This window comes from Mustela lutreola, chromosome X, assembly GCF_030435805.1.
Source record: "Mustela lutreola isolate mMusLut2 chromosome X, mMusLut2.pri, whole genome shotgun sequence".
In the NCBI taxonomy this organism is placed as follows: domain Eukaryota; kingdom Metazoa; phylum Chordata; class Mammalia; order Carnivora; family Mustelidae; genus Mustela; species Mustela lutreola.
The window spans coordinates 54,683,782-54,755,870 of NC_081308.1; the positions used below are offsets into that span (position 1 = coordinate 54,683,782).

General features: G+C 42.8%; 1 protein-coding gene across 2 annotated transcripts; it reads right to left on the reverse strand.

The window, feature by feature from the left end:
- Positions 1-13,161: 13,161 nt before the first annotated feature.
- LOC131821696 (conserved oligomeric Golgi complex subunit 2-like) lies at positions 13,162-48,520 on the reverse strand. Of its 2 annotated transcripts, XM_059157960.1 has the most exons (4): positions 47,588-48,445; positions 16,789-16,950; positions 15,568-15,630; positions 13,162-13,354 (listed from the first exon to the last, which is right to left on the reverse strand). In XM_059157960.1, the coding sequence occupies exons 1-4, from the start codon at positions 47,657-47,659 to the stop codon at positions 13,331-13,333; spliced, it is 321 nt and encodes a 106-aa protein (XP_059013943.1). In that variant the 5' UTR covers positions 47,660-48,445; the 3' UTR covers positions 13,162-13,330. The 2 variants fall into 2 exon arrangements, with proteins under 2 accessions (XP_059013943.1, XP_059013942.1); XM_059157959.1 differs by lacking the exon at positions 13,162-13,354 and having other exon boundaries at positions 15,398-15,630; positions 47,588-48,520.
- Between the last annotated feature and the right edge of the window lie 23,569 nt (positions 48,521-72,089).

Genomic DNA, 72,089 nt, shown 5'->3' on the forward strand with positions numbered 1-72,089 from the left:
GTAGGAAGAGATGCAGGCAGAGAGTGAGAGAGAGGAGGAAGCAGGCTCCCCGCGGAGCAGAGAGCCCTATGTGGGGCTTGATCCTAGGACCCTGGGATCGTGACCTGAGCCGAAGGTAGAGGCTTTAACCCACTGAGCCACCCAGGCGCCCCAGGATGTCTATTTTCTGTGTGTCCTTGTTTTTCCCTCCTTCTAGTAGATACTCCCATTTGAAAAGCTAAAACTTTACCTTGTTATTGCATTTTTAGTGTCTTTAGGTATTATGTTGTTAGATGTATACCTGCTTATACCTTTTACATCTTCTTTCCAAACTCTGCCTTTAAAATGTCCCTCTTCATCTTAGTACCTATAACTTTAGACCCAACTTGTCTGCGATAAATTTTGCCATTCCGGCTTTCTCTTTTGCATGGTATCTCCTCACCTGATACATTCTCAATCCCTTTTGCATTTTAAGTATGTTTCTTGAACAGCGTGGATCTGTAATTCCCTGATAGGCGCTTTAATAGAAAAAGTCAGTCTGTACACATTTAAATTAATGATAAACAGTCATGATCTTATTCCTCCCATCTTATTTTGTTTGTTTTTATTTTCCCCATTTTTGATGTTTTTAATCAAGTTCATTCTTTTTCTACTTGATAAATATAGAAGTTCTTTGCAATTTTCGATGACAGCTTAATTGAGATATAATTCACAGGACATACCACTCACCATCTAATGTGGACATTTTAATGGCTTTCACTATAGTTAACTATACTATACTGAACTACCTACACATTTTCATCATCCTCAAAAGAAAACTTTAGCCATCACCACCAGTCTTAGGCAACTGCTAATCTACTTTCGGTCTCTGTAGATTTAGCTATTCTGGAAATTCCATATAAATCAAATTATGCAATATGTGGTCTTCTGTGACTGACTTCTCTCAATCAGCAGAATGTTCTCAAGGCTCCTCTGAGTTGTGGCAAATAGCAAAATTCTATTCCTTTTCAAGGCTGGGTAATATTCCACTGGCTGGATGGATCATATTTTATTTATCTGTTCATCAGTTGATGAACATCTGGGTTGTTCTCACCTTTTTGCTATTACAAATAAACCCTAAACCTTCATGCACAAGTTTTTGTGTGGGCATAGTTTTTTTCTTGGCTCTATACACAGGAGTGATATTGGTGTGTCATATGGCAACTCTGTGTTCAGCATTTTGAGGAGCTACTAAACCGTTTCTAATGTGGCTGCACCATTTTCCAAGCCCACCAGCAATTTACAGGTTCCAGCTCTTCACATCCTTCCAACACCTGCTTTTGGGTTTTTTGATAGTAGCCATCCACGTGGGTGGGAGGTGGTATCTCACCATGGTTGTGATTTGCATTTCCTGAATGATTAGTGATGTTGAGCATATTTTCACGTGCTTATTGTCCCATATATTTTATATATACCTTGTATGTATCTTTAAATATATATTATATATTTCATATTTTATTTATATTTAAATACATATTTAAGAATGTAAATATATTTACATAAATATGTTTATATAAATATATGATAATGTAAAATATATTTATATATACATTTATATATTAATGTATACATTTGAATATTGGAGAAATGTGTATTCAAGTTCTTTGTTCATTTTTTTAAAGATTTTATTTATTTATTTGAGAGAGATTTATTGAGAGAGATCACAAGCAGGCAGAGAGAGAGGAAGCAGGCTCCCTGCTGAGCAGAGAGCCCGATGCGGGACTCGATCCCAGGACTCCGAGTTCATGACCTGAGCCGAAGACAGCAGCTTAACCCGCTGAGCCACCCAGACACCCCTCTTTGCTCATTTCTTAACTGGGTTGTCTTTTTATTTGAGTTGTAAGAATTCTTCACACAGCCTGAATGCATGTTCCTTATATATGACCTGCAAATATTTAATCCCATTTAGTGGCTTGTCTTTTGACTTTGTCAATGGGGTCCTTGGAAACACAAAACTGGGACATTTTGGTTGAGTCCCATTTATTTGTTTACTATTTTTTTTAAGTTGCTTGTACTTTGGTGTTATGGCTGAGGAGCCGTTGTTAGATTCAAGACCACTAACATTTACCTTTGTGTTTTCTTCTGAAAACTTTATCATTTTATTTTATTTTTATTTTTTAAAAGATTTTATTTATTTATTTCAGAAAGAGACAATGAGAGAGAGCATGAGCGAGGAGAAGGTCAGAAGGAGAAGCAGACTCCCGGTGGAGCTGGGAGCCTGATGCAGGACTTGATCCGGGAACTCCGGGATCATGACCTGAGCAGAAGGCAGCCGTCCAACCAACTGAGCTACCCAGGCATCCCGAACTTTATCATTTTAATGCTTACATTTATGTCTTTGATGCATTTTGGGTTATTTTCTCTGTATGGTGTGAGGCAGGACTCCCATTTCATTATTTGCATGTGGCTGCTTGGGAGTAAAATACTGTTCTTACCCCCATTGAATTGTTTGGCACCCTTGTCAAACATTAGTTGACTGTAATTTATTTTCCTTTTTTTTTCCCCCATTGAGGCATTTCATGTGCCATGTATATTATATTTCTAGGAAAAAGGAATCCTAGGATTTTCCCTCCTGCCTGGAGTCTTCCTTCTTCATGGTGCATGATGCCAGAAAAATTTTTCCATGCAGTGAAACCAAACTGAGGGGATGGAAATATTCTGCCACTTTTCTAGATCTTTCAGTTATACAAGTCTAGGGCTGATCATGCCACACTTGTTTAACTTGCCCGTGAGGCTCACAGCAGTTTTCCCAGCTCTGTGGTCAATAATTTCAAATTTGCCAATGTACTCATTCTTCGTCATCACAGTGAGGAAATGGGACGATGACTTTGGTGCAGGGCCTCCTAAGAACCTGGCCTTCGCCTCCCCATTCAGCAGTGTTAATGTTCTTGAGGGCATCTGTGGGACATTTGTTCACACTGTTACTGCAGCACGAAAAGATGGCAGAAAAGCTTTTTTCCCTTTTATTAATATTTGGTCTTGTTCTCCTTCCCTTTCTCATAACCAAATGCGTATTTCCCCTCCGTCATTTGAAAACTGCATACTGTTCACCAGCTGTTTTCCCCAGAACGAGACCTTGTGTATCAAGAATCCTTATTTTACAGTTATTATACACAATCTTAAAGATTTATGACTGTCCTCTTATTTTACACATGCATACACACGAAGCACTAAATACGGACTTTATCTGAATGGCTAAATGTTGGCCAAGAGAGAAGCCAGTTGTAGTGGGAACTTCTAGGATAAAGATATAGTCTGAAGTTTTTGTTCTTTAAAAAAAGCCTTCATGGGGCGCCTGGGTGGCTCAGTGGGCTAAAGCCTCTTGCCTTCAGCCCAGGTCATGATCCCAAGGTCCTGGGATCAAGCCCCGCATCGGGTTCTCTGTTCAGTGGGGAGCCTGCTTCCCCATCTCTCTGCCTGCCTCTCTGCCTATTTGTGATCTCTGTCTTTCAAATAAATAAAATCTTAAAAAAAAAGGTCTTCATATTTTATTAAAAATTTTAGGTGTCCAAATTCTAAAGGTTAACAATATAGTATAATAATAATAATAATAATAATATCTAATAATAATATAATAATTTCTCCTGCATAGTCACTGCTGCACACTAGTAAAATGAGATGTTTCTTTTCTTTTCTTTTTTTTCTTTTTTAAAGATTTAATTTATTTTATTTATTTGACAGACAGAGATCACAAGTAGGCAGAGAGGCAGGCAGAGAGAGAAAGAGGGAAGTGGGCTCCCCGCTGAGCAAAGAGCCCGATGTGGGGCTTGATCCCAAGAGCCTGAGATGACCCGAGCCAAAGGCAGAAGCTTAACCCACCCAGGCGCCCCGAGATTTTTTTTTCATTTGGAATTATGGAGAGGCAAGGTGTTTTTGGTTCTCCTGCTGAAGTAGGGACTCCTGTCAGTATTGTCTCCACCTTTTTCCCTAATAGTAGCTCTGGAAAATGAAGACGTCCCTCCATCTCCCAGACATGAGGGTTTGACCAAAACATGGGATGGTATAAGCTCATTGACATAGTCTCATGAACTAAGCCCTGGTTTATTGGCCACAGTCGTTCTCCAAGTATTTTCAGGAGTAAACTTCAGGTGTTGCCCTTACTCTAATTTTTCTTTCTGAGATTTCTGACTGCAATCGCTACTTCCTGCAGTCACTCGAGGAGAAACAAGGCATGTGGCAGCGCAACAGTGTGTTTTTCTTTCAAGATGACAGAATCACTCTTGATTTCTATATGCATCTCAGATTTTCATATACGAACATGGATTTTGGTGTCTACCCTGAGGAGATGATACGTACGGTGTGAGGCACACCTGTATTCTCATGACACGTCACCTGGGTTACCCAGAACTTTCAGGGCCTGGCAGAAAGGCAGAAACCCGGGTGAATTCCTCATTGTTCCAGCAGGCTGTCAGCCCTCAAAGGCCTTCTGGATGTGTTTGTGCATCGCAGTGTCTGCTGTGTAAGATACAGAAAGAGCACAGTAGTTCAGGGGGAAAATATTTAGGAACACATTTTCCAGGAGGAACCAGGATTCAGTTTGGGTGACTCTTGATCATTTTTCATCTTCTGACGACTGAAAGTGGTAGTTAGTCTACAGTCATGGTTTTAACATGCATTTCGAATGTAATGTTAGTTTCCATCAACATAAAACTATAAGAACTGTCTTCCTAAAGGGCATTCGTGTAAGGCCCGTTATTTTCCAGCTTGATTAATAAAAACAAAATTTTTCTGTAATGCTTTCTTCCTACTCTGTATTAGTTTTCAGGACTGGATTGAAAGTGATTTATTGTGGATAGGGTTATACCTGCTCGTGGAATTTTTTTCTGTTCCTGGGTTTTTAAAGGCGGCAGAGTTGACTTTCTGATTTTAATTCATCTTCACTAGATGAAGAATTCACAAATAGGACTTTTTCTTGAAATAATCATAGCCTGGGGGCGCTTGAGTGGCTCAGGTCATGATCTCAGGGTCCTGGGATCGAGTCCCACATCGGGCTTCCTGCTCAGTGGGGAGCCTGCTTCACTCTTTGCCTCCCCCTCTGCTTATGCTTTCTCTAATAAGTAAATAAATTAATAACCTAAAAAAAAGAAGTTGTATTTGACTGGAGCTTCATGTGGAGTGACAGATCAACAGAAAGACAAAGGGATATGAGACAGGAAGCAATGAAGGAAAACACAGAGGCGCACAGTACAGACAGATGTTCCTCAGCTTATGACGGCCTCGGCTTCTAATAAACCCATTGTTCAGCTGGAAATCTCTTTAGTTGAAAATGCATGGAAAACACCTAAGCGACTGAACATCAGAGCTTAGCCCCGCCAACCTTAAATGTGTTGAGAACACTTACAGTATTGCACAGTTGGGCAAAATCCTCTAACACAAAGCCTATTCCACAATAAAGTGTCTGGTATCTCATGTAACTTACTGAACACTGCACTGAAAGCCAGAATAGGACAGTTGACCCTTGTGATCACGTGGTTTGCCTGGGGGCTGTGCTCACTGCCCCTGCCCAGCATTACAAAAGAGGACCCTACTGTAGATCGCCAGCCTGGGAAAAGATCCAAACTAAATGCATATCACTTCTGCACTATTATAAAAAGTCAAAAAACCATAAACTGAACCAAGGTGAAGTCAGGGATCTTCTGTACCAGGTGTGTTAGGGAAGGTCAAGCGCTCCTCTCTGGCCAGGAACCATAGTGGTATGGGGGAAAGTTCCACAGTAGAAAGTTCTACAGCAGAGAACCACTAGGACTCAAGCACCAAGGGTCACAGGTTGCGCCAGGAAGACTGGATGCTCCTCTGTGGGCGATGAGAAGCCATGAGCGACTCAGAAAGGCTGCAGAGCTCTGGGCAGGTGGGACAGCTGAGGGCTGCAATGAAGAGGGACAGGTGGAGCTGGGAGACCAGGTGGGGAGAGCCCGCTACCCTCGAACAAAAGGCGACAAAGGTCTGGACTGGGATGACGGAGATGGTGGAAGGTAATGGGATATTCATGAAACAGAACTGGAAAGCCATGGAAATGAAATAAGAGAGGGAGGGAAAACCGAACATGACTTTAATTGCCATCAGTATAAAACGTGTTGAATTAAAATGAATTGGTATTTCTAGACCGATGATGACATCACAATAATGGAAGGAAACCAATTTTGATTTTGAACCTGGTTAAGGAGAAAGTATAGACAAGAGAAAAGCAGAGGCTCTGGAGTCACACAAATGTCACCGTTGAGATTCGTCCCCACTCTTCATTCCCTTTCCCTGTAAACCCAGGCAAGCGACACCTGCCTCACAGCACTGGTAACAAATAGGGAAGAGCACACGTTCCCGGGTCAGACAGGACAGCCAGGGATCAGCGGCACATGAGGAGGTGACAGGTGGTCACTAAACTGAGCTCAGGTGCATACACAGCAGTTTACGTCACCTTGAGATGGCTCCTCCTGTGACCTCTCAAAGAAGGCGGCAGTGGTGAGGAACGAACTCCAGGAGCTTATTAGCATACATGATCTTCAGGCCGTCCAGATGAGACTCAACGATCTGCTCTACAATCACCTAGCAGAAGGAAGAGCGTTTTATTTTTATTTATTTATTTATTTGTTTCTTTGTGTTTTTGTTTGTTTTTAAAGCACCTACAAGAGAAGTATGAACTATACACTACAGAGAAAAGAATCGAGTAAACCTTAAAAATGCACTTCGTCCTTCCTCCTCCCCACTCAGTATGCTTTCTAAACAGGAGGTAAGTAACAACGGCACAAAAATCTAGGTCCAGGGATTTGGGAATACTGCTCCAACCCTGGGGGACACAGAGGCTGAGGGACAGAGACTGGCCTGAAGCTAAAACATCACACACACTCATCTGCTTCCCTTCTGAGCTTAAAAGCGAAGTACTGTATCTGCAGACAACAGCTCTGTACCATCTTCACCCTGGCCTTATCCTCTACCGTCTCCAGAACAGGGAAAGGGCTGAGATGGAAAGTGATGGAAGAAAACACATCTTATTTTGCTTTAGTATTTTATTTTTTTGGTGAGGCTGAGTTGCAGGAGGTGAATGACAAGCATACAAACTTAAAATACAAACGTGGCCACAGTTCATTTAACGACACGGAAGCATAAAGTACTTCCCTAATTTAGCATATTAGATTCAGTTCAATGAAAAGGGCATAAATTAAATACCTAAAATATTTTCATATAGTGACAAAGAATAATGTGATCTTTTTCACCCCCACAGAGAGAGCTATGAACTATAATAGGATACATACAAAGAACTGACAGATCATTTACTTTTAGTAGTCCTAATGAAGCTGAGAAGATTACTGAAATTAATCCTTCAATTTCACTTCTATCACTGGGATACTGTCCCGTTTTAAAACTGGAAGCCTTTCATCCTGAAGTCATGGTGGGTAGCTTTATACTTACCGGACAGAAAGAACACTCGCACTGGCAGGTGACTGGAAGAAAGCCCTCAAACACTGAGACTGGCTTCATGACTTCTGTCAGCCTGAACTAGATGAAACCGATGCTGATTGCTGGCGGCCTCACACGGTGCAGCCCATACTCCGGGCGCTCAGAGGCAAGATACACTGACTCCCTGTATTTAACTGTATCCTCATAGGTCAAGAACACTGGGTAACCAAGTTCTGGACTTAAGGTACTACCCTGCTAACTCGCCCTTAAAAGCCCTTTATCTTTGAATATTCCCTCCCTCCCACCTTCCTAGCCTGGCAAACTCCCCCATGGTCTTCAAGACTTAGGCCACATCAATTCTGCGAAGATGCCTACCCTCACGGACTTTCCCTGAGCACAGAGCTGTCTTCCACCTCCTCCTGTGGGCATGGGCGCCTTGGTGGGGTCACGCTTTTCGGCAACTTCATTGACGTATAACTTAGGGAAATGGAAATTGACCTGAAAATGTTCTGATCCGTACCTTCTTCCTAGGCAAGTCCCTCACCCCTACTAAATTAAGATGATCCCTGAGCTATGGCATCACTGGAAGAGACCAGAGCGCATGCCTGATTCCTGGCATGCTGATGGGCACCAAGCGGGACCAACCTTTTCTTACAACCAGAAGAGCAGGAACTAGGAGCATCTTCAAGGAAGAGCCCTGAGCTCTCTCGCACCCAGTCAAGAAACGAAGCCAGATTAGATGCTCTGTGTTTGCGGAATGAGGTGCATGGGGCAGAAACCTCAACCATGTACGGTTTCACCAGTACTTGACAGACTAACGCCTCTGCATCCCGTGTCTTGTCAATTGTAGCGTAAATCCGGAGGCAGTGCCATATGATGTCCACATTGGAAGTCTGAAGCCCTTCTAGCAGCAGGCCTCCCAGGAACTGCTGCAGCATGGCCGTAATGTGGGCTATACGCTGCAAGAACAGAGAGACCAGGAAAGAAGGTCCAGGCACAACAGTTTCTAAAAGCTCAAATATATGTGTATAATTTATATACATATGTGTTATACATATAAAGCGAGCCTCTAATTCTACCAGAATATATGTAAGATTAAAATCCCAACATTTCCTAGAGAATAAGAATCAATCTCTTCTCCCCATGATTGCTTTCTTTCTTTCTTTCTTTCTCTCTTTCTTTTTTTTGTTTAAGGTTTTTATTTATTTATTTGTCGAGAGAGAGCACAAGCACACAAGGAGGCACAGGCAGAAAGAGAAGCAGGCTTCCTGCCAAGCAAGGAGCCCAAGGTGGGACTCAATCCCAGGACCCTGAGATCATGACCTAAGCCAGAGGCAGTGGCTTAACGGACTGAGCCACTGAGGCGTCCCCTCCCTGTGATTTCTTTGAAAGTAAGTCGGCTTCATCAAAGTGAAGTTTAGACAATTACTGAACGACAAAAAGTTATTTGCCTCTTAAGCTACGGAGTAAATCTGACAAACGTGCATTTAAACCCAGTCAAAGGCTTTGGATAAATGAACTCTGACTACATCATATGATGTGTCAAGTTACATGAAATTCAGAATTAATTTTACTTGCACAGTTTGGAGACTACGCTTGTGTCTTTACACAAAATCTATCTAGCGTGACATAATGGAAGCAGGGTCCCAAGCAAGAGACACTGAAAAAAAAATTCAAAGCTAGCTTCAAAATCCTATAGAGTAGCAATTATCAGGGGGCAATGCTAGGTCAAACCAAAATCATCCAGGAAATTCGCAAACAGCAAATTGAAAATCGAAACCAACACTTACTGGTCTTACTTTGTCCAGAAGAGGCAGGCCTTTGCTCTGAACAGCATGAAACTGTAACTGGTTAAATTCTGTGGCAATTCTCTCCAAAATCTCTCTAGTCCAGAGAGGGCTAGTAGAGACAATTAGAGAAGTGTAATTCCCAAAGTTAAAACCTGCCACCCCCACCGCCCCCCATGCCACCTGCACCTGCATGCCATCAATTTTCAGGACAAACTGTCTGTGCAGCAGGCCCCAGGTGCGAGGGGTGAGGAGCGGGGAGGTCGTAGAAGCCACTGACGCAGCCTGGCCCAGGCCACAGGGCCCAGGCAAGGGGATGGAGCTATTTTAGGTCAGTGTGGGTACAACTGCAAGTTTCCATCACGTTCCTCGGGCTCTCCCATTCGTGCCCTTCTTCTCCCTTCTTTTCCCATTCTCTAACCCCCTCCTCTCTCTTTCCCTGTCCTACCGTTCATACCCGCATCCCCCTCTTCTTCTCCGCCTGCCTCATTCTCCCTCCCAAGTACCTCCCCAGTACTAACTACTGCTGTCTCCTCAATCAGCTAAAACTGACCGCCTAGCAGCAACCTGGGAAATCGCTCAGAGCAGCGGACTCCAAGTTTACATTTACCCAACGGGAGAAAGAGCAAGCTCGGTGCTCTGGGAGCTGGTGAGAAATCACTCACAGTGCATCTGCCATCAAGTGGACTGGATACACTTCCCTCTTGCCCCCCACATTAGAAAGCGTCAACCCCATTCAAAAAGAAGCTGAACAGTGAAAGAAAAAAAAAAACAAAACAAAACACAACAAAGACCCAAAGCCCCTGCTGGGCTCTATGAGGCATCCCACATCTGAGGATGGGCAGTCAGGTAGTGAGGAAACACACTGTAAGGAAACCCAAAATGTCTGGAGACCTCCCACGTTGTGCCCCGTCCCAGAGCATCAGAACTGGTGTGGAGGGAAGGCAAGCGCTCGGCACGACCAATGCCGAAGCCTAATCCCAACCTCTACTGATTGATCCCATGCGCATTTCCTATTTATCCTTATCTCAGCATTTCTGGGCCTGGCAGAGCATGATGGATTTGCCGTGCGCTGACGCTGCTCTGGCTTTCCTGACTCTAGAGCTCAGAGCTGCTCTTCTGGAGAAAAAAGTCCTCCAAGGTAATTCTGAGCAAGAAAGCGCACAATGTCTGTTTATCAAGGACAGTGTTGCAAAGGGACAGGATTGTAGACACAGAGCTCACCGAGGTGTTTCTATCCGAGGAGCACAGCAGCAACAGCAAAGACGGGAAGAACACTGGAGGGCCAGCTCCCCAGGGGCCGAACGTGGACATGGCTGGAGGGGCTGCAGGCGCTGCCAAGGGCCGCAGCGAAGCAGAGCCGCTGGAGACACACGGGCTGCAGAAGGGCCGTGTACACACTGTCTGCTAAGTGTGGACGAACAGGGGCAGAAGCACGAGTGCTACGGGCTAGAGACACAAGCACAGTGGAGGCTGACCACTTAGTTGAACGCCTTGATGTGAAAGGGGGCAGACACCTAGGACCAGAGAATCGCTTCCTTTGGGATGTGTCCGTTCTTAATGTCCATCATGAGACATGTGGAGCATATGGTCTCTCAAGTTCCTTCCAAATCTAAAACCTTAATTCCTAAAATTTAGAAACCTAACTCCGCCTGCAGGGGGAGGGACTGTTAGCCTCACACAACAGAGCACGCAGGGCACCAGGCGACCTTGACGCAGGCAGCCCAGCTGGCATGTGCAGGACCAGCCCGGGCTACTCCCACTGCAGCACTGTGCGTCTCACGGTGCTGACAGGACCTAACTACTCATTTTCTGAGTCACTCATCTACCCTGGCTGACTGAAAATTCACACCAGGAAGGGAACAAGACAATCACAGTATAACAAAGAGAGCCATCATCTTTTTCCTATTTCATAAGCTTTTTCTTTCCTGTTTGTAAATTTCAACTGGATGTGTCCTATACTGTTTCATAATAATATAATGCTGGTGCAAAATACATCAATGGTAATACTCTGGGCATGTCTAGGAAAAAAAAAATGAGATGGAGAAAAACCAAGATGAATGGTAGGTATGCCTTAAAGATCAACAGGTCTTTGCTAGTCCTCAGGGAAGGTGATTCCAAATATACTTTTCCACTGCAAGCATAATGACGTGTTGGAACTGTGGTCTATAACCAAAGGGTTTATAGGAACGTGTTATAGATTTCACCATTTCATGCTCTCCACTCTCCTGGAGCTACATTCTAGCCACAAACCTGGATTTTCTTCTTGTTCATAAATGAATTCTAACTAAGCTGTCCCCACCTACTTAGACTGGATGTGAAGTATTAATTTATGTGCTACTTAGTTAAAAAAAAATGCTTACCTGCTTGCTTCTAGTGCAGAGGTTTCTTTAGAACTTTGTGAATTTAAGATTTTTTCAATCTTTTCAACTGATCAAATAACTTGTATAAGCCCCAACACACACATCTATAAAAATAAAAATTAAGCAAACAAAAAATGTCACCATCTTTACTCTTAATCATCTTTATTTCCCATGCTAAATGCCGGAAAATATAAGACCAAAAGTTAACTTCAAATATATAGGGCATGCTATATTTTGAATATTTCTATGAAACACAGAATTCTCAAGAATTCAAATCTTAGTTCTAGAATAAGCATACTTCCATATTCTATTGCAAGTTTATAGAGAAAAAAAAAAAACCTGACTTTGCTTTCTCATATTCTATACTCTTATTTCTTCTTTTCCCCATCCTGAATCTTTCTATGGGCATTTCTTTCCTATTTTTTAAAAAGACTTGTTTATTTGAGAGAGAGAGAAACTGCATGTGCACATGCAGGGGAGGGGCAGAGGGAGAGAGAGAATCTCGAGCAGATATCCTGCTGAGCACAGAGCTCAATGCAGGGCTCAATCTCATGACCCTGAGATCATGACCTGAGCCAAAATCAAGAGTCGGACGTTTAACCAACTGAGCCACCAGGCACCCCTCCATTTGTTTTCTTATGGCCCTTTATTCATGTTTTAACTTTGGCTTCTGATCATACTGACCCTCTCAGTTTACATGTGCATATACCTATATACCCAAGCACCAAATCATTAAAGACCTTTTACACTACAAATATTATCAAAGAGGTTGAGGAACATTATGAAAACTCTCATCCTAAAAGAACAAAAAATACAAAGTCATCCATTCAATAAATAGTTACTGAACACCGCTGGGAGCTCGACATTCATTCCGACGGGGGGTGGGGGAGGAGGGGGGACACGAGAAAATAAAGCAAGAAATACACCCTGCTCTCATAAAGCTTACTGTTTTGTCTGGAAGCGCATGACAAGCATTCTTTGGATAAAAGCTGTGAGGAGATCCAGAGGCGAATTAAACAGAAGGTCCCTCAAACAGGCTTTCTCCCCACTGAGATTTTAACAAATATGCTAATAATACACATAGAAAACATTGTACAGAGCAGCAGGCGAGAGTCAGAAGCCCAGACTCCCAATGCCCGCTGTGCCCCTACATCGTTATGATCATGAATGACATCGGGGACACTTGAAACTGGAGATAGCACTAAGGGGCACACTCCCGGGGTGAGCCCTCAGATGTACAGAGCCGTTGCCTGTCTCACACACCTGAAACTAAGCCAACACTGCATGCTAACTACTGGGAATCGAAAAAATTAAAGTGAACACCAGAACATAAAGAACACAGGATCAGAAAATAACAACAAACCTATGGCAGAATCCTGAGTTTGCTTTGGAAAGCCCACTTCTCCCCTAGTCTCTAATATAGGCCTATTTTCTTTACAGGGCCACTGACAATTTATACAGTCGTTAACTGTCAAGCGCTGCACCGACAACAGTTATCACTGTTTCTTGTTCTGGAAAAAGTGGGTGATCTTGAGATCGTGTGGGTACCTCTAAAATTCTGTCTTATTATTTCAGGTAGATAAGGTGACATAATGCATAAAATGCACATGCGTGAGAGCTTTGAAAAAAAGCTGAATAGTGCTGACAAGTTCGCAGAGACAAGAGGAGAAGGCTTCAACTGGCATGCAGCATAAGAAAACTACTGGAGGGTACGTTTTTCTTCCTTATGTCCTCTTGTTTACACATTCGTTCATCTACTGCCCGAATTCCTTAACTGACAGATGACCTGAGACTCTTTAAAAGAATAATAAAGAAAACGTATTACAGACATTGTTTTGTCACATTATCAAGTTCCTACATCTCATTCAATTCCAGAGAACTTAATACCTGTGCACCAGTACTATGCAGGTATTGACAAAAAATATATATATATACCAGACACAGTTACTGTTGAGGGGACTCATGATCTGGGGGCATAATGACACGAAGGCAGGGTCGCATGGCCAGAAGAAGAATGACACATATACAGTGAAAGTTATGGGGATGAGGGGGCTTAGAATGGAGAACAGATAATATGAAGCAAAGTACAGGAGAGTCTGGAAATGTGACGGGGCTCGAATCGGACTCTGAAAGCCATGTGTACACAGCTGCCGAGGTGGGGAGGGGATGGGGAGCAGATATAAGTGCAGACACACTCAGGGGCAGGGGCAGACAGGCACACAGCCATGTGCACTGCAGGCTTCCTTCTGGAGAGAAGCAGAAATAGGAATGGAGGGCCAACTTCACTGAGATGAGGTCTTTAGATTCTGCATATTTTGGAGAACGGGAGAATGTCAAAGCACTGATGCATGATGATGAAATGTGGGTATGGAAATACCAGGAATCAAGAATGAAGAACAGAAGACCAGAAAAAGGCAGAACGCAGAGGTGGAGAAACATGTCCAGAAGCTAATGAATAAAGAGATAATTAGGAATTAGGGCCAAAACAAAGGTTAACAGAAACAACTAGAATGAAGTAGGCATATCACAAAAATTCCACAGGAAGGTGAATTAATTCACTCCATCAACATTATGAAACACCTCCTGGATGTCAGTATTGTGGCACCTCACAGGGATACAATGAAGACAGATATAGTCGTATCCCTCAGTGGTCTGAGAATCTCACAGAACAGCTTCAGAGTTGGGACCACAAAGGCAGGTCAGGCCTGTGGCTGAGCAGGACCAAAGTGGCCATAAAGACAGGCCATGGAAAAGGGAGGGGATACGGTGATGGCAGGGGGTGAGGCAGGACGGGAACCTGTGTGAGTAGAGCAAATCTGCCTCCGGGGAGGGGTTCGAGAGAAGAGTGGGAGGCCAAAGGAAGGCTAGGCTTGGGAAACAACACCACTATGAGGCCCTGGGAGGAAGAGGCACACCAAGGAGGCAGTGGGAGAGCCCCACAGCGGCTGGTGTGGAATCCAACAGCGGACCAAGAAAATTCCTTCCATTGCAAGGAAAAGTACCTTTAACAAGATTTTGTAAAATTCAAATGAGACATAAACCATGGAAAGTATTGGCTACCTCAAGGCACAACTCAAGATTTTTACCTCTTTCACGAACTCTTTCCTGCCTGCCCCTCCCCTAGGCTTCTCAGCACTGATATTTCCGTTACTCTGCATTTTTCTTGGTTCTAACCATGTACTGTGTCCTCCCTTAAATTATGTTCTCCTTATATTCTCTCTAGGATGCAGGCACTGTCTTAGGGGAGGGATGCACGAGGCCACTCAAGCTAGAGGAGACACACAAGGAAGGATGGTGTCGTTTATGACAAGTTTACGACAGGGCATCAGAACGGACAGAGGCCGGAAGTCAGGGCACCAAACACAGACGGGGGGAGGAGGGGGGGAGACAGGGCAGCACAGTTTTCTGTTAGAAGTGATGCCACAACTCCCCCTCCACTGTTCACCCAGGTGGAGTTCCTATTCCCAATGGTTTAGAGGTCGGGAGTCCCATTCCCACAACAGAGGTTTTTCTGAGAGAACATGCAAATGTAACATTTATTAAGTATTACATTTTATTTATATTATCCTTCAGTTCCATTAGGGATTACACAGTTTTTGTAGATCAGCCCAGGAACCTAACCACATGTAGATTACGTGGGCAGGGGGGGATATTTACAAGATTACAAACTGTTAAAATACAAGTCATTCGTAAGTTAGAAACCACTTACATATGACCAAAGGGGCATTAATACGTTGAATTTGGAAATATGCTTCCTCTCCCCTGACATTTTAAGGTTGTCTAATCTGAGAATATGTCTTCTTCAAATCGAACATGTTTTTTAAGGTTTTTAGCATATGCAAAAACAAAATCATTTACAACTCTTCTGAAGGTGAATATTATAATCATGAACCGTTAAAATACAACCACCAGTACCACCAAACTAACAGATGAAAAGAATTCTTAGAGAAAAGCCGACGAGGACAACAGGCATCACAGCAGACTGTTTTCATTAATTTGGGACTTACCAGAACTTCTCGTAACTGTCCCAAAGGCACAGAAAGTTGATTGAGGGCTTTGTCCATGCCAACCTAAAGGCAAAACCAGGTTGGCACAAACACATCACGATAAGGAGTAATAGTGACGTATCTATTTAACAATCAAAGCAGTACCAGATTTAAATTATGTTTTTTGGCACAACCGTATTTTGCTAAATAACTAGCTAAACAACAGAAGTGTTATTTGGCCATTAATGTTGTTCATAGTATATGAAAAAAATCTGTTGAAATACATGAAACTATAAAAATAAGGGAAGTCATGAGAAATGAAAGTTTCCTTAAGAACAATTTGCCTTTAGATGACATTTTAAATGAATGTGAAAAATTTTCAGAGAAGGTGAACACTTCTCTGTCTGTAACTGATGATACTCAGCCAGCTGAGTATCGGGCTGAGAGACGGGCTACGTCTCTCTTAAACATTATTATAAGCCTTGAGAAAAATAGAAATTAAACAGAAGTAAAATTTTCTAGGTTTTTAATCCTATTGGGATATTTATCTTAGTGGTATATTTCCCAAAAGCAAATGTGCACCATTAATTTTAATGCTTCTTGAAATTCCCACGGAGCTGCAACTTTCTGTGCTTCTCTGCACAAACAGATTTAAAACAAAATGAAGCATCAACAAGGAGACTTTTCTGCCAAGTAACAAAATTCAACATTTCTAAAAGGCTTTTACAAACAATTGATAAGCTCACTGCAAATCATTCTTATATTGTTATAAAACCAAACTTTTAAAATATCAATATTGGCCAATGTTCCCTCAACCTAGCTCTGGCTAACATATACCTGGGAGTAAATTAAACATTGTAAGAGTGGTGGACATTTGCTCCTAAAAATTAGTCTAAATCAAGGAAGACTTCAGGGTAATCACTTAGCAACTAATAAAACAACCCCTTGGGTATTATCATCCTTTACTTTTCACTGTTGACTAATGAATTTGAAACATAATCTAACTAGAGCAACCATAAATGAATAAAAACTAAAACAAACAAAAAAATGTATTCCCAAAAGTTTAGTTCTTTTATTAATGAAATTGGTAATTTCTTCAAGTTTCTGGTGGGGTTGGTGGGGTAATCAACTGAAAGGTTTCTAAAAACTCTGCCCTTTTAATAAATATGAAGGAGAGAGAAAGTGTGTGTGTGTGTGTGTGTGTGTGTGTGTGTTTGTAGGACTTGTGAATTTCAGGTTTACCAAGTTTGTGGAAAGGTTGACAAAATCTGCATAATCCTTATTGATGAGCTCGACCATGGCTATTTTAAGATGTTTATAGTAGAGTTCCAGATCTCCTCTTAGTTCCTCCAGCTGGACATGCTTCCTATAGTCAGACACAAAGTGATCGACGTCAAAATCTTCCTGAAAATCAAACCAGAAAGAAAAAAATGATTGCAATGATACCACATTTTACATAGAAAAATAAGATCAGAGAAAGAATAAGAGGCCGTATTACTGCATGGGAACACACACAGGGACATCAGGGGGTCTGCTCACTTCCTAAGATTATGGGAAAGGGGGCCCCTCACCAAGACCATTCTCTCCTGTTGCCTAACTCTACAGGTATTTTATTTCTTTTAATTATACATTTCAAAGAGGCTCTTCTTAAAATAGAAACAGCTTTTTCTTCTTAATTTTAAAAGTAACAAATGTTCACTGTCAAACTTTCAACCAACCAAGAAATACTTATGTAAGAGAGAAAAAAAAAATCACCCACTCTCTAATGCTCTGCAGTTAAGCACTGTTAATGTTTATTTTTCTTCACTATTTAACACAGCGATTCACATTCTTCCAGACTTTGTTTTGGTCTTTCTCTTTACTTTTTTTTTTAAGATTTTATTTATTTGAGAGAGAGAGACTGAGAGAACAAGTGGGAGAAGGGGCAGAGGGAGAAGCCGGCTCTCTGCTGAGCTGGGAGCCTGATGCCAGGGTTCATTCCAAGACCCTGAAATCAAGACCTCAACCGAAGGCAGACGCTTAACTGACTGAGCCACCCAGGTGCCCTAGTCTTTCTCTTTAAAATATAAATTACTTTTGGGGTGCCTGGCTGGTTCAGTGGGTTAAGGCCTCTGTCTTTAGCTCAGGTCGTGATCCCAGGGTTATGGGTTCAAACCCCGCATTGGGCTTTCTGCTCAGCAGAGAGCCTGCTTCCCTGTCTCTCTCTCTGCCTGCCTCTCTGCCTACTTGTGATCTCTGTCAAATAAGTAAATAATTTTTAAAAAAATAAATATCAATTACTTTTTAAAGAAACTGACATATAATGGACACATGTTAGTTTCAGGCGTACAACATAAAAATTCCATATTTTTATCTGTTGTGAAATGATCACCCTAAGACTAGTTAACATCCATCACCAAACATACACATTTTTTTCTTGTGCTAAGAACTCTTAAGCTTTAGCAACTTTAAATATATAATAATATAGGGCACCTGGGTATCTCAGTGAGTTAATGCCTCTGCCTTCGGCTCAGGTCATGATTCCAGGGTCCTGGGATCGAGCCCCACATCAGGTTCTCTCCTCAGCAGGGAGCCTGTTTCCTCCTCTCTCTCTGCCTGCCTCTCTTCCTACTTGTGATCTCTGTCAAATAAATAAATAAAATCTTAAAATATACATATATATATATATATATATATATATATATATATATATAATATACTATGCAGCCATCAAAAGAAATGAAATCTTGCCATGTGCAGTGATGTGGATGGAACTAGAGAGTATGCTGAGTGAAATAATCAGAGAAAGACAATTATCATACCATCTCCCTGATATGAGGAATTTGAGAGGCAAAGTGGGGGGTGTGGGGGTAGGGAAGGAAAAAAAATGAAACAAGATTGGATTGGGAGGGGGGCACCTGGGTGTATCAGTGGGTTAAAGCCTCTGCCTTCGGCTCAGGTCATGATCCCAGGGCCCTGGGATCGAGCCCCACATCGGGCTCTCTGCTCAGCGGGGAGCCTGCTTCCTCCTCTCTCTCTGCCTGCCTCTCTGCCTACTTGTGATCTGTCTGTCCAATAAATAAATAAAATCTTTAAAAAAAAAAGATTGGATTGGGAGGGAGACAAACCATAAGAGACTCTTAATCTCACAAAACAAACTGAGGGTTGCTGGGGGGAGGGGTGTAGGGAGAGCGTGGTGGGGTTGTGGACATTGGGGAAGGTATGTACTATGATGAGTGCTGGGAAGTGTGTAAGCCTGACAATCCACAGACCTGTAACCCTGGGGCTAATAATACATATTTCTAATAAAAAATAATAAAATAAATATACAATAATACACAGTATTATTTACTACAGTCACTATGATGTACATTACATCCCCAGGGCTTATATTATTAACTGGAAGTTTATAACACTGGACCCCTCATCTATTTCCTCCACAACCTCACCTCTGGCAACCACCAATCTGTTCTCTATGACTTCATTTTGTTTTGTTTTTTAGATTCCACATGTGAGGGAGATCATACAGTATTTCTCTTTCTCTGTCTGACTTATTTCACTCAGCACAATATCCTCAAGGTCCATCCATGTTGCTGCAAATGGCAAGACTTCCTTCTTTTTATGGTTGAGTAATATTCCATCGTATACACACACATTTTCTTTATCCATTCACCCCGTTGGTGGACACTTTAGTTATTTCCAAGTCTTGGTTGTTGTAAATACTGTAATACTCACTACTGTGAGTATGAGTCTTGCTGGCCGCTAGAGCCAGGTGATCTAGAGGTATACCCTGGGTAGCAACTGCAAACCTCGGGGCATCATACGAGCATTCAAGCTCCTTTCCAGGAGATACCAGAAAGCAGAAGCGAGGCAGAGGGACAGCGCAAAGATGGTACCCATCAGCTCCATCTTTGGAGAATACCTTACTAGGCTCCTAGATCCATGTTAAATGAGATGCCTGCCCCTCAGGGCTTTAAGATAAGCAAATGGGCCTCTTTCACAGAAATCTGAACGCATTTCAGTCTGCTGCTTCTGTGCTGAGTTCCAGGGTGGGTCAGTCTACTCCCGCGACTGCTTTAAGAACTCTTTCTCAGTTTGCTATAGCCTTGTGGGTCTCATGGGTGCAAGCTCTGATGGCTTTCAAAGCTGGATGTTTTGGAGTCTTGTCTCTTAGATGTACATCTTGAAAGTTGGGGTGCCAGAAGTGGGGCTCAAAGCCTTTACTCCTCAGGGAGAAGCCTGGGGTTGTGAGTACCCTCTCAATCCCAGGTCGCTGTACCAGGGGTGGGGTTTATGGCAAGAGTGATTCTTACTTCAACATAGGTTTTTTTCCTTACTCACCTAATGTGTAGGAGTCACTCAGCTAGTTGTAGGGTTTTTTCCACAGGAAATTTTTCCATATGGAGCTATAGATTCAGTGTGTATTTCATAGAAGAGATGAGTTCAAGATCCTCCTATGCCACCATCTTGAATGGAAATCCCAGACCTTCTCTATGTATGTGTGTAAACATACACACACACACAAATATTCATGCTCTTCTAAACTATTTCCCATCTACGGGCACCTGGGTGGCTCAGTGGGTTAAGCCTCTGCCTTCGGCTCAGGTCATATCTCAGGGCCCTGAGATTAAGCCTCACATCAGGCTCTCTGCTCCGCCGGGAGCCTACTTTTCCCCTACTTTTCCCCCTCTCTCTGCCTGACCTCTCTCTCTCTCTGTCAAATAAATAAATAAAATCTTAAAAAAATTAAAAAATAAAAAACAAAAAACCATTCTATAAAAAAAAATTTCCCATCTAAAAATATAACTTGAATGTCTTTACGTAAAACACATACATTTCTATTAATATTTTATGTGCATGCTGAGTGTCCCATTGAACAGATGTTCCAAATCTTTCATAACCTATTTCCAAGTATTGGTCTCACAGGATTAGCTATCCTGTGTTTCCCCTTTACAATACTGTGATACCCCGGTAGGCTTATATGCTTAGAGGCAATAAATTACTATCTACTTCCCCTGTGACTCTGCTACTCCATGACCTGTTTAGTCAGCAAGAATCAAATGTGATGATTCCCAAACTAGTTAAGGACACCTACACTTACTTCGTAATTATATAGCTTCATTAAACACTATGTAAACCAACAAAATATGACTGCAAAAAAAATCACTGTTCTTTTGAAAACTAACACAGCTACTTTGGAAAGATTTGATACAAAGAAATCAATAAGAAAATTTTTGCTAAGTTAGGTATGGGTGAGATGACCACATGCCAGGCAGGGAGGGAGTGATCACAGGATTCTCACTCAATTCAGTTAAAGAAACTGAAACTGAATGCAAAAAAAGACAACATAGAAAGCTTTTTTAAAAAAGATTCTTTTTATTTATTTGAGACACAGACAGACAGTATGAGCAGGGAAAGGGGCAATGGGAGAAGGAGATTCCCTGCTGAACAGGGAGCCCAATGCGGGACTCTATCCCAGGACCCTGAGGTCATGACCTGAACCGAAGGTAGATGCCTAACCTATTGAGCGACCCAAGTGCTGTGATAACTCAGAAATCTAATCTGCAGGCCAGTTTCCAAAGAAAAGACCTGGCACTGTTTCAATGGAGAATAAATGTACATATATTTTTTCCAAATAAAATGCTAAAAACTGTATATACCATTCCCTAAGAGTACTTGTTTAAACTGACTTTCTTAGTTAATCAACCAAAGACTGACCCTGCTAGTGTCGAAGAGAAGGACTTCATACCAAACCGTAATTTCACAGTCATCTACAGAAAGCCACCTGCTTCTTACACTGGTGACCAAATTAGCCTGGACCTTTCTCTCCTGAGACCATCTCAGACCTTACATCATAGTTATGTAGTACATCACGGGAGGGGGTCTCGGTTCATAATCCTGGCCATCCTACTCACCAACTGTATACCTTTAGGTCGATCACTTTCCCTGCCTCAGTTACACATTGTTGAAGTTCTTGAACTTCATGATGGCATTCTAAATTGTATAACTGGGGTGCCTATGTGGCTCAGTTGGTTAAGCATCTGCCTTTGGCTCAGGTCATGATCCCAGTCTCTTGGGTTTGAGTTCCACATCAGGCGCTCTGCTGAGCAAGGAGCCTGCTTCTCCCTCTGTCCCTTCCTCCTGCTCCCGCACTCTCTCACTCTCAAATAAAATCTTAAATAAATAAATAATTCATATAACTTAGCCTCAGTGAACAAATGCTATTAGGTAATATTAGTACTCAACTTACCATTTATGCATTTGTTCTCAGATAAACAAAAGTTGCATAACACATGACTAAATAACTCAGAACATCTGTGAATACTGGGTTAGGCAGCGTTTGCTGTGAAAAGCAAACCCAAACTCACAGTGCCATAATAGAGACCCATTTCACTTAACCAAGAATGGTTTTACTACTTTAGGAATGGTTTTACTTTATAGTGTAGATTTCCCAAGTATTCAAAAAGAAAGTATTTACAACCCATACATTTATGGTCAACTGATTTTTCACAAGGATGCCAAGACCATTTAATGGGGGGAAAAACAGTCTTTTTGAGTGCCTACTACTGGGACAAATGAATATCTACATGCAAAAGGATGAACTTGGAACAGCAACGTCACACATACACAAAAATATAACTCAAAATGGATCAAAGATTTAAATGTAAGAGTAAAAACTGTAACACTCAGAGAAAACAGGTGAAAATCTGTATGACTTGGGATCGGGCAAAGCTTTTTTAGACATGATACACAAAGCAATAAGAAATATTAGATAAGCTGAACTTGATCAAAATAAAAACTTTCGTGTGTCAAAGGACACTACGGAGAACGTGAAAAGACAACCCACAGAATGGGAGAGAGTATCTGCAAATCATTTGTCTGACAAGGACCTAATAACCAGAATATGCAAATATACTCTTAGAACTCAACAACAAAAAGACAAATAACCTAATTTAAAAACAAGCCAAAGACTTTTGAATAGACATTTCTCCAAAGATGATACACAGACGGTCAAGAGCACATGTCGGGATGTTCGACATCCTTAGTCATTGGGGAAATGCGAATCAAAAGCACATGCAGATGCCACGTCACACCCACTAGGACAACTATGGTAAAATAAGAAAAAGAAAAAGAAAAAAAAGAAGAAGAAAAGTGCTGGCAAGAAGGCGGAGAAGCTGGAACCCTCCTGTATTGTCGGTGAGAATGTAAAATAGTGTGGCTAAGGCAGCAAACAGCTCGGTAGCTCCTCAAGAAGTTACACACGTACAATTACCCAGCAGTTCTACGTCTAGGGGTATGACACCGACAGAACTGACAACAGATGTTCCTGCCACAACCTGTACATGAATGTGCACAGCAGCGCTGCTCGTAACAGCCAAATGAGTATATACCCAACGTCCATCAACTGATGAATGGATACATAAAAGGTGAAAGAGCCTCTTACACAACCACAAAAAGGAATAAACTGTTACATGCTACAACACGAGTGAAGTCTGAAAACATTCTACTCTCAGGTTAAAGGAAGCCAGACACAAAAGGTCACGTGTTATACAATTCCACTGATAGGAGATGTTCCAGAAAAGGCAAATCCATAAAAACAGAAAGTAGATTCATGATTGCCAGGGAATAAGGGGAGGGGAGAATTGGAACCAAGAGGTTTATTTTTCGGGTGATGGAAGCATTCTGGAATTAGACAGAAGTGACGTATGTACCATATACACAGTAAATATACTAAAAACCAGAGAAGAGTACACTTTCAAATGGCAACTATTATGCTTTGTGAATTATATTTTGATGAAAAATGAAACAACTTAAATATCAACAAGTTAAATGCTAGAATACATTAAAAAAAATCCAAAGTAACACTAATCACAGGAACAATGGAGTAGCTACATGAATTTCAGACAAAGCAGATTTCAGAGAAGGAAAACTATCCGGCATAAAGAGCAGCATTACATAATGATAAAGAAATCGACTGACCAAGAAGACACAATTATCCTTAACGTATGTGTGCCTGATCAACACAGGTGAGACACAACCTAACAGAACTGTAGGGAGAAATAAACAATTCCATTTTCTCAGCTGGTGACTTCAACACTTCTCCATCAGTATTGGGCCGATCCAGCAGCAGGGCAACAAGGATCTGACAGATGTGGACATTCAGTCCAGACATGGCACACTCAACACCACCATCAATTACCATACAATAGACGTACACAGACAATTTCGCCCAGTAATAGTGCAACACACATTCTTAAGCTCATCAAGACAGAATAATTCTGGGCCACAAAACACAACAAATTTTTAAAACTAAAAATTATACCAAGTATGTTCTCAGACCGCAATGGTATTAAAAATCAGTAACAGAAGATAGCTGAAAAAGTCCAAAATACATGGAGATTAAATGACACACTTCTAAATGACAGGAGACCAGTCTCAACAAAATACAATGTAGCAAAATGTGTGGAATGCTGCTTAAAGGGAAAATACAGTACTGAATGCAAATATTAGAAAAAAAAAGATTAAAGTTAATAATCTAAGCTTCCATTTTAGGCAACAATGACAAATATCAAATCTAAGGTAAGGAGGGGCTCCTGGGTGGTTCAGTTGGTTAATCATCTGCCTTTGGCTCAGGACATGGTCCTAGGGTCCTGGGACAGAGCCCTGCATCAGAGCTTCCTGCTCAGGGAGGCTGCTTCTCCCTCTCTGATTCCTCCTGTCTGTATTCCCTCTCTCACTGACTCTCTCTGTGTCAAATAAAATCATAAAAAATAAACCCTAAAGGAAGTAGAAAAAAATAAAAATTAGAGCAGAAATCAATGTAATTAAAACCAGGAATTTTTTTTTTAAATCAATAAACCCCAAGTCTGTTTCTTTTAAAACATCAATAAAACAGATACACCCTTAGCCAGGCAAACAAAGAAAAAAAGGTAGAAGACATAAATTACTAATATCAGATGAAAGAAGGGAGGGCCACTGCTAACAATCTCAATCACTGTAAATTCAACCAAACATTTATGGAATACTACACAATTCTCTAAAATCTCTTCCAGAAAGTAAAACTACACGGAATACTTTCTAAATCATTCAAGGAGATCATTATTACCCTGACACCAAAACCAATACTACAAGAAAAGAAACTACAAACTAGTATCTCTCATGAACACAGACACAAAAATCTTCAACAAAAATTAGCAAATAAAAGCAAACACTATATTAAAAAATTATACACCAGGATCATGTAGGATTTATTCCAGGTATGCAACGTTAGAAAATGTTCAACATTAGAAAATCAATGTGATCCATCATATCAACAGAAAAAAAATCACATGATCATATCAATGAAGGGAGGAAAAAAAGCATTTAACAAAATCCACACCTCTTCATTATTAACCCTCAGGGAACTAGGAATAGGAGGACTTCCTCAACTTGATAAGAATGTCTCCAAAAATCCACAGCTAACATGATATTAATACTGAGAAAATAGAAGACAGGGAATCAAGGCAAGGATGTCCCTCCTACTACTACTATTCAATACTATACTGGAAGGCCAAACTAATGAAATAAGGTAAGAAAAGGAAACAAAAGGTATACAACCTGGGAAAGAATAAAACTTTGTTCACAGATGACATGACTGTCTACAGAAATTACAAAGACTTCCCACCCCACACCCACACCCTCCTGAAACTAGTCAAGTGATTATAGCAAGATTGCATGATACACAGTTAAAATACAGAAGTCAATTGCTTTCCAATGATGTATCAGACAAAGGGCCAGTATTCAAAATTTATAAAGAATTTATTAAACTCAACATCCAAAAAACAAAAAAATCCAGTCAAGAAATGGACAGAAGATATGAACAGACCAAAGAAGACATCCAAATGGCCAACAGACACATGAAAAAGGGCTCCACATCACTCAGCATCAGGGAAATACAAATCAAAACCACAATGAGGGGCGCCTGGGTGGCTCAGTGGGTTAGGCCGCTGCCTTCAGCTCGGGTTATGATCTCAGGGTCCTGGGATCGAGTCCCGCATCGGGCTCTCTGCTCGGCAGGGAGCCTGCTTCCCTCTCTCTCTCTCTCTGCCTGCCTCTCCATCTACCTGTGATTTCTTTCTGTCAAATAAATAAATAAATAAATAAAACCACAATGAGACACCACCTTACATCAGTCAAAATGGCTAAAATTAACAAGTCAGGAAACAACAGATGTTGGCAAGGATGTGAAGAAAGGGGAATCCTCCTACACTGTTGGTGGGAACGCAACTCTGGAAAACAGTATGGATGCTCCTCAAAAAGTTAAAAATGTAACAACCAAACGACTTAGCAATTGCCCTATTAGATGTTTATCCAAAGTACACAAAGTGATTTGAAGGGGCAAAAGCACCCCAATGTTTATAGTCAAACTATAAGAGCCCAGATGTCCATCAACAGATGAATGGATAAAAAAGATGTGGTGTACACACACACACACATTACTCAGCCATCAAAAAGAACAAAATCTTGCCATTTGGAAGGAAATGGATGGAACTAGAGGAACACAAATACCATATAGTTTCAGTCACATGTGGAACTTAAGAAACAACAGATGAATATAGGAGAAGAGAAGGAAAAATAGAAACAGACAGGGAGGCAAATCACAAGAAAGTTAACTACAGGAAACAAACTGAGGGTTACTGGAGAGGGGAAAGTTGGGGTAACTGGGTGAGGGGTATTAAAGAGGGCACTTGTTGCGATGAGCTCTGGGTGTTGTATGCAACCAATGAATCACGAAATTCTAACCATGAAACTAAAATTACACTCTATGTTAACGAGATTGAATTTTAATTAAAAAATTTAAAAAGTCAATTGCTTTCGTATATACCAGCAATGTACAAGTGGAATTTGAAGTTAAAAACACAAGACCATTTACATTAGCATACCAAAAAAAAATTAATACTTAGGTGCAAATCTAATGAAATATGCACAAGACCTATGTGAGAAAAAGTATAAAATTCTGATGAAAGACAACAAGCAAGGTAAGATGTGAAGTGGAAAGAAAGTCCATAATCTTGAGGAAGAACACTCAATACTGTTAAGAGGTCAGTTCTTCCCAAACTGATCGACAGACTCAATGCAATCCCAATCAAAATGCCAGGAAGTTATTCTGTGGATACCAACATGTTGACTCTAAAATTTGGATGGAAAACTGGAAAACCAAGAGTCCCAGAGTAGTCAACAAAATATTAAAGAGCGGGGAAAAAAAGGAAATTGAGGATTGCCACCACCCATCTCTAGACTTACTATTCAAGCTATAGTGATTAAGACAGAAGGTGCCTGGCAAAAGAGACAGGTGCTTGGAACAGAGTGGAGAGCCCAGAAAAACATCCACACACACAGGCAAAGGCAACTCAATGGCAAGGACAGTCTTCAACAAATGGAACCGAACAATGGCACATTGATAAGAAAAAACAAACAAATGAAAAGAATAAAAACAAACTTTTCACACCTTTCACAAAACCTAAACGTAAAATGCAAAACTTCTTAAAGATGACAGAAGAAAAAATGTAGGGATCCTTGGATTTGGCAATGATTTTTCAGATATAAAACCAAAAGCATGATCTACGAAAGAAAAAATTGATGAGAGGGACTTTGCTAAAATTAAACTTCTCTGTAAGACACTGTTAAGAGAATGAAAAGACGGGACACCTGGGTGGCTCAGTTGGTTAAGCAGCTGCCTTCGGCTCAGGTCATGATCCCAGAGTCCTGGGATCGAGTCCCACATCGGGATCCTTGCTCCGCAGGGAGCCTGCTTCTCCGTCTGACTCTGCCTTCCACTCTGACTGCCTGTGCTCGCTCTCGCTCGCTCGCTCTCTGACAAATAAATAAATAAAATCTTAAAAAAAAAATAGAGAGAGAGAATGAAAAGACCAGTCACAGAGTAAATATCTGCAAAACACATCCATGGTAAAGGACTTAAAATAAGAAATATAATATAAAGAAGAACTAATTCCTATTCTCCTGAAACTGTTCCAAAAAATAGAAATGGAAGGAAAACTTCCAAACTCATTTGATGAGGCCAGCATCACCTTGATCCCAAAACCAGACAAGGATCCCACCAAAAAAGAGAGCTATAGACCGATATCCTTGATGAACACAGATGCGAAAATACTCAACAAAATACTAGCCAATAGGATTCAACAGTACATTAAAAAGATCATTCACCACGACCAAGTGGGATTTATTCCAGGGCTGCAAGGTTGGTTCAACATCCACAAATCAGTCAATGTGATACAACACATCAATAAAAGAAAGAACCAGAACCATATGATAATCTCAATAGATGCTGAAAAAGCATTTGACAAAGTACAGCATCCCTTCCTGATCAAAACTCTTCAAAGTGTAGGGATAGAGGGCACATACCTCAATATCATCAAAGCCATCTATGAAAAACCCACCGCAAATATCATTCTCAATGGAGAAAAACTGAAAGCTTTTCCGCTAAGGTCAGGAACACGGCAGGGATGTCCATTATCACCACTGCTATTCAACATAGTACTAGAGGTCCTAGCCTCAGCAATCAGACAACAAAAGGAAATTAAAGGCATCCAAATCGGCAAAGAAGAAGTCAAATTATCACTCTTCGCAGATGATATGATACTCTATGTGGAAAACCCAAAAGACTCCACTCCAAAACTGCTAGAACTTATACAGGAATTCAGTAAAGTGTCAGGATATAAAATCAATGCACAGAAATCAGTTGCATTTCTTTACACCAACAGCAAGACAGAAGAAAGAGATATTAAGGAGTCAATCCCATTTACAATTGCATCCAAAACCATAAGATACCTAGGAATAAACCTAACCAAAGAGACACAGAATCTATACTCAGAAAACTATAAAGTACTCATGAAAGAAATTGAGGAAGACACAAAGAAATGGAAAAATGTTCCATGCTCCTGGATTGGAAGAATAAATATTGTGAAAATGTCTATGCTACCTAAAGCAATCTACACATTTAATGCAATTCCTATCAAAGTACCATCCATCTTTTTCAAAGAAATGGAACAAATAATGCTAAAATTTATATGGAACCAGAAAAGACCTCGAATAGCCAAAGGGATATTGAAAAAGAAAGCCAACGTTGGTGGCATCACAATTCCGGATTTCAAGCTCTATTACAAAGCTGTCATCATCAAGACAGCATGGTACTGGCACAAAAACAGACACATAGATCAATGGAACAGAATAGAGAGCCCAGAAATAGACCCTCAAATCTATGGTCAACTAATCTTCGACAAAGCAGGAAAGAATGTCCAATGGAAAAAAGACAGCCTCTTCAATAAATGGTGCTGGGAAAATTGGACAGCCACATGCAGAAAAATGAAATTGGACCATTTCCTTACACCACACACAAAAATAGACTCAAAATGGATGAAGGACCTCAATGTGCGAAAGGAATCCATCAAAATCCTTGAGGAGAACACGGGCAGCAACCTCTTCGACCTCTGCCACAGCAACATCTTCCTAGGAACAACGCAAAAGGCAAGGGAAGCAAGGGCAAAAATGAACTATTGGGATTTCATCAAGATCAAAAGCTTTTGCACAGCAAAGGAAACAGTTAACAAAATCAAAAGACAACTGACAGAATGGGAGAAGATATTTGCAAACAACATATCAGATAAAGGACTAGTGTCCAGAATCTATAAAGAACTTAGCAAACTCAACACCCAAAGAATAAATAATCCAATCAAGAAATGGGCAGAGGACATGAACAGACATTTCTGCAAAGAAGACATCCAGATGGCCAACAGACACATGAAAAAGTGCTCCATATCACTCGGCATCAGGGAAATACAAATCAAAACCACAATGAGATATCACCTCACACCAGTCAGAATGGCTAAAATCAACAAGTCAGGAAATGACAGATGCTGGCGAGGATGCGGAGAAAGGGGAACCCTCCTACACTGTTGGTGGGAATGCAAGCTGGTGCAGCCACTCTGGAAAACAGTATGGAGGTTCCTCAAAATGTTGAAAATAGAACTGCCGTATGACCCAGCAATTGCACTATTGGGTATTTACCCTAAAGATACAAACGTAGTGATCCAAAGGGGCACGTGCACCCGAATGTTTATAGCAGCAATGTCCACAATAGCCAAACTATGGAAAGAACCTAGATGGCCATCAACAGATGAATGGATCAAGAAGATGTGGTATATATACACAATGGAATACTATGCAGCCATCAAAAGAAATGAAATCTTGCCATTTGCGACAACATGGATGGAACTAGAGCGTATCATGCTTAGCGAAATAAGTCAAGCAGAGAAAGACAACTATCATATGATCTCCCTGATATGAGGAAGTGGTGATGCAACATGGGGGCTTAAGTGGGTAGGAGAAGAATCAATGAAACAAGATGGGATTGGGAGGGAGACAAACCATAAGTGACTCTTAATCTCACAAAACAAACTGAGGGTTGCTGGGGGGAGGGGGTTAGGGAGAAGGGGGTGGGACTATGGACATTGGGGAGGGTATGTGCTTTGGTGAGTGCTGTGAAGTGTGTAAACCTGGTGATTCACAGACCTGTACCCCTGGGGATAAAAATATATGTTTATAAAAAATAAAAATTTATAAAAAAAAAAAGAAATATAATATAAAGATGTCTTAGTAGCAACAAGAAATCAAACCTAATTTAAAAATGTGAAAAGAGCGGTGGCTGGGAAACCCAGTCAGTTAAGCATCTGCCTTTAGCTCAGGTCCTGGGACTGAACCCCACACTGGGCCCCCAGCTCAGCGAGGAGCCTGCTTTTTTCCCTCTCCCGCTGCCTGCTGCTACCTCTTCCTGTGCTTGTGCTGTTAATAAATAAATAGAATCTTTAAAAAAGAAAAAAAAGGATCTGAAAAGATGCTCAACTTTGTATGTCACTAAGAAATTGCAAATTTAAACAAGGTACTATTACATATCACGTAGAATATAAAAAATCCAAAGCACTAGTAATACCAAATGCTAGCAAGGATGTGGGACAACTGAACTCTCATTCACTGTTTGGTCAGAATGCAAAATGGGAGGCACTGTGTGAGACAGCTTGGCAGTTTCTCACAGAACTACACACATTCTCACTGTAAGATCAGTAATTGTGCTCCTTTGTATTTACCCAAAAGAGCTTAAAACTAGTGTCCACACAAAAACCTGCACACGGATGTTTACAGCAGCTTTATTCTCTGAAGTGCCAAAACTTGGAAGCAATCCAAATCTCCTTCAGTAGGTGAACAGGTACACTGTGCCACACCCACACAATGGATTATTCAACAATTAAAAGATGAATTATTAAGCTACAAGACTTCGAAGAACCTTAAATGCATATTGCTAAGTGAAAGACCAGTCTCAAAGGCTAAATACTATATGATTCCAACTCTATGGCATTCTGGAAAAGGTAAAAATTAACCAACATTTTAATTTTTATTTATTTTTTAGGTCATCTCTATACCCAATGTGGTGGGTAGAACTCACAACCCCGAGATCAAGAGTCAGATGCCCTAGCAACTAAGCCAGCCAGGTGCCAATGAAAGACCCGCGGATCCCCTTACCCAAGAATTCAACACTGCCACAGGATGCAAACAGCAAGAGGTTCTTTATTGTTACGCAGGCACCTGCGGGTGGTCAGCGCGCACCTGTGGGTGGTCAGCAGCTCCTGCTAGCTGAGCACACCTGGCTGGGGTGGTGCAGGATTTTTATAGACAGGTACAAACAAGTCCCGGATGGGACGGGGCCGATTGGCTGACAATTTGAACATTTGAAAAAAGGCATACTTGGTGTTAGCGGATTGGCCTTGGAAGAACCCCTCACGCGAAGAGAAAGGCGGGAAGGGGAAACAAAGAGGGGAAGTTTGACCTTATTACTCAGCAGAAAGACATCCTGTCTACGTGACTATGCAGCCCCCCCCCCCGTCTACGTGACCTACGTGACCATGCAGCCCCCTTGCCTATGTGACCATGCCTCGGCTATTAGGAGAAGGTATCTTGTTCAAACAGGAGACAAGTGTCATGCCCCAAAAGCCAAGCAGCCACAGAAAGGCAAAAGAGCAGCCACACTGAATTCAACCCTGGGGGAAGGGTCCCTTCACTGCAAGGGGAGGAGGGGCACTTCCACACAACAAAAGAGCAGTTAATTAGTTAACGAGGGGGGGGGTCTTTCATTCCCCCCTTTTTCTTCATCATGGATAGAATCTTATATCCATTTGTCCTTTTCTTGCACTAAGTGGGGTGCACGGCGCCAGGTTTTGCTTTCTCCTCAGCCAGCCTCCTGCTCCTTCATTTCCCCCTGAACAATCTTGACCCTGAAATCTTTAAGGGGGTTGAAGGTGGAAGGTCTCATCTTCTGTAACTTCTTCGTGCTGAATAGGGGTGTAGAGCTGTCCCTACCTACTGGGGTCAATATTGATCAGGGTAGGAATGTATAAGGGAGTTAGGAAAGGTGGAGGCAGCTGAATCCAGCGCTGACAGTGAAGAGGCGTCCTCTCGCGCGACAAGGATCGTCTGTCGTGGTGTAGTCATTGTAGCAATGGAGTCTCGGCACCAAGTAGGGAAACAGTGAACAAAGCAACATATTAAAATTAATAAGGCAATAAGAATGAGAAGCCCGAAAGGGAGATTCGGCCATAGTCCTCCTTCAAATTAGGAACTTAACCATTTACTGAGAGAGAGAAGGATCTTGTAGGGCCTTAATCTGGGCATTTATATCCTTTATTAGTTCTGTGATACTTTTGTGATAGTCTGGGATATATACACAACATTCTGTCTTGATAATTGCACATGTGCCACCCTGGGCTGCTGTCAGGACATCCAAGGCCATCCTATTTTGTAGGACTGCCTTGCATATCTGTGACACCTCGGTATTAAGCTGGGAGATGCTATTTAGTGAATCATTGAGTGCCTTTGTAGTATATTTATTAAGGGCTTCTACATGCCACCTGACATCCTCTAGTCCCGCAGATGGAACAAAGATGGATGCTAAGTGATCATACCATTTAAAAACAGATTGCGTCCATCTTTGTTTCAAGTTGGGGAGATTAGCTGGAGTTGTAATGGTTTTAGTAATGCGCCCATGGATCCAGGCAAATCCTAAAGTACAGCGACCTATCCACCCTGGAGGAAGCCAGGGCCACAGGTTGGTTCCACATATCCAGTGGGTTCCGTTTGGAGCTGGCCATCTGATGCCAGGTCGCCTTGCCCAATCAGTAGCAAACCAGTCAGTAGCCTGGAGTACTATTACTTGGGAACACATTTCTAAAGACAGCCATCCTAGATGTCGTGTGTTATTTGCCCAAGTATCATACATATGATTTCTTTGTTCCCAGCATAAAACTGTCTTCTGACTGAGCCATCCAATCGTGTGTGTAAGCCACAGATATGTATCCCAGATTTGATATATGCCATCCTTAGTATAGCGATAAGGAGGGTTTTGTAACTTAGGCCCTAGCCGGTGAGTATCATCTTGTGAGCCTGTAAAGCCAGTTAGAATTTTAATAGTTTGAGAATATGAAAAACTTTGATTATGTCCTGGTGAATCCCATGTTTTACTGATCATGGGCCAGGAAGAAACATTTTGATTAGTAATAGATTTATCCCGGAATGTGCTGCCTCCATCTATCATCTCTGAGATATAATTTTGTAGAGAATGCCAATCAGTGCCCTGTAAAGGAAAAACCCACCAGGGTAATCCAGATGTACTTGAAATAGGCAAACTTCCGCAGATCCAGCAATCTGTCTGATTATGCCGATATGGACCTTTCCATCTTGGATGTAAGTTTTCAGTTATATCTGACTTCCAATTTTTTAAGTAAACCATATCTCCGGGATTTACATGGGGTGGGCTTTCAGTTATAGTTAAATCAGGTTTGGGAAGAATACGATTAGTATACTCATTAAGTGACTTATGAATTAACCCAGCTTCCAGCGAATAATTTAGTAATGCATTATAATCTCCATCTAATAGCAGATCTACAGAAAGAAATGGTCTTCCATATATTAACTCAAAAGGGCTGAGTCCTATAGGTTGTTTTGAAGCAGTTCTCATCCTAAGAAGTCCTATTGGTAGGAGAGTAACCCAATTTTCCTGGGTTTCTAGACTAAGTTTAGTAAGATGACGTTTTAAAGTATGATTAGCTTTCTCCACCTTCCCGGAGGACTGTGGATGCCAGGCTGAATGTAAGAAATATTTAATTTTTAAGGCTTGAGCTATCTGCTGAGTTATCTGAGCAGTAAAAGAAGGACCATTATCACTTTGAAGAGATTGAGGAAGGCCAAATCTAGGGATAATTTCTCGCAACAAAACCTTAGTTACTTCTACGGCCCTTTCAGTTTTACATGGAAAGGCTTCAACCCATCCGGTGAAGGTATCAACAAATACTAATAGATATTTATAGCCTTTGCAAGGTGGCATTTGTGTGAAATCAAGTTGCCAGTCCTCTCCTGGATAGGATCCACGCCTCTGGACTGGTTTTAAGAGAGGTGGGGGGCGAGCCGCACCCTCCGGATTTACTTGGGCACAGATGCTACAGGATCGACACACTTGTTTTATTGTGGTTGTTAAATTCACTCCATCAAATATATTTTTGATTAAATGTTTTAAGGCGTCTTTGCCCAAATGAGTAGCCTGGTGCAAGCCCTGTATTATTTTCCATTGACTAATCTTAGGCATAAAGAATTTTCCCTCATCGTTAACAAGCCAGTCTTGTGCATTTTTAGTATACCCTCGCTCCTGAGCAATATGAATTTCTTGCTCTGAATAGACTGGAGTCATGGACTCCATTGGAGTCAAGACTGGTATAAGGCTTAATATCTGCTTACCCTTTGCTGCCTCTTTGGCTGCATGGTCTGCTAGATTGTTTCCTTTAGATTCCAAGGTCATATCCTTCTGATGTCCTTTGATGTGAATCACCGCTACCTCCTTAGGCAAGTATACAGCCTCAAGAAGGGCTATGATCTCAGGACCATATTTGATTGGGGAGTTATGGCTTGATAGCAATCCCCTTTCCTTCCAAATAGCTCCATGGGCATGTAGTACCAGGAAGGCATATTTGGAGTCAGTATAAATGTTAATTCTTAGGCTTTGGCAATTGCAAAGTGCTAGTGAGCACTATGGCATACCTAGCTTATCTTATTTTTTCTATGAAAACTACTGTTATCAGAAATCCAACTGTCATTCGTATTTTTAACAGGGGCATCTTAAATCTGGACCAATAGAGTAAGCAAGATCAATAACCTCTGAACATTTTTGCTCTATAGAGAAAGAAGTACAGTGGTCAGGTTCAGGCATACAGGTAACTAAGTTTAAAGTTTGACAAGTTTTAAGTATTAATTCTGGCATATCTATAAGTATAGTCCAATACTTAATTAGTTGGTTTCTATCATCCACTGATTGCCTTTGAATTCTAAGACAAATCTGGACCTGATGTGAAGTCATTACAGTCAGGGACTGTCCCATAGTGAGCTTTGAGGCTCCTTTTATGAGGGCTGTTCTATGCTTAGCTAAAGCATCTATTTGCAATTGCACCTCAACAGAGGTGGCCTCTAGGATAAATATGACTAAGGGATGAAACCAATAAGAAGACCTTTGAGTGGTCCAGCCTTAACAATATCCTGATTACAGAGGATCATTGGCAAGTGAGAAAACTTGTCAAGAGATAAGGGGAGTTCCCCATGCATCATTCAATCCACTCATAAAGAAAATGGGGTCATCCACGGTGCCTCCAAGTCCATAGTTAATCCTATGGAGTGTGACAGGTTGGCTTTTAGGCAATTTCATTATCCCCGCCACACACAAGGTGTTAGTTAAGTTAAATAATTGTAGGGAATTAATCCCATTTTCCAGTTGTTTAATCATGTGCCGTGGGGTCTGCGAATATCCCCACAAAACAGTAAGATCGACGAAAGGAGCTATTGTACAACTTCTCTGAAGTTTACCTCAAATTGTTTAGCTTAGGTAAACAAACATTTAAAGACAATCAAATCTAGAATTTAACATCCATAAAGGTGTGTTACTAAAACATAATTTTTCTCTCTAAAATAACCCTCAATTACAGAGATAGCCAAATCAGGACTAATTCACTTGTGAAACAAGTCCAGTTTTAACAAACTTGGCCTAATTATTTAGATAAGCTCAGCAAGAACCATTGAGTGTGATCAATAGATCTTTTAGCATCTGCTTTGCTGGAACTTTTTATAAGGAATCTCTAGGTTAAACTTTTAGTAGCCTCTCCGGGCCAGAAGCCAAGCCCTGTACTTGCCATCAGGCATGCCTGCAATACCTGTTGATTTGGGCGAATTCCTCTTCTGAGACTGCACCTACCAAGGAGTGACATTCTTTACTCACCTGGTGAGGCTGCTGGGAACTCTGTAAGCAAGGTATCAGGCCAACAGTCCCAAGGGGCTTTATGGCTCCAGGTTTCATAAAGTCAACCTTAGTTCCTTTAAACTGTCTGGTCATATCTGAGTCTTTTCAAATATGACATCCCAGTCAAAGCCTTTGTAAAATAATCAGTTTCCAATGGTGTCCTGTTACAAGGAGAACAGATTCTTATTGAACTTATGCAAATGACTGATTGCCATGGAAGAATGCTTCCTGAGACCTTTTGGTTTCAGAGGATTCATATAGAGAGAAAAGCTTGAATGCTTTGAGCACTTTTACAAATGAGCACTTATACAACTCTATAAGTTACAGATAACTAGGAGGAAGTATCCCTAGTCTGGAAGAGCGAACATTATAGAGAACCAGCAATGTTTAAAGTAAGACAAAACATTAAGAGACACAACATTATAATCTTTTAGTTCATTTAGTCCCATGTTACTAAATCTGGTGAATGCGGCTTTAGTCAGTTTTGGAAATTCTTACCCATTTCAGTTTTAGGATTTTCAAGTATATCAAATATCTGTATTTGTCCTGAAAGTCCTTTATAGGAATCTCCTTGAAGATAAAACTCATTTTACAAGAAAATTAAAACAATTATAAATGACAAAAACTCAGAATGGATATGGTTAGAGCTAAAGAGACACGGGAGTTTACAATTTAGCTGCAAGGAAATCAGGTTATTTCTGTGATACATAACATTTCCATAATTACAGTATCAAGCAATGATCTCTCAAAACATTAAAACTTTAAGAAGTGCATAGAATCTCTAGAATAGTTATAGCATTTTCCCAAATGTAATCCAAGGTTTATCATTGGTTCAGTAGTACTTCATGAGCAACTTCATATACCAAGGAAAAGCCTGAGTTAAAGAGATTTACAATTTAAATCCTGTCAACATTTCCTAAAATCTTAGAAAGTGTTGAAGCACATGCCTAAATATAACTAGGGATGTTAAACACCTGATAAACAAAACATAGAAACTGGTTTTTCTGGGCAGGCAAAGAGAAAACCATTTACATTTTCTTAACAGCAGATCAATTGATCTAAGTAAACATTGTCCTTTTGAACAGAGACAATTTCAGTCTTGTACCAATGTACCTTTAAAACCCATTCATTTCAATCTTAGTTCATTCTTGATCATAGCTAAAATTCCTTTTCTTCAGATTTCCCTTCACAAACCTTCTACAACTTTCCTTTGCATTCAGGTTTTGTCCCAAGCCATTTCCTTCCAAACAACCATCTCATTTAGGACAAAATTATTTTCCCTTACCTTCAACAAAATGTATTCCCATTCCTTAAATCTTTCTTACATATCTCCTACTTTCCTACATACAGTTTCCCTTTATTTCCATCAGTCTTAGTTACACTAAGCAGAACTTTGTATTCTTAGAAACACCTTTAGTTATTAACCAATTGTGAACTGTTACAACAGAATTCTTCAGGTGGCAATTTATCAATCTGTTAAGTGGCAAACAAGTTTACCAACAGATTTAAATACTCTTAGTTTCCTTGCAGTAAGAAGTCAAAAGCACAAACCTACATCCAGTAATTAACGACTTAGCTTTATATGCTGTTTGGTTAAGATATAGATGTCCACAATTTAATTCCATTGTCATCCAAGCAAAACTTTAAAACTTTCAGGTTACCAAAGACTTTTAAAGTTACTTCAGCAATTACCCATTAGAACTTTGAGACAATTAACCATCAGTTTAGTCATTTCTTTGCTAACATATTTTAATAACACAAGCTTATCTGACCTTCAGTAAACTTTGATAGAATAAAAGTTTCACATTTACTGCTGTAACTTCAAAGACACATCTTATCTTAATTAAACCAACAAACTCAACTTAGTTCCAACTCTGATTTATGTTCCACCTGGACCCACTCCACTTTGAATGTTTACGTTTACCTGAGACATGCGTGGGAAGATCTGGAGTGGGGAGGTGTTAGGTCCAGGAGGTGTTGTTCTTGCTCTTTGACAGTGAAGAGAGAAGGAGCTGTGGTGCATGATCTAGAGGCCAGTCATGCAGGCTGCACACACGTTGGTACAGAAACACGTAAGGGGGAAACAGAAGACACAAAGTGCCGCCAGGAGGCAGAGAAAAGATTCCTGGTTTTAGAGCTCATAAAGCCCAACAGAGGAGCAGACACCATGTTTTCCCCTCAGCCAGGGGGGAGGGGTTAGGCAGTCCAAGTCAGGCCAGAGAACACAGGGAAACTTCCCCGAAACAAAGAGAGTTTCGGCAGCTGCTTGGGAATATTCCTTATAGTCTCTGTCTTGAGTTAGACTAACCCCAGTTGGCTCCAGTTAACCTTAATCAAGGGAAACACAAAGGGCGACGAGAAAGACACATAAAACAATTAACAAGCCGGCAAAGGAAAACGCTGCGTGATTTCGGTGCAACACCGAAAGTACAGATTCAGAAGGCCGCGAGGAACTGCAAGTTTCCTCTGAGGCCTACAGACAGACGTATCCCTCGGATACTTGTGGGGCCCCAATAAACCGGGCCCCTCTGATCCCTGGGGCGTCCCCCAGGGTGGCAGGGGAGAAGTCCGAGTTCGTCAACTCCTTCTCAAGCTGCCCAGAATACAGAGCTACTACGCGTAGTAGTACAGTCCTATACAGGCGTATAGGCAGGACAGAGGACAAACAAGAACACGAGACAGGAGACAAGAACACAGTTATTAAAATTTAAATGCTGGCCAGCTTACCTCCCAGTGGGAGTCAGTTGGATCCTTGGGCAGGAGTCCGATGATCTCGGTGGGACCTCCAAATGAAAGACCCGCGGATCCCCTTACCCAAGAATTCAACACTGCCACAGGATGCAAACAGCAAGAGGTTCTTTATTGTAGCGCAGGCGCCTGCGGGTGGTTAGCAGCTCCTGCTAGCTGAGCACACCTGGCTGGGGTGGTGCAGGATTTTTATAGACAGGTACAAACAAGTCCCGGATGGGACGGGGCCGATTGGCTGACAATTTGAACATTTGAAAAAAGGCATACTTGGTGTTAGCGGATTGGCCTTGGAAGACCCCCTCGCGCGAAGAGAAAGGCTGGAAGGGGAAACAAAGAGGGGAAGTTTGACCTTATTACTCAGCAGAAAGACATCCTGTCTACGTGACTATGCAGCCCCCCCCCCGTCTACGTGACCTACGTGACCATGCAGCCCCCTTGCCTATGTGACCATGCCTCGGCTATTAGGAGAAGGTATCTTGTTCAAACAGGAGACAAGTGTCATGCCCCAAAAGCCAAGCAGCCACAGAAAGGCAAAAGAGCAGCCACACTGAATTCAACCCTGGGGGAAGGGTCCCTTCACTGCAAGGGGAGGAGGGGCACTTCCACACAACAAAAGAGCAGTTAATTAGTTAACGACGGGGGGGGGGGTCTTTCAACTCTGAAAAGGTAAAAGCCTAGACAGTAAAAAGATCCTGGGCTGAGGGGTGAGGGAGGAGGGTGCAGAGAGAGGAGAAGAAACAAAAAGATGAGGAACAGGGGTTTTCAAGGCAATGAAACTAGGCTGTAAGATACCAACAGTAGGTAAATAACATTATACATTTTTCAAAACCCACAGAACTATAGAAAGAGGAGTGAACCTTAATGTAAACCATGGATTTTAATTAATACTGTATCAATGCTGGTGGTTCATCAGTTGTAACACATGTACCACAACAATGTAATACATTAATAATAGGAGATAGTGAAGTTAGAAGAAAAATAACTTCTCTTTGTACTCAGGGGTATTTCCTATCTGAACCCAGTTAAAGTACAAATCCCCCAAAAGGCCAGAAGTTGGGAGATCACAAGAGGTGTTGGAACACAGGAAAATAAATGAGCAAACCAGACAAGCTGCAGGTAATTAAGAACCATTAACCATAAGAGAAGCAGTGACATCACTCAAAATTAAAACCAAGTAGAGTTTAAAAGTTTAGCTACTTTACTAACTAGCTGCAATCAGGGATGGCAAACAAAGACTAATTCAAAATAACCTGGGAATTAATCATTTAAAACTTACCAATAATCTGAAATTAGTAGCTTTAATGCTATGAAAATTACATGGAATGTGGAAAGATTGAAGTTCTCTAAGCTGCCAAGAAGTAAAACACTCCTTCCCAGATACATGGACTTATAAAATCACTATATACTATCTCCACGAGAAGCAGAATCCCCCAGAACCATCACTCTGTAATGATGAGAAGTACTAAGAGGGCATATGAAATTTATGAGCTCTGCCCTGAAACATGTCCCATTTCATCGAGACAAAAAACCAAAATAGTTAAGCACTAATCTGCACACTACATAGGGGTTGAAAGACATAGAAAGTTTGTGTGAGCTCACGTATGTGTGTATTTCCAACCATTCTTGAAAACAATGGACAACAGAGATGAATAAATGTCCCTGTATATCCCATAAATATTCCTCAAATATTTATCATGCAACTCCAGCTCTGCTCTAAGACCTGGGGACACAGTCATGAAAAGAAAAGACAAGGTCTCTGCTTTTAAGGAGCAGATATTCTAATGCAGAAATGAGAAAATAAATATGTAAACAAACATTATATTAATGAACAGTGATCAAATAGTGATTAATGAATAGTGATCACAGCTAAAAAGAAATGAGGACACAGTAAAGGTCTGAGTGACAAATGGGATGTATTTAAACTTGGATGAACCCGGAAATATAGAACAATGAGTTGAGATCCAAATGACACAAAGGAGCTAGCCACAGGAAGTGTGGGAAGAGTGTTCCCGCCCAAGGTATCAGCATGTATACAAAAATGTCCTTGGAGCTCCTCCCTCCAGCCCCTGCTCTCAAATCTCTGCCCCAGCTAGGTGGGGACATAATCTAGGACTTGTGTCTCCCAAAACTCATTCTAAATGTTTGTTCAGTGACTAAATTATTCAAGCTTGAGAAATTAAAAACATATGCTAACAAGATCTTCCCACCATCTACAGAGAGATCATCTTAAAAGCATCATGAAATAGTAACACTAAAATTCTAAAAAACTTCTGTTCTAACATTTTAATCAATTTTATATCAAACTCCTTTGTTGAATTTATATACCCATTTGACATATTTATGAAGAGACAAAAAAAAAAAAACCCTACATTCCGTAAATGTATTTATCCATCTAACAAATATTTGAGTACCTAATTACACTCTGTTCCAGCTGATTTCTTCTCTTTATCTCTTTTTTCCCCTCAATTTAACACCAATCATAAATTATGTAGGCTTTTAGTTCGCTTTTCAAAATTAATTTCTTGAGCTATTTAAAGGAATTATCCAGTGCTAGAGTTCTCAACACTGGTCACACATTACAATCACTTAAGGAACTTTTTTTTTTTAAGATTTTATTTATTTATTTGACACAGAGAGAGAGATCACAAGTAGGCAGAGAGGGAGGGAATCATGCTCCATGCTGAGCAGAGTGTCCCATGCAGGGCTCGATCCCAGGACCCTGAGACCATGACCTGAGCTGAAGGCAGAAGCTTAACTCTCTGAGCCACTAAGGCACCCCCTCACCTGAGGAACTTAAAAACAAAAAGCCCAAAGGGCACCTGGCTCGTTCAGTCACTGGAGCGTGCAGGTCTTGATCTCAGGGTTGTGGGTTCAAGTCCCCTGTTGGGTGTAGAGATTACTTTAAAAAAAAAAAAAGAAAAAGCCCAAGCCCAAGTTTGTGATTAATTTGTTTAAATGTTTCAAGAAATTTGATGCTAAATGTTGTAAAACTAGTTAAATAACAAAAAGATATATTTACATAATACTTCTTGCTCTCAAATTTTGAACAAAGAACTTACTAATAATCAATAACTTAGTAGGCCAACATTTTATTTAAATAAGTTTTATGGTACTACACAGAATGAATTATAAAATCAAAAGCAAGGAGAAATGGGCATGGTGTGAACATGGGGAAGCAAGAGAAAGCAAGCAAGTATGTGACCGGGAAGCGAATGCTTAGCTCTGAGATCCTTCTCCGAGAGAAGGACAGATTAAAACCTAAAAAGAAAGAAAAGAAGGATCCCATGCACTCAAGGAAAGAGAAGTCCCCCAACACCCCTCCTGCTTTTTCCAATATAAACACACAGCTGGGCCGACTTACCACATCCTGGTTGGTACCGACTTTATCAACTTTTCTATTTAGGCCAAACTTGACCGGTCAATGATGGACGGGCTGTGTGCCAAGTGTACCAGTTGTACAACTGACTGTGTAATGGCTGAAACCGGGGTGAAAGTATCAAGAGGCTCTAAGGATTGCGAAAGAGCCAAGATTCAAACAATTACCACGTACACAAAAGACAAACTATGCAGATGACTGCTCAGTACGGAAGCAATTCAGAGTGTTACACTGTGGCATCAGCTGACCCAGACCCAGAAGATTGCTGGAGTTCCCATCATGGACATCTCTAACCATATAGACGACACTGAGCGAATGTCAGATGATGACAGAGCCCCTCACTCCTATGTCTTAATAGATTTCCTCAGCTCTCCTTTACCAACTTTTCCTGTTGCCAGTTCATACAAGCAATTCTCCTTACCCAGTTCCTCTGTTCTGAGCTATGGCTAAAGACACTCACTTTTTTATGTTTTGAAACTGATTATCTTGTACCATTTTACTTTTTGTTGCATCTTTTTATAAATCAGATGACCGCTCACAAGACAAAAAAAAAATAATAATAATGATAATGGAAAGGAAAGATCAAAAGGGAGGACAACAACAACAGAAAAAACAGTTCTTTTTTGCCGGGAACCCTTCTTACAAGTGCCAATCAGATAAACTTTATCTGATGTTACATCGTCACAACTCCTCTATCATCAGGGAAAGTAGTTCACATAAGAAAATTTCTCTATAAAATGAGTTGCAGGCTTACATTCCATATTTGGCTAATTAGAATTTCATTAAGATATCTGTCTCAAACTGATGCGGAAGAGAATGGAATCTTGTCATCAAGCCGTGACATCGAACTAAGAACCCACAGGGTAAGGACTCAGCTCCTGTGATACGAAGACGGCTCCTGGGGATGGGCGAGCCTGGGCAACAGTGGCTGACCTGCGGGCCTGCGGCTATCTGCTGTCTGTCACTCTTCCCTCTTCCTCCTCTGTCAGCTGCTATCCCCAGCCACCTCAAAGTCCACCTCAAACAGCCATCACTTCCCTCTGGTCCCGTTTACTGTAGCTAAGCTCCAGGCCAGGCATCCAGATCACCAGCCCTGTGGGAACTTCTTCTAAGGTAAGAGGTGGCCCTATTGGTGAAATGCAGGTGCCAAGGCATGCGGACATTGTGCCATCTTCTGCGCTATTCTTAATGTTCTGATTGTCCCACTTCCCTCAGTTCCCACCTGTGGCCTCTGGAAAGGAACATATTACAGTAGGATTTCCAAGGACTGATGTGTGGGGGTCAGGAGATCTGGCCTGTGATTGGCCCCAACTAGCTGTGTGGCTTTAAAGGAAGTCATCACACCTCAGGCCTCAGTTTCCTTATCTGCAAGCCAGGTTGGACGAGTCTTTTCAGAGGATCTGGCAAAGATCACATAGATAAGCACCACCTCATTATACTAACAAGCAAACAGAAGGCCGGAGGCGAGTGATTTGCCCCAAGTCAGACATAAGCAGGCAGAGAGCAGAGCCGAGGATGGGACCCACATCTGCAGGTCACAGCTAATCAGCCAGCACAGTAAAAACAGATCTGAGCAGCTGCTCATTCTTCCCCTTTTCCGTTTTGTCCATCAGAATGCATGCTCCCTGCAAACAAGGACACACATGACCTGCTTCCTGTCTCAAAATTCCCAGTTCACCCAATTAGAACGGGGAGGAGCCTCAAGGACTTATCCCCCCCACCCACATACACGGTTCTTTTACCTATGGAACATGAGGGTACATACATTCACCATCCAGAGGGCTCCTGCCTTTACTTCTCATGGAAAAGGTCATCATCTGCCTACCCGGGGTGCCAACAAAGCCACAGGTTCCAGAGAGGAACTGACACAGAGAAGTTCGAAGGAGGCAGACTGGCACAGCGCAGAAACAAACTGTCTACCAAGGAAAACTACCCCATGGGGGACTGATTCTCTTTGAAATACGTTCGAGTGCGTGGGAAAATGGTTTTTCAAGAGCCGGTGGACTGACCAGTCACCTGGTACATACAAGATCACATCCACATTCTGACAAGAGTGGCTAGCCTGCAGTGTAGACCAGGGGTCAGAAAGACAAGGAAGGCACATGGAGACTGGGTGAGAAGCTTCTACGGTGTGATGGCAAGGGCGCACTGCAAAGGTATGAGAAGAGATGGAAAGAAGTATATGGGTTCAAGAGGTTTAGGAAGCGAAATCCACAGGACTTGGTGTGACAGACTAGATTTTGGAAAGGTGACAGAGTAGGAGTTGACTTCTGGTTTCCCGACTCCAGGCTAAACGGATGAAGTGTTTACCGAGAGAGGCAATAGAATAAGAAAGGTGGCTTTTAGTGGAGGAGGTGCTCATGAATTCCGTCTTGAACCTGATGAGTCTGAGGGGCCACAGACACATCCGAGAAGAAAGGTCAGCAAGTCCGATACACAGAACTGGTGCTCAGGAGGCGTGTGGGCCAGAGACAGGAATCTACCTTACCTGCTGATAGGTGGTCATGAAGCTGCACAAAAGGTCATCTAGGGAAAGAAAGCAACACGGGGCTGAGCCCATAATGAGCATTCAGTGGCTACCAGGAGCATGACTTTGCACAGGAGACACATAAGAGAGGTCGAAGAAAGACAGGAAGCAATGCAGAGCATTTGGTCTACTGCGATGTCGAGTAAGGAGACAGAGAAAGGTCAGGTGCGCTGACTTAGAAACAGTTTTGGTAAGAACTCTTTAGTGGAATGACAGGGCCTGAAGGGTGGAAGGTGGGAAAGTCAAGTCAACCCCTGAGCACTGGCTGTGATGTGCGACACTGACAGGGCAATACCTAGAGGTGGGGCATTCAAGTGGGAGAGGATCAAACAGGAGCACGTGATGGGAAGGAGTGCAGGGGAGAGGATCCTCGCAGGCTCCTGGAAGGGCGGGAGGGCATGGACTCCGAGCCAGAGTGGAGACTGAACCCGAGGAGGAAGGAGAGCCCCTTCCCGTACCAGGCGAGGAGGAGAAGGGGACAAATACAAGAATGGGATCATGATCAGCAGGATGGAGGAGGTCCCGTGGGATGGCTGCTAATTTTTCTGTACGACTGGAGATGAAGTCATATGTTGAGATGGAAGAGGAAGGCTACATGTGATGTCAATAGCACACCCATGTAAATGGTCTAATTTATCTGTTATGCCACTTTCTCCCCCTACTACCAATACCTTATGTCCTGCTCATCTATTAGTTGGCTGTCAACCCAAAGGATTTTCGTATTTCTAAGCCGACAAAGTATGATGTTGCCAGTGCCTCTGCCCCAGGTGACCCTTCCCCATCTGCCATTCCTGCACTTTGATCACCTACCTCTTTTGCATACCTTTCCCGTTCTATTTCTCATTAGATCTCATAAACATGACTTTTTTTTAAAGATTTTATTTATTTATTTGACAGAGAGAAATCACAAGTAGATGGAGAGGCAGGCAGAGAGAGAGAGAGAGAGAGAGAGAGAGGGAAGCAGGCTCCCTGCTGAGCAGAGAGCCCGATGCGGGACTCGATCCCAGGACCCTGAGATCATGACCTGAGCCGAAGGCAGAGGCTTAACCCACTGAGCCACCCAGGCGCCCCTAAACATGACTTTTTAAGTAGTCTCCTGCCACCAGTCCACTCGAACTCAACAGATATGACCATGCAACTTCCTGCTGTAAACCTGACTGCAGCTCTACCGTGAAGACTGCATCAATGTGGACCCCTCAATGTATGCAGTGTCCAAGGTGCAACCCGCAGCCCCACCCCATCTCCCTTTCTACCATCCCAGTCTCATTCCAAAATGTGCCAAACAAGACACCTATGTAGAAATACAACCCCGACAGCAAGCTCTCCACTCATTTCTGCCTCGCAACTGTAACTTAACAAAACATCTCTCTGACGGAAACACAGATTGCAAATAACCTTTATCTCCAGCTCCCACATAGAAGATCAATACCACTTTACACAGAACAGCTGTTCCATGTATTTTTCTTCTATGTATGAAGGGGTCACGTTCATTAACACTACAAATTGTACATTATATTCAGAAATTTCAGAGCCTTGAAAGAATATGGAATTGCTGGCATTCTAGCCACTTTCCCAGTTTGCTCTCTCCCTACCTCTAAGTCCTACTTTAGAACTGCTATTTTGAGATTTCTATTTTCCGAAGCTGCTTTGACCAAAGGCATTCTGTCAGCTCAGAGTGAGAAAGATGGCGGGGCGAGGAAGTGTGAGAAAATGCTAGTGTTAGGCCCAAAGAAAGCCTGACGAAGTCCAAAGACAGACAAGCTAAAGAGACTTCCGTGCTTTGAGATTCTTTAAGTCTGTGTGTGTGCTTTTCTTCTTCCAATGACCTCTCTCCTCATCACGTGTCCTTCGTTAAAAAAAGGTTTCTGGATCAGAGAATTCACTCTGTGCTCTCCTTCAGACACTCCATTCAATTTACACCTTTTATTACAGTGGCTTAACATCACCATACAAGAACAAGAGTACAATATACCTTCATCTAGACATCCCTACATATTAAAAATGATATGGCCACACCGCAGAGGATCCAGACATAAGCACTTTTAAAACCAGAGTTTGGGAGATGTGATCTGAATGCAAGTATCAAAAAGGAACTAGCTGGTTAACCCAAAAAAGAAAAAAACATATTATGACTTGAAGCCATAAAAAAGTAAGAAATTCAAACTCTTTTCAGAATTTTAGGTACCGGCAGAGCCAAAACTTTTTAACACTGAACCCAGCTACTAAATCCCAATCCTTAGAAATTAAACATATACGTTTTGATAGTTTAAGTACAGACCCAGAGGGATACAGAAAACTGATAAAGCTCCTCCTGGCTCTGATTCAAACCTTGGGACATTTTCAAGGCTATGTCTGATGAACCTTTCCTGTCAGTAAAGTCTTTTCAGTTTAAATTTCTATTCTGTAAGTTTATGTCCTACAGTTATCTGCTGCCAGCTTCAGGCTGACCTCACCAAGAGAAGTAGGGCAACTTTAGAAAAGGAGCTTGGTATGCTTTGTAGTACTGGACCAGAACCAGTAAGGACAGTACAGTCTTTCAGATTTCTCATTCCGGGAGCTTAAGACGAAAGTCAGGCATAAACGTTAGGTTAAGTGCCTTTTTGACCCGATTTCTGGTAAGTACGTGCGTTCAGAGATGTGTTCAACGCACAGTCGCTGAGCTTCTAGGCACAAGGCACTGGGAGACTTCTGTCAGGCCGGGGGAGCGGCGGTCTGACTGTGCCGCACGGTACCAGAGGCGGATCCTACGGGTCCGGGGCTTTTACGTTTAGCTCAAAACCACTTGCCCTGAACTTTCAGGCCTTTTCATTCAATGTGTACGATTTCACAGGAGTGCTTTCTTCAGGCTGCACCTAGCCCACCCGAGGCCAAGAGACTCACTGCGAAGTGCAGTGAGGTCCCGGCCGAGGACCCCTCCGGGGCGGGGACGGCCCAGGAAGCCCGCAGGAGAAGCCCGAGGAGAGGCCCCGGAGGGCCAAGGAGGGCAGGCCACACACGGCCCGGCTCCGGGGAGCAGAGACCAGGCGCGCACCTTCATGAACTCGTCCTTGTCGAAGCAGAGCGTGTCCGGCCCCTTGGGCAGGTTCATCCTACTTCTCTCCATCCCGCCGGCCGCCGCCTCTCAGCACCAACACTCCAGCGAGAAGGAAAGGTAGGAGGCTGCGCTCCCCAACGCTATGGGTGAAGCCACGGCGTTTCCACCTCACAGAAGGCACCGCTTCCTCCAACATGGCAGCGCCCTCGCCGCGGCCAATGAAAGAGGACGCCGCAGGCGCGCCTCCGCCTGCCTCCACCAAGAGAGGAGCCCGGACCGATGCCGCCGAGCCAGCAGGTGATCCAGCCCCGTGTGGCGGAGGGCGACACTACAACCCCGAGTACGTTTCTTCGGAACAGTCCTGTCGCCTGTGCGGCCGGGTGAGCGGGAGAGGGGAGGGCGGGGAGGGTCATGGGCGCTCCCTCCCCACCTCGCCGTTTCCCTCGGAAAACCGGCCTGCGAGCCTCTTCCAGGACCTTCTCCCGAGATTGTCCCGCGGGAAGCATAGCTGTGGCGGGATGCTGGCCCTTTACTTCTGCGGCCGGTTGTCCAGAGTGGGGGGCGCATCCCGGTGTCAGGCCTCCGGTCCCCCGGCGCCGCCGCTGCAGCCGCCTGGGCGCGGAGGCCTCTGTGGGAACCCGGCTTCCGCCCTTAGCCCCGGCACCCACCCGCGAGCGTGGCTTCTCCCCCGCTGAGCTTGGCTCCAGCGATCTGTAGGGAGGAAGGTGGTCAGCTGGCAGCCTCAGGTCGTCTGGGCAGCTCCCAGCTCCACTTCGGCTCAGCTGCGGGGCGGCCACAAGTTTGGGTTCTCAGAGCTCTTAAAGAATCACCTCGCTACCGGCAGACAAAACGCAGCCGACAAGTAGATGTGCGAGCATGTTTATGTCCAGTCCACTCTAGAATGGGCGGAATCGTGTGTTTGTGACTAGCGTTGGTTCGATCGCCACACCTGTCCCCAATTTCCGAGACCCCCTCCTCCTCCTGCCATCCACCCCATATTTATTTTGAGATTTTTCTTTCCTCTTCCCTTGCTCTTTCTCCCACTGTCCTCCCCTTTAGTGGGAATGTCATGGTCAAATGATGATTCATTTCTCTTTTTTTTTCTCCGTGAGACTCTGACAGCTCAAACCACAGATCTCACGCGCGCCCTTCAGGCTGCAGCTTAGCTGTAATAGCCCAGGCCTGGGCTGCCCCTCCCAATGCTGTGATCTCACAGAGATAGCACAAGCAGTCCTTAGAAAGGGGTGGGACACAGCAAGACAAGGGCTTAGAGTGAGTCTTGCATTCGAGTCACTCCAAACGGAAAACTGGTCACTTTTTTTTTTTTAGGACGTGAGTACAGGGACGCCTGGGTGGCTCACTTGGTTAAGCAGCTGCCTTCTGCTCAGGTCATGATACCAGCGTCCTCGGATCGAGTCCCACATCGGGCTCCTTGCTCAGCAGGGAGCCTGTTTCTTCCTCTGCCTCTGCCTGCCATTCTGTCTGCCTGTGCTCGCTCTCTCCCCCTCTCTCTCTCTGATAAATAAATTAAAAAGAATCTTTAAAACGTGAGTACAGAATCTGAAACAATACATTCCCTAGCAGTGGGCCTGGCAAGGCCTTGTTGAGGAAAACGTTGCCAGTCAATATCCAGAGACTATGACAGGTAGGACGAGAGTTGGAATCTTATTTGGAGAATCAGAATAAATTGCCAGGGGAGCAACTATGAAAGTGCATTCTATGCCCTGTTGTGGTCATTTGGATATAGGGAATGAAAGCCTCATTATTTGGTCTTTGTTTGTTTACTCTTATTATGAAAATTCTCAAGCATACACCAAAGTGTGTAGAGCAGAAGGATCGCAGCCCTTCCCAGTACTTATCACTCTGCTTCCCCAACTGTTTCTTAGGCCCTCCTCCTTCTACTGCCCCCGAAGTGCCTGTATTTTTGTTTTGGGGGGAGGGGGGAGGTCTGGAATATATTTTAAAGTAAATCCCAAACATCACATCATTCCCTGCTCCCCAAATACCTTGGTTTACACATCAAAGAAGGAGGAGGAAGAGGTGGAGGAGGGGAAGACTGAGAAGGAGGAGGGATGAAGAAGAGAGATTTCTGCACAGGCCCACTATGTCAGAATCAATAGTTCTAATAAGCTATTCCGATTGGCTCTGAGAGGCATGACTTTTAGCCCAGGGCCACAGTGCTAATAAGCAACAAGGGCAAATTCAAGCAGCACAAACAGCAAGGCCCACACTCATCACCAAGGCACCGAGAGGGGGGGCAAGGGTGCCAGACCGACGGAACAAAGTTGTCTGGGAACCCCACCTGCCCTAGAAGTCCAGATGAGCGAGTAGTTGAACTGTTTTTTACCTTCATTGTCATTCCTTTCTGAAATTATTGCCAGCCTTTGGTAAAGACATGAACCTGAGCTTGTGCAGCCTGGGGTACTGATCTTGGGGTTGCTGAAGAGAGTAGGTGCCAACAAAGAATGAAAATCCCTGCTGCCTGTTTTCCTTCCGAGAGTCAGGAGGGAACAGTCAAGACCCCATACAGTGCACTGCCACTTGGAGCCCTGGCTGTGGCAGTGGCGTGGCCCACCAAAGCCAGGAGCAACAGGCAAGACCCCAGACCCCAAATGCTAATGGAACACCCTGGGGAAGACGAAGGAAAGGCAGAGAGTCAGCGGAAACCTTCCCAAAGGACATTTCCCTCAGTTTCATCTGGGAGCTGACATTCAGCTGGTACACACACCCCTTCAGCCACACAAAGTTTGGTGACTAGCCTCTGGCCAGAACCTGCTGTATGTCTCCCTACCCTGAACCCTTCCCAAGATCCCTACCATGGCCTCGCGATCCAGGCACTGGGCGTGTAACACTTGACTCTGCAGGGGTCCCCGGGCCAGGTTTTGGTTAGTTAGTTGTCCGCGCTGTTAAAGATTTGACTACTGTTACATGTTTGACTCTCGTCTTTGGTGATGGTACCTATTTCATAGGAAATAGAAGCTGGAATCCAGGAAACAGGCTGCAAGATGAAATGAAAAAGTGGATACAAATCAGAGCCAGACACAATTGGCGATCAACTATATCCCAGTCTCTCCCCTCTTCTCTGATCTGTACTTTCCTTAATGAGGAATGAGACTTTAAGTTGACTTCTTTTTATCTTCAAGTCTCTCTCTCTCTCTCGATTCCCTAACTTGCCTCTCTTTCCTTCATTTCATCCTAGAGCTTGTGCCCATGACTTCTTTTCTAAGTAAATATTAAACCCTTTGACTCTGAATCTCTGGAAGTTTCTCAGTTCCCTATTTTCGCTGACACTGTGACAGGTCCTCATTTCTCCTTCCTACTCCTCTATATTTATAGTTTTCACATTTTTTTGGCAGGTTGGCTACAGAACACTCAAAAATTGCAAAGAGAAATATTGTTTTCTGGAAATTCGTCCGAGCATTTTTTCCCAATATCGTCCTTATGCTCTTCTGATCCTCTCTTGAACTGTTGGACTAAAGCAGCTGACGCTTCCACCAGAAACCAGAGTCATCCTGTCCACCACTGTGGGAACAGAGGGTTTCCATTTGGAACTGCAGACTGAGCCTAAAGTGTGGTGCCCCTGTGGTGCCAGGATAGCAGGTATGGGACGGGTGGGACATAGAGGACAAGCATCATGGTAGAGGTCTCCATTCAACCAGGAAAGCTCACAATGAGCCAACAGGTCCATTTCAACATCTTCTGTATTTTCCTTATAACCCGTTTCATTCCAGAGTGGATTTGAGATCATTTAGTTTGATTCTTAAATGTTTCCCATTCCAACCAGAAACAGACTCATCCTAGGGGCTCCCAAATTCTGCCTCATCTTCCTAATCAGTTAGTACCCCAAATTGGGTATGATAGTGCCAGAACATTCTTCCATGTGTATTTTATAACAGACTAGTATTTTATTAGTTTTTTTCAAACTAATAAGAATGATAAGGGTAACTTTTTTTTCTTTTAAAGCATAGGCAAAATCACGAAAGACATTGAAATGAACCTAAAAGATTATAGTGTCTTCCAAGGGAAAACAGGTGTTGTCTCATGTACCCTTCTGGGCTGACCAATTCTATGGGATATTCTGTGCCTTTCTTGTCTTTGAGCTATTTTGTAACTCTATAGACTGTACATAATTGATGTGGATGCAGATGATCTTGTCTAGCTATATGTAAATGAATTTTGTCCACTGGAAGTACAGTTGACCCCCTTTCTTTTGGTAGAAGGCAGTTTTGCATCCATTTGCATTCTACTTGCATATCTATTTGCATCTATCAAAGCAAATTCGTTTAAGTATTACTGATTGTATATGTGTCTGCCTTGAGATTCTTGCTTGAAGTGGTGGTAACCTCTTAGTGGTTCTCGAGCTAATGAATGAATTAAACAAAATCCCTCAGGCGTTCATCTCATATTTGTAAAATGGTCCTTATTTAATCTTTTCGAGAAAATGATACACTAGCAAACCATGACAAGATTCTGGTAAATGAAAAGTGCAATGAAATCAAATCGGAATGAATTTTAAAATTACCATCAATGTGGCCCAGGCTATGCCAGAGGCAGAGAATGAATGAATCTCAAAGACATGGCTTCTGGCCCCCAGGAGTTACAATAATCTGTGTCAACATTGGCATGCCTGAGAAATGCATGTGACTTTCCCATCAGGGTTTCCCCAGGGGTTCAGTTAACCTTTCTCTTCCAAGCTACCCGCTCTTGTAGTGATATCAACTGTGCCCTTGGTTTCAGCTCCCATTCCCTAGCCAACATCTCTCCCACTGATACACGACCATCTGTTTCTTTCCTACCCACCAGGCCCGTGTAACTGACTACCTACTCATGCTATTTCATTGATGTCCCACCTGTGCCTCAAAACCCAGCATGTTCAAAACTTGATTCATCATCGTTTCTGAAAGAACGGCTTATCCTCTTTTGTTTTGTTTCTTTAGAAATGATTCTACCAATGCCAGCGGCATGCACCAGAAACCAGGAAGGAATCATACAGCTGAGCCAACCTGCTGTACTTTAAAACACTTGACCACAATTCTCCAGTGGATACTCAACTCTGGCTTCAAACTCCCTTGTCTCTCCGGTGAGTTTGCTTTCCCTCTAATGGATGACCGTTTCACACCTTCAAGACTTGCCTCAACAATCCCTACCCCCACCTCTTCTGAACTATGTCACCTCACTCTCAGCTCCTGTCCTATGGATGAGGGAGCAGAAGGCAAACTGAGGACAAAGCAGAAACTGGCAGCCTACACCCTCTCCCCATGCCATATGTGTAACATTCCTCATGCACTCCCGGCTGCCCTAAAGGAAAAACGATGCTTAACTGATAGAGATCCCAGTCCTGCAGGACAGGAGTCTCCCTCCATCTACAAATGTCCTAGCGACTTACAAGGAAGGAAGAAGCTTTCTCATCAATAGCCTGACTTCCAGAGACGCATACCTCAGTTTCCGGAAGCCCTAACATCACCCTCCCCTCCATAAAATTGAGGGAGGCTAAGGGGAAGGGAAGTGTAATAAAACTGAATTTCTTCTAAGCCCAAAGCCCACTGACAAGGATGTGTGATAGGAGGAATGTAACATATCTCCAGGAAACTCTCAACTGTCTTCATGCTTTCCCTCATTGGAGGCAAAAACAGCCTTGACTTGACAATAACCAGGTCTCACTCATCCTGAAATTCTTCTTGAGCATATGACAGTCCTTCTGGACACCCACTTTGTCCTCACCTTCCTCAGCTCCCAGTCAACCATGCCTCTGTCTGAGTAGCTCTTTCTGCCCCTGGGTCCTGTCCCTGTGTTTTAATAAAACCACCATTTGCACCTAAGACGTCTCAAGAATCCTTTCTTGGTCATCGGCTCTGGACCTCACCCCACCAAACCTCACCTGTGTTCCAAAACTTCATCACTAGTGTCACACTTCAAGAAAATAAAAGCCCCTTGTGCAGGAATTCCCTTATCTTACCACCACCCAATCAAATCTATACCTACATTTGTATCCATTTTTAATTTTTTTTAGACATTTACTCAACAAATATTTAGTCAGTACCTACTGTGTGCTACACACTGCCCTGAGTGTTTGTAAATCTGTGGTGAACGACACAAAAAAGTCCCTGGCATCATGGAATTTACATGGTAATTGGAGAAGTGTACAAGAAACACAGAAAGATTTGAAGACAGAGCAGGTTTATTGAGAAGAGCAGACATCCCCAGCTGGGGTTTGTTCTTCCTTATGCCTGGGATTTGTTCCCTCCAGCCCTCTCCAGGACTTCACTCCAGGGTCAATATCAAGTTCTTGTTCCAATGGATCCTTCCAGTCAGAAGACAAATGACCTTTTTCTTAAAAACAAAAGGAAAAAACGCAAAACAAAGACTTCCTTTAACCTTCTATCTTCCTATAACAACCTCCATATTTCTCTCCCCACCTCATTCCCAGCATAGCTTGTAAAATATTTGTCTACACCTGTGGGTGTAGGGTACCATGTCCCCAAGGGTAGTTGAAAAATCTCTATAAAGAATCCTTATGTGCAGATCATTTTAAGGGAGTCCATTTCCAGATCCAAACTCCATGTATGCTCTGTAGGATAGGTGATATGCCCATTCTTGGGTCTGATATCAGGATACTCCTCTCCTTCCTGGAAGATCAAGACACTCCTCTCAGATCTTATTAGAGTGTAGGACTTGGGCTGATACCAAAGTTGAAATACCAGTTTTGTTTCAAATAATGCCCTTCTGTGGGCAGTCCTGGGGCTCTGCCTTTAGGGCTTCCTCTCCTTATTAGGGTAAAGGTTAACATCGGAAAGGGGATTTGGGCAGATGTTGGAAGTGCTCTGACATCAGAATAACAATCAGTTTTGGTTAATGACACTCATTCCTTCATATTTAAATTAAACAACATATTTTTAGGGACATAATAGGAAAAAGCACAAGTAAGGATTTTAATGGTTTCATTCCATTCCAGTGTGGTTTGGGAAATAAAATAACAGAAAATGAGACTGTTCTGCTTTAAAAAAATAAAATCAACTTGGAGCAGCAAATGTTATTCCAATGAAGTCGATCCTTTCCTATCTCATTTTCTTTTTCAAGATTTATTTATTTATTTGGTAGAGACACACACACACACAGAACACAAGTAGGGAGAGCAGGGGAGGGAGAAGGAGGCTTCCTGCTGATCAGGAATGTGGGTCTTTCCCCTGGGATCATGACCTGAGCCAAAGGCAGCTGCTTAGTGACTGAGCCACCCAGATTCCCTCTATCTCATTTTTTAAATGTTTAATATTTTCAACACCTAGTTAATAAAATATACATATATTGTGATGAAAATTTTATGATTAAAAAGTTTCAGATGTCCACTTAAAAATGTGCAAGGTGTGTGAATTCTCATAGGCGGTCCATGCACCATACACGCCTATTACTAGCAAACGTGGATGTACTCAGTGTCTCCAGGTTCCCGCTTCCTTAGTGCCCTCTTAATCACATGGTTTCTCTTCCTACCATCCTGGATCTGTATTCTCAATTTGCTTTTCTATTTCATCTCCGCCCCTTTGAAGAGCTTGATTCTGGGTCTTCTGTAGCTATGAGTTCACTCTCTCTCTCTCTCTCTCCCTCGATCAGGCTTTCTCAACCTAGCACTATTGATACCTGGTGGGTGATTCTCTGCTGTGGGGCTGTCCTGTGCCCTGCAGGACAGTTAGCAGCATCTCTGGTCTCTAGCTACTAGATGCCAGCAGCACCCCCCCCAAGTGGTGACCACCAAAAATGTCGCCAGATATTGTTCAATCAGCCCTGGGAGCAAAACTCCTGGCCTCCCAGCCCCAGTTTAAAAACCACTGCTTTAGCCGATTCCATTCAGCATCATTGATTTAAGTTCTTTGTAGAAGCTGAAGGCTCTGAAGTTAACGTCTTTAATTCTAACCCGCCCTTGGAGCTGAGAATCACATGGCCAGCTGCCTGCAGCATATTTCTCCATGAATATGTAACAGGAGTCTTATTTTCACCATGATTTCTATCCTGCTCCCTCCTCAACCTGATCCTGTCCCAGTCTCCCCATCTTAGTAAACAGCATCCCCACCACCTACTGGCTAAAGCCTCAGCCCCTGGGATAAATTCCCCCTTTCCCTTTTCTCGTATCTAATCCATCAGCAAAACCAACTGATTTGACCTCCAAAACAGAAGTCAGACTTGCTCACTGCTTTTTATATCCACTGCTCCCATTTGAATCCAAACCCTGAAATTTTTTTTGCACTTCAGACACTGTTAACAGTCATTGGTCCCACGACTACACCTACACAGATATTTTACAAGATAGCTAATCACCACCAAGTTGCCAAACCCAATGGTTAACCCTCAGATCCAAATGACTCAACCTGTCAGTCCTATAGACATAGAAGTCCCTCCACTTCTCTGGAAATATTCTATCTTTTTCATCGTGATGTTGGCTCTCCCTTCCTCTTCCACACTGGTCAGTGATGATGGCTCCTTTCCTGGCTGGGTTTTTTTGAGCTTCCTGACCTTTAGACATCAGTCCTGTGCTCTGGGACTCGGACCTTCTGCTTGAGTTTTCTGTTTTGTTAAAAAAAATAAAAATTCAGCTGAGTACATTTTAAAGAACCTATTGCCTTTATTCAATGATTCACGAAATGGGCAGCATCCTGCTTGCAGACTGAAAGGAGCTCGGAGGAGCAGTACAAAATGAAATACTTTTATAGGCAGAAGAGAGGAGGAGCAAGGAATTCACATCAGGCAAACAAGGCAGGTTGGTTATGTCCAGGTGACTTGGCTTCTGGGGATGGCAGGTGTCCGAGGGAGTGGGGATCAGGTGGTGTCTGCTTGCCTGGGCTCAGATTCCATTTCTGGGACAGCTGAAATCATAATTAAGTCTGGTTTGGGGGACATGGGGCTTAGCATAAGCAACTCCATTTTGGGCCTCTTGTTTTGTTTTTAATAGTTACTTCATAACAAATAATAACAAGTTTAGTAACTTTAAACAGCTCAGTTTACTATCCTACCATCTCTAGCTGTCAGGAGGCCAGACACAGCTTAACCAGGGTCCTCGGCTCTGCGTCTCACTCAAAGGAGGAGAGAAGGCGCCCACCAAGCTGTGTTCTCACGTGCAGGTTCCACTAGGGAAAGCTCTGCTTCCAAAGTCACTCGGGTTGTTGGCAGAACTCATTTCCTTGTAGCTGTGTGATTTGGGGGGCAACCCATGCTGGGGCGGGCCAGGGAGATTCTCCAGGCTGTTAACTGGAAACCATCCTCAGCCCCCAGAGGCTGCTTGCGGTTTCCTGCCATATAACTCTCTCCACAGGTGATTCTGAACTTGGCTCTTTGCTTCTTCAAGTCCAGGACAGCCTCTCACTCCAATCAGTAAAACAGTCTGATTTAATATAATGAGATTATAATAGTGACATCTTCTTTCCTTGCCAAATTCTATTGGTTAAAAGCAAGTCCTAAGTCCCATACACACTCCAATCCATACTCACAGGACAAATACCAGGGGACAGATATCATGAAGCTGCCTTATCATGTTGCCAAACACACCTCTGTCCATACTCACTGCATAGGTAAGCCCACTTCTTCTCAGAGCTTGAACCCTATGTCCTAACGGTGCTCATATTTGTGCCTCAAGCCTAGACCTCACCCATGAATGCCACACTCGTGTGTTCAGCTGCTGGTTGGGCATCCCCATGTGGATTCAGCCACCATCTCCAGAACCAAACACCTGTTGCCTATCAAACTTGCTTCTCCCGTCGTCTTTCCCATCTTAGCAAGTGGTAACGTCACTGTTCCAGGGCCTCAGGCTCCCAAAATTGTAAAATCATCCCAACTCTTGTCTTTTCCGCACACTCCACACTTAATATATTTATAAATCCTGCGTGTTTTGTCTTCAATATACACCCAGAATCTCCCCCCTTCTCCCCACCCCTGCATCTACTACTCTGGTCTGGGCCAATACCCCCTCTCACCCAGATCAGTGGTCCTCAACCAGGAGAGTTTTGTGCACCTGCTCCCCCCCCCCCCAGGGGATTTTGACAGGGTCTGGACACACTTTTCGTTGTCACAACTTGGGAGTTGGGAAAGGGCGCTCCTGTGATCTAGTGGTCAGTGCACAGGACAGCTCCCCATAGCAAAAATTAATATGGCCCCAAATGCCAGCAGTATAGAAATCTCAGTCTACATTAATGCAAGTAGCATCCCCACTTCACAACCCCGCAAGTCCGTTCTGCACACAGCAGCCTGAGTGATTCTTTTCTTTTCTCTTTAAGATTTTATTTATTTATTTGACAGAGTGCGAGAGAGACCCATGTAGGCAGAGAGGCAGGCAGTGGGAAAGGGAGAATCAGGCTCCCTGATGATCAGAGAGCCTAATGCGGGGCTCGATGCCAGGACCCCGAGACAATGACCTGAGCTGAAGACAGAGGCTTAACCCACTGAGCCACCCAGGCGCCCTGATCCTTTTCTAATCTAAATCAAGTCAAGCCTCTGAAAGACCCTCGATCCGCACCCAAGAAGCAGACACCAAGCCTCCACTGGATGCAAGTTGCAAGAGGTTTATTGGTTACACAGGCGCCTGCGGACGCATCAGCCTTTGTGGGCTGAGCGCGCCGGGCTAAGTTGGGGAGCAGATTATATAGGGCAAGGTTGGGGTGGCGGGAAGCGTGCTTACAGAAGCAGATGCTTGGTTACAGGGATCTGATTGGTTAACTTAAATCAAGCATTGTCAGGCACTGGGTTTAAGGCAAGGACACAACGGTTTGCTCTGGTGGGCCTTGGCTCAGCACTCTGGAAAGTCCCAGGTATACTCTATTCCTCATCTGTCTTTTCTTTTGACAGACCAGGTGATCACAGACAATAGACATCCTGGTATGTGTTGCCATCCGGCTATGGGAACAATCAAGCCTTCAGCAAGGGGATAGGGGGTGCTTTGGGGACATCAGGTTACTTAAACAAGCCTTTAGCAAGGGGAGAGGGGTCTTTCACCTCTTCAAAACCATCCAAGCTCTTCTCATCTGGCACAAAGTTAAAGGCAAATCTTTACAATGGCCTTCAAGACTTTATGTGATCTGACCCCACTACCTTCCTTACCTACCTCCTACCACTTGCCATCTTGCTCATTTTTTGCCCAGCATTATTGGTCGCCGTGTCATTCTTTTAACACACTAGATGTGCTCCCACTTTGGGCTTACTGTTTGCTTTGTGTGGGATGCTCTTCTCCAAACAGCACAACTGCTCGTTCCTTAATTTCCTCCAGGTCTTTCCTCAAATGAGGGAGACTTCCCTGACACAGTCCCATAGAAAATACCAACCTGCTCCCCTAAACCCCCACACCCCATGTCCACTCACTCAGCTTAGTTTCCTTCCTACCCCACATCAACCCCTGATATGTATGTATATTTATTTGCTTCATTTCTCACTCAACAACTAAAATGAAAACTCCAAGAGGACATCAAATTTATTTTGTCTCTTGTTAACCATTCTGTCTTTAGGGTTTAGAACAGTACCTGACACATAGTAGATGTTCCGGAAATATTGGAGAATGATTTGTTTCTATTTTTGCCTTTTCTCTATCCATTCTTTACACAGCAGCCAAAAATGACATTTTAAAAATGCAAAAGGAATCCCATGACCACCCTCCACCCGCCAGTGTAAAACCCTTCAATGGCTTTTCGTTGTGCTCAAGCCGCAGCTGACATTCTACAGCCCAGGCCAGATTAAGATTTCAGAGTTCTTAATCACTGGAAAGACGATGGTGTTGTTACCACCAGAGATATTTAAATATTTTTGAAGATTAGATCCCAAAGTAAGTGTGCTAAAAGCCTAGCAATATCCGATTTCACAAACTCAGATTTCATAAAGTCTCATTAGTCTTCTCACCTTGTGTAAGTTTAATCTTTCCTCAGCCCCCTTTTCTCTTCTGTTTCAGGCACTCACCATACTTTGCCAGAATGACCATAACGGCCTTCCAACCTGTCATCTCATCTTCAGGAATATGCCCCTTTCCCTCCCCTCCTCACACCAATTCATCCTCTAAACTTATTCTAAGATGATCACTCTAAAATGTGCATCTCATTGTGTCCTTCCCCCTACAGGAACTTACTCAATAGCTCCTAAGGACGTGTGAATTTCCTTGGTGTGGTATTTTTACAAGACCCTTTGCTTGCAAGTGGCAGCAATCCAAAGAAAACTGGAGGAACCAAAAGGGAAAAGCAAGCAGACAAACAAAAAACAAAGGAATGTCCAGGTTCCTGTAGGGGTGGATACCACAGAAGTTCATACAAATCCAAAAGAAGACGGGGCACCTGGGTGGCTCAGTGGGTTAAGCCTCTGCCTTCGGCTCAGGTCATGATCCCAGGGTCCTGGGATCGAGCCCCACATCGGGCTTTCTGCTCTGCACGTAGCCTGCTTCCTCCTCTCTCTCTGCCTGCCTCTCTGCCTACTTGTGATCTCTGTCAGATAAATAAAGAAAAAATCTTTTTAAAAAGTCAAAAGAAGAGCTGCAGAACTAAAATTTCAGAATCAAGAACTAGGGACTGGAAACCGGCAAAACACTTTTCTCTTTGTCCATGTCTCATGTTTACTTGTCTCCATATGGCTGCTTTCTTCTCTGGTCGGACTCTTCAAGTGTCCAGGAAGATGGCCATTGCCAGCTCCTGAATCCCATCCAGCAAGGCCAGTCACTCGCCTAAAGAGAGAACCTTGTCTTCCTGTCATTTACATATCAATCCCAGGGAGACTCAGATTGGTCCTATTGGTGTCAGGTGGACCAATCACTATATGGGTTTATATGTGTGCCCATCCTCCCTCAGACTGCATAAAGCACAGGTGAAATTTTTTTAAATTAACTTATAATGTATTATTTGCCCCCAAGGGTACAGGTCCGTGATTCATCTGTGTTACACATTTCACAGAACTCATCATATCATATACCCTGCCCAATGTTCATAACCTAGCCACCCTCTCCATACCCCCTCCATCCCCGCAAACCTCAGTTTGTTTTGTGAGATTAAGTCTGTTATGGTTTGTCTCTCTCCCCATCCCATCTTGTTTCATTTTTTCCTTCCCTACCTCCCATGATCCCCTACCCTGCATTTCAAATTCCTCATATCAGAGAGATCATATGATAATTGCCTTTCTCTGATTGACTTACTTCACTTAGCATAATACCCTCTAGTTCCATCCAAGTCATTGAAAATGGCAAGATTTCATTTTTGATGGCTGCATAGTATTCCTGTGTGTGTGTGTGTGTGTGTGTGTGTGTGTGTGTATTACATCTTCTTTATCCATTCCTCTGTTGATGAACATCTTGGTTCTTTCCATAGTTTGGCTATTGTGGACATTGCTGCTGTAAACATTCAGGTTCACATGCCCCTTTGGATCACTACATTTGTATCTTTAGGTAAATACCCACTAGTGGGATTGCTGGGTCCTAGGGTAATTCTATTTACCTCTTTGAGGAACCTTCATACTGTGAAGCACAGGGGAAATTATCCAGAGTGAACGGCGTTGTGTACCCAGAAAGAGGAAGATGAGAAAGTACAGCGGTCAGGCACAACACATAGCCCACAGTTTCCACCATTTACATGATCTCCTCGATTCCACTTTTCCCTGCTCCTTCCGCAGGTTCTGTGCTTGAACCACAGTGAGCCCCTGTGAATTCGTGGATTGCTTTGGCTCTCTCTTACCTGCATCTGGCCACACCTGCTGCTCTCTGTGCCTAAAACCCTGTTTTCTGGCTTGTTATACAAAGATAATACTTCCAGACATTCTTCACACATCGTACACCTCATACATCACCTCCTCCAGGAAGTCTTTGTTTGGACTTAGGGGTTTTATTGTCATTTAGGGATAGCAAGGCCAACAGACCAGGAGATCACTGCTGTTGAAAAGACAATTGGTTACTCACAGATCCCAGAAGGAGGGGGCTGGCGCAGCCACCAGGGAGGGGTGGGGGAGGACAAAGGGGAGCACCGGGTTCCGTCAGGATGGGACTGAGGATAAGAGCCTTTATTGTGGTTTCTGTAGGAAGGAATGGGGGAAGTAGGGATGGTAGGTTGGGACTGGCTGATTTGGACACTTTCAGCAGGAGCTGGGGTATAACGGCTGTCCCTGGTTGTCTGGTACTTGGCCCTGGGGTGATTCGGACCCTGAGTAACAGTTCCACAGAGAAGGTGGTCAGGAATTCAGACTCTAGATTCATTGCTTTGCATTTAAAAACCTCACTCCCAGCTGAGGGGTAACTCTCTCTAGGAGCTGACCAACCCTGGAGGGGCAGTCCTTCCAGCTTCAGCAAGCACTCATGATGGTCAAAGTATCAAAATATGGAAAATAAAGGACGGTTACTCATCTTCCCTGATTTTTTTTTCTTTCTAAACTTCTTTTATTTAAATTCAATGAGTTAACGTAGACTGTATCAATAGTTTCTAATGCAGAGTTCAATTATTCTTCCCTGATATTTTTTTCACCCTCTTCCCCTAAATCAGGTTTCTGTGACTCTTCCTTCTGATCCCATAATAACCAGTGCATATTTCTGTCCTTGCAAGGTGACAGCGCCAACAATGGCATCCCAAGTGACAGCATAGCAATGTTCAACCTTCAGATTCCTTTGAGGGAAGAGGGTGAGAACTTGAAGCCATTTTAATTTCGATGTAATGGATGTGTGACCTCATTTGATGTGGGTAGCCTGTAAGGACTGCACTTCTAGTCTTTACTCACGTGTCTTAAAAATATTTTTATTCATATTTTTTTATTAAAATGATGACAGCAAAACTCGAGGTGTGCTATATATCCTGAATTTCCACCATCACATTCACTTATAAAGCCATTGTTCATTCATCCTCATACTGATTATTGAATACGTTTTTTTCTCTGCATTATTGTGCCTATCTTCGACCTTCCAAATACGCAATTAACCAGGAAAATTTAAACTCTGACTGCTCTTTTAAGAAATTCAGGCTTGTAAATATCCGTGCATAGAAAATCAAAACAATATGCCTGATTACACAAGGACCCCTCCCACTGCTGAATGTATGGTGTCTTATTATCTTTGTATGGTGCTTGGGTGTGGATTAGGAAAAGAAGCACCTTCCTTTGCATGGTTGCAGCTGTGTGCTGTGGAGACTGCTTGGGGAGCAAAGCACAGGTTGGTTTTTAGCCCAAAGTGTCTCCTTCTGGTAACCCTTAAAACGTCAGGCGAAGATGCTGAATGTGCACTATTTTGCCCCAATGGGCGTAGCTCAATTCATGTTCCTCCCTGGAATTTCCTCCGGGACCGGATAGTGTTATACAATAGCAAGTGAGGGACTAACCCATCACTGTGTAAATTTCTGCTGCCATAATAAAATGTGCATGTTTCTGTTTAGGAATCTGAACACGTATTTGACCTTCTTAGTGATTCAACTTTGAAGCAAAGGCTTTTTTCATCTTTTCTTCAAGACTTTGGGTTAAATTAAGGGGTGCTCTGAGATTTTAAGGCAAATTGTCACGAGCCAGCCTTTATCTACAGTTACTTATCTCTGTAATCAGATTATTCTCAAGACACAAAATACACGTACACACAAAATAAAACACAGATACAGTTTAGATGCCAACTCAAATTGTCAGGCAGGGCTGTTGAATCCACATTTTTTAATCATCCCAGGTGATTGATTATATTAAGTGAATATTAGCAGTTACAAAATAAATCTACAGTAATACAATGTACTTTTATCATTTTTTTTACATTAATGGTTTTTGGTTAATTATTCCTGTTTCTTAAAAAATAATTTAAAAAATATAGCTCCTCTATAGTCCGAATGTTTGTGTCCCCTCTCAAAAGTCATATGTTGGAGGGACGCCTGGGTTGCTCAGTGGGCTAAGCCTCTGCCTTTGGCTCAGGTCATGATCCCAGGGTCCTGGGATCGAGCACTGTATCAGGCTTTTTGCTCAGCAGGGAGCCTGCTTCCCTCCCTCTATCTGCTTGCCTCTCTCCCTACTTGTGATCTCTGTCTGTCAAATAAATAAATAAAATATTAAAAAAAAAAAAGTCATATGTTGGAACCCTAATCCAAGTGTAATGACATTTACAGATAAGGCCTTTAAGAGATTATTAGGTCATGGTGGTGGGGCCCTAACAATGGGATTAGTGCCCTTATGGGAAGAGACGGGAGAGAGCCAATGATATGATATACTACATATAATATATGAAATATTATCATAATGTTATATTATTATATCAATAAATGAAATGCAATAAATAAATAAAATTGCGATGCAATAAATAAATAAATTACAATGGAAGATTATTCAGCTTAACAAAGGAAGGAGTGTGGGTGATGTCCCTGGTGGGCCACGCTGTCTCTTGGCTGGGACCTAAGCCAGGACTGGACTGAAAACCTGCATCGTCCAACCAACTTGGTGCTTCCTGATATCTGCCCCCCAAAGGACAAGTGTCCAGTGTCGGAGCGTGGGGACAGAAATAGCCTCAGTTAGTTCCTACTCTAAGAGTAGCTTTGGAAACTTCTGAAAACCCAACTCATCATCCATCTGGCTATGAAGGGACGTCTACAACATTAATCCCATGACCCATGTTTTACTTTGTAGAATTCCAAACATTCAACAAGCTTGTGAGTGGCCTATTTATTTGCAAGCTTAGGTTGCTGCTTCTTGCCTTTAAAAGCCAAGCACTGTAGTTGCTACCATAGATTGGTAGACTTTTACAGTTTTCAAAGCACTTATGAGTTCTTCCCCTATTCTTTACTTCTGAAAAGCAAAATGTGTATCAGTCAATGATGTAATTAGTTTGAACAGAAAAGAACTTTATTGAACATTATCAAGGGCCTTGAAGATGCCCGGAGTGCCAATGCCAGGTTCTGGGGCTGTACCACCGTAGGACTGCCCAGGGGAGATAGTGCAGTGATACCCCAACAGTTGACCCCTGGATGGAACCGTGGGCATGGCTGCTCAGAGAACTCCAGTCTTTTGCATACATCCTTAGAAACAGATCCTACCTACTTGGTGCTTGCTTCTTCTTCTCCCATCAGAGCCTCCTGTGGGTGCATCTGATGGGCAGACCTTGTATCATTTGCAAAGTAATTTCTGGCTTCTCTTGGGGTAGAAAGTCAACATGGGAAAATTCCTCAGAGGTAGGAAGAGTGTCCAAAGGATGCTGGCTGTTGCAAATTACAACAAACATGACAAACAATACCACTGACCATCAGAAGTGGGGTTTTCATGTCTTGAAACAGTTATTATTGGGTTTTAATGTTACTGGGAATCATTTACTGTAGGTTCATAAGATATCTCATAAGAGAGCACCTTTTAGATTTCTCTAACCAATAATGTCTGCATTCTGATCCTGCAGAAAAAAGGTCTCTGAAAGTGCTGGCCAGTTTTGATTGCAATACAATTTCTCAGCTGATTCTTTTCATATCCTATTTGAAGCAGAGCTCAAAGCTCTGTACTCAGTGGGTGGTTGTATAATTGTTTTAATTCATTTGTTAAACATAATTATCTTTCCTCACTTCTGTCCTATTCCTTTGATATATGCTCAGCAACTAGGTCCCTAATGGATGTGATTAGAGCTTCCCATGGTGTGCAGCATGTGAGGGAAGGGGTGTTATATCGTTAAGGTGGGGACACATCTTCATTTTATGTTTCAGGGACTTAAGCTGTTTCTTTTGACACCTGGGGGCTAAGTTAATGAGAGAGTTCTTTGATAGCTTTATGTGAGCTAATTCTGCTTGTCACATGCTATAGGGATCCTGGAGAAGAGGGAGGAAGTCAGAGAGCAGAGGATAGGTGGGGTGCCTTTGTTCAGTGACCATCCCCTCATGCCAACCACCAACCCAATCATTAACTGTGCGTTTAAACACAGACATCCTGAGACAGATCAAAGACAGGTTCCTGACAACAGGTCAGTCCTCCTTTTGCTGTTCTCATCAATAGGATTTTCAAGCTTTGTTTGTATGTCCCAGGAGTGCATTGAATTTTCCTGAATTTTTAACTTCTATCTGATGACGTGGAGGAATTTACTTCCTGATTCTCATACTTTGTCCATTCTCTTAGAATATGTTTCTATACACATTTCACTCTTTGTTTTTTATCCAGTTGTTGTACCTTCAGTGTTTCCCCCATCCCTTCTTATACTCGCTATGATGTCCCCTTCTCGGTTGGTAGAAATCTTGTTCAATTTTAGGTTTTCAGTACTACCGAATTTTGTTTCTGCCTTCGTGAGCTGATTCTGTCCCTCCTCGAAGCAGCACAGCGTTCTGTGTGGATGTGGGTATTGATGCAATCTAACCAAGTTCATCTTTTCATTAGAGTAGAAAAACCATTGACATTTCATGAAACGACTGAGCCCCTCAAATGATGCCCATGGTCTCGCATTTTCTTTGCTTCATCCCTTCGTACATCCCCATTTATTTATTTATTATTTTATTTCAATTATTTTTTTAAATAAATATAGATTATATTTTTATCTCCAGGGGTACAGGTCTGTGATTCACCAGGTTTACACAACTTAAAGCCCTCATAGATCTTTTTTTAAAAATCTGTTTTTTTCTTTAAATGTTTTTATATATGTTTTTTTTTCATTTTTCTCTTTTGTTTTTAATTTTTATTTCAGCATACCAGTATTCCTTGGTTTACACCAAATCCAGTGCTCCATGATGCAATCTGGGCCTTTTCTAATAACCACACCTGGTTCCCCCTACCTCCCACCCCTCGCCCCATCAAAGCCCTCATGTTGATTTTCAGAGTACTTAGTCTCTCAGAGGTCTTAGTCTCACCTCCCCTTCCAATGCATTTAATTTATATTTTTAATTGTAAATTTTCATTTGTATTTTCAAGTTTCAATTGAATTAAATATATTTAATTTAACTTCATTTAAATTAAATTTAATTTTTTTAAAGGCTGATACATGCTGTCAGCTGCCAAATCTGTGGTCTCATAAAGTACAAAGAAAATGGGGAAAGGGAATGTAGACTTACATAGAAGAACCATTTCACTTTTCTAGGTCCTTCTTTTTAAAGAGTAGAAAATATACTTTCCCAGAAAAAAACAAACTCAGAAGGAAAGAGTAGGATGAAAGTTACCTTTATCAGCCTATAAACAGATACTCAAACCAAAAACACTGGAAACTGCAAAAAGATGCCAACTGTTTTTAAAGAAATGGCGGAAGACTTTAGGTAAGAATAACTTTCATGCAAATTGAAGTTGTAGACGTGGTCGAATTGTTCAGGAGGCACCAAAAGAATGAGAATAACATTCTACTGGAAGGAAGGAAGACTGAGGAAGGAAGACTGAGATTCTGAACAAAAATGTTTTATTAGGTAAAAGAATGGATAATATATATATATTATATATATTATAAATATTATATATACATATATACATATATACATATATACATATATACATATATATTATGTATATATTATGTATATATATACATATATACATATATGTAATATATATATTATATATATTACAAATATATATAATATATTATATATATTATAAATATTATATATACATATATACATATATATTATGTATATATTATGTATATATTATATATTATGTATATATTATATATATATTATGTATATATTATGTATATATATACATATATACATATATGTAAATATATATATTATATATATTATAAATATATATATAAATATATATTATATATATTATAAATATTATAAATATTATATATACATATATATGTATATGTATATATGTATATATAATATTTATAATATTTATAATATATATATTATATATTATATTATACATTCTTTTACCTAATATTATTCTTATTCTAATATTACCTAATATACATTCTTTTACCTATATATATATAATGGTTTTTCTATGGCTGCTATTACAAGATACCAGAAGCCTGGAGGCTGAAACCACAGAAGTGGACAGTGTTACATTTCTAGAGGCTACAATGTTGGTAGGACATGCTACTTTTGTAAGTATTGTGTATGGATCTGTTCCAGGCCCCTTTTCCAGCTTGAAGTATTGCTCTGGCTTTGGACGTCTTCACCGGGCCTTCTCCCTCAGTGCATATCTGTGTATCCACACTCTCTCTTCTTAGTAGCACACAAGTCCTCCTGAATTAGGGGCCCAGTCTACTCAAATATGACCTCATCCTAGATAGTTACATCTTCAGGGACCCTATTTCCAAAAAAGGACATGTTCCCAGGTGCTGGAGTTTAGGACTGGGATAGTTTATATGCATAAACACACACACACACACACATACACACACACACACATACGTGTGTGTGTATATGTATTACTATATATATCTATGTGTATAGATAGAAAGGTAGGAAGGAATAGATAGGAAAAAGAAAATACGCCTAGCGAGTTAGTAGACTTCACCTTTAACTTTTCAACAATGACCTGCAGAATGAAGGACTGAAATTCTATTGAAAGAAAAGACCTGGATAGGTCAGTGAAAAATAAACTCTACATAGGCGGATGCAGAGTGTAGTATAGATTTTGTGGAAAGAGAAAAGATGAAAAGGGCTAGACCGTACCCAAAGGAATCCTCAAAGGCTGATTTTCTGAGGTCTTGAGAAGAGACAATGGAAAGACACCCGATCCGTGAACAGAGAAAGAAACCATGGCAGAACAACAACAAGGGATCCTTTTAGAAAGACATGGCTATCCTCAAGGTGTCTGCATGCGATGAGAAAACTCACTGAGATCCACCACATTCAAGCCCATCCAACAAGGCTCCAGACACTTTTTGGAAAGCTTGGCTTTCTTTCATGGAGCGAGAATGAGTGAGAGAGAGCATGAGAGAGGAGAAGGTCAGTGGGAGAAGCCGACTCCCCCAGGAGCTGGGAGCCCGAGGCGGGACAAGATCCTGCCAGTCCGGGGTCATGACCTGAGCCCAAGGCAGTCGCTGAACTAACCGAGCCACACAGGCGCCCATCTCCAGAAACGGGTCAACAACAGCTGAGGAGCACCTGGGCGGCACCCTCAGTGAAGTGCCCAACTCTGGGTTCTGGCTCATGTGGTGATCTCAGGCTATTGAGATTGATCCCTGAGGCTAGCTCTGGGCTCAGGGAAGAGTCCACAAGTCTCTCTTCAGGTCATGCCCTTTCCCCTTTCCCCATGAAGAGTGCTCTTGCCCTGAAACAAACTAGGAAAAGCCTTCACAGAAATAAACAATGGTTGAGAGGGGAGGGATGGGGAGAAAAGCGACTGGCCTGGTCCCCTAAAAATTAATGGCACTAGAGATGATGAGCTTTGGGAACTATAGCTTACTGGATACAACGTGTAAAAAGCTTCAGTGAGTCATGGTGGGAACAAGCCATGAGGGCAGCAAATACAATCTTAGATGATGTTATTAGTAGCACTACAGGCTCTAGATTTCCTGTGGTGGTGTTCTTGGCACGACCGGCCCCACCAAAGTGCATATGGACAACCTGGAACAGAGGGTCTTGGAGATCCCAGCACGTGAGGTATGATGAGAGGGTAAAATGATAGGAGGTGTCCTTTGGAAGGACTGTCTCCTTGACTTTAAAAGGGAGAACCCAAATCTGTAGGTGAAATCTTTTTGGCTACAAAGAGGGCCGAGGGCTCCTAAGGTCAAGGTCTCCTCGTCACTTGCAAAGATATTGAAGAACATATTCAGACATTTCAAAGTTGTCCTCATGTCCATCCGTTCCCACTCTGGAATTCTATCAATGAGGTGAGAGTTCCTCTAGTTGGAAAAAAGATCTAAAATGACTTCCCTTTCTCATGTAATTTCTGTAACCTCCAGGACACACCCACCTACCCCTTCCAGTGCTGTAATGAAGCCACAGCTGGTGCCAATTTGCGGAACTCATTAAAGGCTATTTTCCCTTATATACCCCCGGACCAAGTTCCCATGCTCCCTCACCTGATTCCCTGCACTCACCTCCCACCTGGTGTGTTCACACCTGCACGTGCCTTTTACCAACCGCTTTGCCAAAAGGTAGCCAGAGTGACCTTTCAAAGACCTATCAGTTCCTGGCATTTGTCTCCATAGAAATCTGCACTGATCTTCTAACAAATTCTCAGTCCTCCAAAGGCATCCATAATCCTCCCATCCGTCTCTTCCTACCCCTCCAACTGACTGATGCCTGTTCTGCCCTGTCTCTCTGCCCTTCAACCACGCTGCCTCCCTCTTCCTGTGAAGACCCCTCATGGCACCTGCCTCCAAGCACAGGTGATTCCCATTGATGGGAAGACCCTCTTCCTCTCCCCTGTCTCCCCACTCCAGGTACTCCCACTTATTCGTGAGCTCACAAGCCCCATGGTACACACTCTCCATGCAGCCTGCTCTCTCTTTTCTACCACTGGCCTCCATTTCTAGCTGTGGTTGTGACATGGATGTCCCTCCCCTGCCAGCCTTCAAGCTCTCCGTCCATTTAGCTCCAACACCTGAACACAGTGCCTGGCATGTAGTAAGCCCTGGCTAGCTTCTAAGAACCTCACTGAGGGACTGAAAGCGTTTTAATAATGTCACCACGTAGGCTTCAAACTGTAGGCAGAAAAAGCTTTGCCTGGATTGACATTTTAGAGACTTATTCGTCAAGTTAGATGTGTTCATTGACTTTACCTTGTAAAATTTTAAAAAAGGACCTCTGTATCGCTTTGCATGTAACGAAGGCACATGTATACTATTAGACCACGTTATGAGCTTAATGGAAGGAGACAAGAGTTTTTCGCTAAGAAAATGTATAAGACTGTTGAGGTCACGTGGGAGGAAATAGTCCGTTTGTTGGAGCATTGCTGTCTTACTCTATCACAGCCACTAATAAAAATCTGACACGGGGTGAGTCAGAATTGTCTGTCAGAGATGAGTTAGATCTGGCTCATGTTCGTACAGACATGAAAGCCAGGAACGAAGAAGGAGGCTTTGGAAGCCTGGGTGGAGGAGGCGGTGTGGTTCACTGCGATGAGCTAAGTGCCCAGAGCCACCGGCAGACATGCGGGCCTGTGTCCTTCCTTTGTTCTGGGGTCCCTCTTGCACCATGTGGTGAGGCTGGCAGCTGGGAGCAGCTCAGGACAGGACCCGGTGGCATCTTACCTCTCCCACCCTCCTGTGGGCTCCAGTGGGCTCCAGTGGGTCCCAGGGGACAGCCTGCCTTCCTTGCAAATCCCAGTAGCACTGGGAGCAGAAACTGGGACCAAGGAGTGAGCACCCTGTTTGACCAGCCACCTCTTCTTCAGATGCAGGGGGAGCCCTGGCATGCTGACCCTTCCCTTCTCCCTTTCCCCTTTCCTCTCTTCCTTCCTCTTCCCTTCCCCTCTCTCCTTCCCTGGTGGTGCCCTTTCCCAATGCCCACTTCCTCCCTTTTCCTTTCTTACATGCCTGTCTTCTAGATTTTCTTCTCTGTCCTCCCAATTACTTCCCTTCGTCTGAATCTCCTCTTTGGTCCCTCTGTCCCCGCTCTCTGCTCCTCCTCCCGTTCCCTGGCCCCTGTTCAGCTCCATCCCGACTGCAGGCAGAGCTGGACTAACACGCTCACTCGCTAGCTCAGCCACCCTCCAGAGAAGTCACTCTTCGGTGGCCACCTTCCTGACCCCCTGGTCCTTTCTCCACTTGTTCAGCTATTGCTCTGAAGTCTGAGGAGGACAGAGCGGGGCTGCCGCAGAATCAGGCCAGAGGAGAAACCAAACCATGTGTCCACACTGTCCCCCAGCACTGCTGCTCTGAGAGCTTTCGGAGTCCTCAACAGGGTTAGGATTTAGGGGCTTCTTCAGAACCGGGAGTGAAAACAGCCATAGGTCAAAAGAAAAGCTATGGCCCCCACACAAAAATAATAATCACAAATGAAAACTAAGTTAACTCTGAAGTCCCAAATTCAAAGAATTGCCTTGAATCGGTCACTAGAAAGCACCCGAGGCCTCACTCTCTGGGTTCTGGGTGCCCTGGGAATGGCAGGAGGCTCTGACCCCCTTCCCTCTTCATTCACTCCCAAAGAACGTCCTCTGAGGTGGTCTTCAAACTTCCTCTGAGAAACTGTCTCTGGGAACTGTAGGCCCTCGGCTTCTGGGACTAATGAGGGTGATGTCAGGACCTGATGGGCAGCTTTACAAGGAGATTGTGGCTTTTGGATGCAGTCCTCAGGTCCCATGGCCTGGGTGAGATCTGGGTCTTTGAGTGGAGGAGGACGGATGAGATTTCAGATTTTGAGTTGATTCTGGAATGATTAGTGCTTTGGGGGGCATTGGGTGAAGGCATTTTGCACATGGGAAGGACACGAATTTGGGGTGCCAGAGAGTGGACTGTTAAGAGCTGACCTGCATTTCCCCCAGAAACCTTGCTGCTGTCCTCATCTCTGGTACCACAGAACGTGACCTTATTTGGAACTAGAGTCCTTACAGATGCAATCACATTACAATGAGGTCGTTAGAGTGGGCCCTAATCTCCTGTAACTGACCTCCTTATGTAAAGGGAAAATCTGGACAGAGAGATGCCCCTACTGTCAGTGGTGGGCAGTGCGTGAACTTCTAGAACCCTGACAGTAGT

Bases quoted from the DNA above. Each gene is read 5' to 3' on its own strand.
- LOC131821696 (XM_059157959.1), bottom strand. From the start codon at position 47,659: ATGGAGAGAAGTAGGATGAACCTGCCCAAGGGGCCGGACACGCTCTGC. The intron at 16,951-47,587 runs GTGCGCGCCTGG...TTTGATTTTCAG, and splicing joins ACAAGGACGAGTTCATGAAG to GAAGATTTTGACGTCGATCA. The intron at 15,631-16,788 runs GTAAACCTGAAA...TTTTGCCTTTAG, and splicing joins TCAACCTTTCCACAAACTTG to GTTGGCATGGACAAAGCCCT.